Source organism: Dendrobium catenatum, unplaced genomic scaffold, assembly GCF_001605985.2.
Source record: "Dendrobium catenatum unplaced genomic scaffold, ASM160598v2 fragScaff_scaffold_878, whole genome shotgun sequence".
Taxonomy (NCBI): Eukaryota; Viridiplantae; Streptophyta; class Magnoliopsida; order Asparagales; family Orchidaceae; genus Dendrobium; species Dendrobium catenatum.
The window spans coordinates 163551-235639 of NW_021319340.1; the positions used below are offsets into that span (position 1 = coordinate 163551).

At 33.6% G+C, this 72089-nt stretch overlaps 1 protein-coding gene across 1 annotated transcript; it reads left to right on the plus strand.

Moving 5' to 3' along the window:
• Positions 1–7402: 7402 nt before the first annotated feature.
• On the plus strand, positions 7403–9210 carry LOC114580239 (receptor kinase-like protein Xa21). The gene is made up of 2 exons (XM_028697119.1): positions 7403–8381; positions 8808–9210. The coding sequence occupies exons 1-2, from the start codon at positions 7441–7443 to the stop codon at positions 9208–9210; spliced, it is 1344 nt and encodes a 447-aa protein (XP_028552952.1). The 5' UTR covers positions 7403–7440.
• Positions 9211–72089: the final 62879 nt, after the last annotated feature.

Genomic DNA, 72089 nt, shown 5'->3' on the forward strand with positions numbered 1-72089 from the left:
TCTAGGGTGACCTTTGACCAAGAGAATCATTTTAGGTAATTTATGGGCACTTTTATTATTTTTTTCCTTTGACCTTGGTCAAATGGGTTGACCATGGCTTGAGAAAGACTTTAGGGAGGTCTCTGATGGGTTTTGAAGGCTTAGGGATCAATGCTAAGGTCTATGTTAGGTAAGTTAATCAATAACTTTAAATTTAAAGTTTTGGGACATAACGGGATTTTAGTAAAAATGAGTCAACCTTGGTCAATTATGGTTGACCAAAAATCTTGGGTGTGTCAAATCACTTCCAAATTAAACTTGAACTAGTTTGACTCAAACATAGAATCTTGGGTTTAGGTTTAGCTTGGAATGAGACCTTTAATGACATTTTGGTAGCTATCAAAGGGTTCGTATTTAAGCTAAGTTTAGATTCTATGATTTGTCCCTTGTAGTGGATTTTGATGCACCTGATTCTATAATGAGGATAAGTAAGAAAGATTGGACCATCAAATGTTATCTAAGACAAAGTTTATTAGTTATCTCTTCTAGGCAAGATCTACAATAAGATAGCAACACAAAAGCACTAAGAACAACAAAGAAGAAGGATAAGACCTCTTTTAAAATTGAGGTCAATAAGGCTTAGCCAGATGGTAATCATTAGAAGACCACATTGATTGACTGGCAAAGACTAAACTTTGATGGAGAGGAGTGGCCTAATTGTGGTGATCTAAAATCCTTGTGCTTCAATGCTCTCTTTAATCTACAAAGTTTAGGCCCTCGCTCTCCGTTCAAAGCTTGTCCTACATGTAGTGAGTAGAGGGCTTATTTTAATAGTTTGATATATTTTTGTTATGGCAAGCTTCGTAAATATGGCTAAAATCTATTATGCTCCATGAGGCAACTCATATTGAATTTCTTGTTCATAAAGAGTTCATTCAACAGTTTTGTTCTTCAATGATGTTGGTATTAAGTGATTAACAAATTGAATTCAATTATTTATTCGGATTTATTTCCTATTTAGTTAATTTATGAGGATTTTTACAGCAGCAAGAGAACTTTTAGAGAGAGAAGCTCTGATTTGTTCTAGAGAGAGAAGTTGTTCTTTGTTTTGATTTCTGATTTCGCGGGCTTTTTTTGATCGGATCGCATTGGAGGATGGCGTTCCCGGACCGCCGGCAGTAATGTTCCATCTGACAATCATCATAATGTTCCTCTTAAACTAGTTGATCAGAAATCTAGCAGAAATTGCGGGGGTTCTTTGGATCAAGAAGCGCCCAGGGTTTCTTCTAACTTGGTAATAAAAAAAGGTTATAGGCATCTGGCACGATTAGAGCCGATTGTGGAAGGGAAAGGAAAAGGTATCATTGTTGATCGAATTGTGGAAGATGAAGTGATACAGGGGTTTTCTTCAAAATTGGATACAGAGGTGTTATCTTCAAACGTTGATTTGAAGGTGAAGAATCGTGCTGGGTTGATTATTTTGTAAAACTAGAAATAGATTAATATGAATCTTAGGAATGCTTTTGAGAAAGATGGAGATAAAGCGGATGAGGTTGTTAAATCAAATAGTGATACGGCTCATGTTAACAATTTTCTTCGGCCTGGAAAATGATGCAACACATCAAATTGAATTTTAATGCTAATTCTACCCAGCTGACTGAAGATGGTTTGGCGGTTAAGCTAAACAATGATAAGGAAATAAAAAATTCTCAGGCGTTAAAGAAATCGTTGGTTATCAAGGTGCTGGGACAGGACATTCCATTCTCAGTTTGTAGTCGAGAACTCAGACAACAATGGAAATTTTCATCTAATGCCATTGGGTCGTAACTGGATTATGTGTTCATTTGCCAACATGGAATCCATGGAGGAAGTTTTAAGTGGGGGTCCCTGGTATATTGGGAACCATATCATCGGTATGGATAGATGGTCATCTTCCTTCTCCACAGAGTCGCTAAAGGGTATTACTTCTCCAGTGTGGATTCGGTTTCCTGGATTTCCTTTGAGCTGCTGGGATGAGGAAAATATACCCATGATTGCTTCTATGATCGGAGTTCCCATGATGCTTGATGGGAATTCATTTAAATGGGGGAAGAGAGAATAAGCTAGATGCTGCATTCGAATTGAATTGGAGAAGAAACTCCCTAAGGGAGTGTGGATTGAAGGTCTTCATGGCAGGACATTTTAACGTATGGAATATGAAAAGCTGACATCCCTTTGTTATCAATGTGGTAAAGTTGGTCACAATAAGAATATCTATCCTGATTTTATTTCAATATTGAATATGGAGAAAAGCATTCTGGATACCAAGGAGGCTATGAAACAGGGTGATGTTGTGAAGGCTGATGGAAATAAAAACCAAGAGGAAGAATATGGCTCGTGGATCCATGTTAACTTTAAAAGTAGAAGATTCAAAAATGCTAGAAAGAATATTGTAGTTAATTCTCAAGTTAAACAGGTATTTAGACCTATTGGATCTGTTAAATAGGTGAAGGCTGCTGAACATTTGGATGGTTCACTTAATCCAGATGGGATGATGGATAAAATTCCTGAAACTGTGATAGAAACTGAAGAATTCCGGGTGCAGGAAATACCTGTTGCTTTGAATAAATTCCAAATTTTGGATTGTGATTTGGAGGGAGAATTTGTTGAGAAGACTAATGAGGAGCTGCTAAATAAATCTAATCTTTTTGATTCTGTTGATGTTGGTATTTCTCCAGAATTACAGGCTACTAATACTGTACAGATTTGTGAAGACCAGTTGGTATCAACTTCTAATTCAGGGAAAGGCAAGCTTCCAAAGAAATTGAGGTCTTTGGGCCCTATGGAAACTAAGCAAAGAAAGAGAAGAGGAGACAAGGAAAACAGCAAAATGGTAGGGGATATTTCCCCTATTATTGCTTAATGGATTCCATTATTTTTTGGAATTTTAGGGGGGCTAGAAAGAGGGAGGCCTCCCTATATTTGAGAGAAGTTGTGAAAGATCATAATGGTTTTTTTTTTGTGGAATCGATTGAAGCCAAGATTTCTTCTATTGATAGGAATGATATTAAACAAATTATTGGAAGCGAATGGGATTATTTCCATCATCCTGCGATTGGTACTTCGGGTGGCATCCTAGTCATGTGGAAAAAAGAGTTTGCTTCTTTTGAAATTGTTGATCATTCGTCTCAAGTAATAGTAGGACAGCTCAAAATCAATGCTTTGGGTAAATGGAACATTGATACTGTTTATGGAGGTAAAGATGCTCAAACCCGTAGAACTCTTTGGAACAAGCATGAAGACCGTATGTGTGGTGATGAGCCTTGTATCATAGGAGGGGATTTTTATTGTATCCTCTCTAAGGAGGACAAGAGGGGTGGAAAGAGGTTCCATCTTTCCATTGGTTCTACAGATATGAAGAAGTTTATGATTAATAATGACTTCCATGATATAGGATTTGTGGGTCCTAGTTATACATGGTGTAATAACAAGGAAGGGAATTCTAGAATCTGGGAGAGACTTGACAGATGTCTCTTAAATTCTATGGCTCTTCATAATATTCCTATGGCTAAGGTACATCACTTGCCTAGAGTTGCTTCGGATCATGCTCCTATATCTATCAATCTAGTGGATCATCAAAATCATAATTCGGGACTCTTAAGATTTGAAGACACGTGGAAGAGTTATCCAGCCACTTGGAATATTATTCTGAAAGCTTGGGCAAGAATGGATTTTGGATCTTGTGCTGAAATTCTTCAAAGGAAGTTGAGGAGATCTATTAAAACTCTTTATTACTGGAATAAAAATAAGTGCAGAGAACTGAATTCTTTAAGGGAAGAGTTGAAGAAAGACATTCTGTTATTTCAAATTGAAGAAGCTAATGAAGGAGGCTTAACAGAAGATAAAATGAATTTGTTGAGGAATAAAGTTCATATTCTCAATGTTAATTTGAGTAGGCTGTCCACTTGGTGGAACCAAAGATCCAAAATCAGATGGCAATAAGTTGGAGATTTAAATTATAATTTTTTTTGCCAGTATGCTTCAACGAAGAAGAACGGCAATATGATTTGGCAGATTAAAGATGATAATGGGACTGTGGTGGAAGATTTGGAACAAATTGAAATGGTTTTCTACAGATTTTTTCAGAAAAAATGGTCAGCCAGAACATGTATGCTTTCGGGTTGGCCTTCCTGTAAGGAAAATTTGATTATTTCCAAGGAGGATGATGATGCTCTGAACATGGATTTTACTAAAGAAGAACTGACGAAAGCTGTCTTCAAGCAAGGTAACAATAAATCCCCTAGTTTAGATGGCATTACCACTTCTTTTTTCAAGTTTTATTGGAAGATTGTGGAGGAAGACACTTGGAAGGCTATTAATGACTTCATTAAGTCTGGCATTATGTATAACGAGTGGAAGAATACACTTTTAGTTCTTATCCCAAAAATTAAGAAGCCTACTTTACCTTCCAATTATAGACCTATTAGCTTGTGTCAATCGACATATAAGTTTGTGGCTACAATGATTTTAAATAGAATGAAGAGTTACATTGCTAAAAGTATTACAGAAGAACAAGCAGCTTTTCTTAATGGTAGATCAATGTCTGATCATTGTCTACTAGCGCAAGAAGTTATCCACAAGCATAGAACTTCCAAGAGGAGAAAAGGTTTAATGGCGGTTAAGCTTGATATGTAGCAAGCTTATGATTGTATGAATTGGGAAACCTTATCTCAAGTTTTAAACATGTTTGGGTTTCCAAGGAAGATGAATTTGCTCATTATGGAATGTGTTAGGAATGCTAGATTTTCCTTTATTATTAATTGTAAAACATCTAATTGGATTAGTGCAGAGAATGGCTTTAGACAAGGATGTCCTTTATCGCCATATTTGTACATTATGTGTTCTCAGGTTTTTTCCTTAGCTATGGAGCAAAGAGGTCAAGGAATGGGAATTCAGATTTCATAAAGAGCTCATAAGGTTAGTCACTTGTTATTTACTAATGATGTTTTGCTTTTCTCTCATGCTTCCAAAAATCTTGCTGCCAAGATGAATAAAATTATTGTAGATTTCTGTTCATGGACTGGATTAAGGGTTAACAATGCAAAATCTCAAATATTGTTCAGTAAGGGGATGAATAGAATGGATATGTTACAGGTGAAGAAAATTCTGAAATTTAAAACTGTTGAAGAGTTTCAGTTTCTTGGAATCAAATTGATGTTGAGAAGACCGGTTAGAACTGATTTCAAATTTATTTTGGATTCAGTGATGCTTAAATTGAATACTTGGGGTAGTAAATGCCTTTCTTTGGCAGGGAGAATGACTCTTGCGAAGACTTTCCTCTTAAGTCTTTCTAATTTCATTTATGCCCACACTTTGGTTCCAAAAAAAATCCTCCATGAGATTGATAGGTGCTGTAGGAATTTTATTTGGCAAAAAAGGGATGGAAAAAAGGGTTTGCACTACATTGCTTGGAACAAATTGTGTAAAGCAAAAGATCAAGGAGGGTTGAATTTCCACTCGGCAGTGAGTAGAACTGGTCCTCTCAAGGCAAGGCTAACCTGGAGACTACTGAATAATCAAAACTCTTTATTATATCAAGTTATAACTGCCAAATATGGTGATAGATGGTGGCGTGGATGCAATAGTTATGGCAAATCTATTGCTTGGAAGGTCTTGAATGAAGGTGTTTTTCACTTAAAACCTCTTTTGAGGTGGAGAGTGGTTAATGGGAAGAAAATTGATGCTCTTAAGGACATTTTGCTCTTAGATAAAAGCTTAAGTGAATGGCCAATTACAGCGAATTGTGTAGATATGGATGGGTTAAAACTCAGCCATTTCATTTTAGATCATGGCTTCTGGAATCTAGAAGAATTGGAGGTTTTTTTTTACTGAAGAAATAATTACTGTGGTGATGCAGATACCTATAGACAAGGATGCCAATGAAGATTTTTTGGAGGAGATTTGTTTTCCATCTAGGAAAACTATAACAGCCCGTGCTATTGCAGCTTCCAGGAAGGAGAATAATAGTAATGAAGACTTGGGTTTTTATAATTGGTTAAGGAAATTAAAACTATATGTTCGTGTTGATCTTTTCTGGTGGAGGGTGAGTAAAGAAGCTATTCCTACCAATGAGTTTTTTAAGTATAGGAAACTTACTGAGGATGAACGTTGTGCTAGAGGTTGTTCAGAATGTGAAAAACTGGAGCATATTACTATTAGATGTAAAGAGTTGCAGAAAATCCTTAAACAAATCTAGAAATGGGGTGTCTTTGTTCCGATTTTTGAATCCATGAATAAATGTTTAGCTGAGTTGAAAATCCTCTCTACTCTTACACCAAACACAGTTAGTCTTTACTTCAATGCGGTGTACCAAAATTGGAAGAGCAGAAATGCTGTTAAGCATGGAAAAACTGCAACTTCCATTCCTATTCTAACGGCTTATGTGCTTTATTCTGCAGGTAACAATCTTAATCCTGTCATTGATAGCTGGGGTGCTAATCTCCCTTGGGAGTTTCAAACCTCTTGGCACCCTCCACCGCAAGTCTGGATTAAGATTAATGTGGATGCATCACTCATGACTTCTTATACGGCTGGAATTGGAGGCTGTTTCAGAGATTATAAAGGAAGATTGTTGACTGCTTTAGGAGAAAAGAGAACGAATTGGGATATTGCTCATCTTGAAATGGATGCTATTATGACTCTTAGAAGACTTATCCAACCTTGGATGCTTGAAAGTAAAGGGGTAATAATTGAAGGAGATAACATCAACGTTATCAAATTCATTCAAAAGTCTTTGAACAAGACCAATTGGCAAGGTTTCAATCGGAAGGAGGAAGACTTTTTTTTCTTAACCGATTTAAATAAGGTAATTCTTCATCATGTTCATAGAAATTGTAATAAGGTAGCTGATTTGTGTGCTACTTTAGCTCTTGATACAAACTTTTACTTTGATAGCTATTCCTTTGCTAACATTCCTCTTTCTCTTTGTTTTTTATTGAAGAAGGAATGTGAGCCTTTGCTTTAGTTTGTAATTAGCTTCTTTCATTAAATTGCAATTTGCATTTCTCAAAAAAAAAAAAATTTTAAAAGGGAATCTTCAGAAAATTGTCATGAATATACACACGACAGAATAAGTCTAGAATGTGAAACTACTTATTTTTTTATCTTTTTCTTTTCAAGTATTTATAAAACGGAAGCAACATAAGGAATTCAAAGTCCGAACGCTCCAACGCGCTACAAGGATATAATGATGATTGTGAAGGCTCCCAGGTCACAGGTCTTGTGAACGAAATAAACAAAATTAAAGCTCCAATCACTATTCACACACTAGAAATAGCTTCTACATTTCATCTTCATCATCATTATCAAGCCTTTTTATCCCAAGCATAAAACCAATCACCTTTAACTTTTCTCCACATTTGATCTCCACAAAGCTCGATAAAATTCCTCCCAAATCCCAAAATTACCTCTGAAGATCCCAATATGAGAAATTTACACTTGTATTTCAAGTACTCAGCTTTCGTTCTCCTCTCCTCCTCTTCTCTTTTCCCACAAAATCTTGTGGCTCAAGCACCATCTTGCTCCGAAGAAGACAGAGCAGCTCTTCTCAGTTTCAAAGCTGGAATCTTGAAGGACACGACTGGCATTCTCTTCTCATGGGTAGGCACCGACTGCTGTGGTGCATGGGAGGGCATTGAATGCCACCCCGAAACTGGAAGGGTCATCAAGTTGCAGCTTCAAAGACCGCGAGAAAGTGTGGGACAAAACCTTTACATGAAGGGCTTTCTCTCTCCTTCACTTGGTAAGCTCCAGTTTTTGCAAGTGATGGTACTTAGCGGAATGAAGCAGATCAAAGGATATATTCCAGAAAGCTTTTCAGATTTGGGTCACCTCACACAGCTTTATCTTGAAGATAGTTTGCTGGAAGGCACCATCCCTTCAAGCTTTGGCAAGCTAAGTTCACTCATTGCATTATCTCTTAGTGGCAATCATTTGCAAGGTCAAATCCCTCAAAGCCTTGGATCTCTAAAAAATTTGAGTCAGATTAATTTAGGTAGAAACTCACTTACAGGCATGGTACCATCCTCATTTAGAAACTTTCGAAGTTTGCAGTCACTTGACTTGAGCTACAATCTTTTATCTGGAGAAATTCCTAGCTATATTGGCTTCTTTAAGAATCTTACATACATTGACCTCTCCAATAATCAGTTATCAGGAGTGATGCCTATTTCGCTCTGCAATCTTACCAATGTCTTAGATATCTCCTTGAGTCATAACAAGCTGACTGGCCTGATCCCAAGCCAAATTGGCAACCTCAAGTTATTGAATTCTCTTTCACTGAGTAGTAATTCTTTCACTGGTTCAATTCCAGAATCTCTTGGTGGATTGCAGAAGCTGTGGTATCTCAATCTCTCTAAGAATGAGTTTTCGAATCCATTTCCCAATAGCTTCAGAAATGGCCTTCCATCATTAATTTCAATAGATCTTTCCTATAATTATTTGCATTTGGATGCCATCGAGGATTGGATAAACGGAAAAGAACTAAGATATATCAGCCTTGCAGGATGCAGCATTGGGGGAACACTTCCAGTTTTCACAAGAGCAGATTTATTGAGTTCAATTGACCTGTCGGACAATAAAATCACAGGAAATATAGGTGATTTTCTTTCTAACATGACTAACCTACAGGTGCTCAAACTCTCCAGTAACCAGCTAAGATCAAATATAACTGGAATTAATTTGCCTGAAAGTCTTTCCACACTTGATCTCCATTCCAACCAGCTTTATGGTTCGGTCTCAGATTTACTGCAAAAAGCAAGCAGCTTCCTAGAATCTATTGACATCTCAAGCAACAATGTTTCAGGTAGCTTGCCTCAATTCAGCGAAGGATTCAGACTTAAATGCCTTCATCTCTCCAAAAATAAAATTACAGGTCAAATTCCGAGCAGCATATCAAATCTAACCACTCTTGAGGTGCTAAATCTTTCTAGGAATCAAGTTTTTGGAGTTATACCTGCTACCATGGGTAAATTACTTAGGTTGCAGTGGCTGGATCTCTCAAACAATAATCTCACAGGAAGTATACCTGCTGTATTTTCTAGGCTCAGCAATATTAGGCATGCAAGTTTCAGAGTTAATAGCTTATGTGGACAGATTCCGCAGGGGAGGCCATTCAACATATTTCCGGTAGCTGCTTATGCTCATAACCAGTGCCTCTGTGGTCAGCCTCTGCCACCATGCAAGAAAATTTAATTTCCCGGAGAAATGGTCTTTTAAGTGCTGAGTAAACAGGAACACTTGCTTGTTTGTTCCAATATTTCTATAAATTTCGCCATTTATCTGAATGCAAATGATATTTGCCTTGTTCTCAGTCAGATTTTCTTTTACTCTGTTCATATTTGAAATTCAGAATCGTAAGACCTAGTTTAGGAATAAAATTGGTATAACTGGGCTCATAAATAAGAACGCATCCAAATACACTCATTGCAAAGAATGAAACCTGATCAGCCTTTGTATCTAACTCAGCAAGAAAGCTCTCTTTTTCCAACAATTAAAAAAATAATAATAAATTAAAAAAAAAAAAGAGCCCCCAGCTTGATTATATCGTAAGATTATATACTTGTTACTAAAAATTACTAATGCATAGTTTTTCACGTAAAATATCCATTCTCTTCACGATTAAAACTTTGTACATCGGTTTAGGCATGCCTATGTAAATACTTGCCTTAAGTGACTAAACCAGGCTCAACTAACCCAATAAAATCAATAAAGATCAATATCGTCCTTCACTCTTGAACAAGTTTCAGGTGAAACATCCCTCTGGTTATGTGAACTTCTGTTTCCTTGTTCTCATGACTTATATAATCACTTTGCTCAGTTTCCTTCTTATCCTCCTTAGCAAAATCTAGTAGAACAAATGGGGGACACTCAAAGGAAGCGATTGTATATTGTAACTGTCTTGTTAGACATAATAGGTATCTAACAGGTTACAATGGGAGAACACGAACTAGATATATCTTTGCAATGAGCACTCGCCGAAGGGGCATTGTCTTCAACATGGAAAGCAATTAGATAGGAGATTCCTCTAATGGAAATGTCAAGTGTTCATATGTGCCACTCATATTAGGATGACTCATTACTTCTATTTGAAGCACACTCCCAGAGTAACACACCATCACCTCCGGCTAGCTTCAAGGAAGTATCCTCCCATTGAGATTCAAGTTCACCACATTGTGCTTAGTCAATCATTGAGTCCATTATTCCCACGACTCAAACGAACACACCCCACACATCAATGAAACTCAAGGGCACCTTCCAATATGTCACCAATGTTGTTAATGGTGTCGACAGTAGTAGTCCTTCCTACTCGACTTGTTAGAGGATTTTCCCTCTTCCACTTGCCATAAACAATCACTAGAAGGGAACTCACCTTGAGACTAAGGTGCTAGATCAGAAAGCAGCAGCAAAAAACTCAACACCTGTTAGAGCCTGGCACGTGTCCATGAAAATGTGTATTATATTTCATTTCTTATTATATTTTTTATCTTTTTGGTGGACCCTTTCGTCAAATCATTAAAAATAAAAGGTGAATAGATAAATTTTATATATTTCTGCATGTTCAAAACACACTATTGAGCGAGTGCTATACTTTCCTCCAAGTAATCTTCTTCTCATTTCATTCTCACCATAGCCTCTTTTGTTATGTTCCATTCTATTGAGCTTGCTTGATACAAAGTTCTGGTATCACCCACGAACAAACATAGATGCAATGTCTTGAAAGTGTGAGGGAGTAAGCATTTGTGCTAATGACTAAAAGATAGGCATGGCTTGACGAACAAGATAACTCGAGTAATTAGTAAACATGGAAGCTTCAAACTACAACATTCCTCATGATCCCATTGAGATTGAAGATGTGCTGATAAAAATGATCCATGATGCCCAGGTAGAACTCCCAAGGCAAGCACCATGAGAGAGTATCCTTGAGGAATCCTCTAACATGGCAGTTTGTCATAGAAGACCACAGAGTGGAGTCCTAATCTTTATAATAGATTCAGATCCTACTCACTTTGTCATGTGTAATGAGGAGTAATATCTACCAAGGATATTATAGAAGCGAGACCGCTTCTAAATCTCAAGATGCCTCGCCTAGAGCCCTATAGTGGTAAGACTAACCAAGTGGACCATATTACTAACTTTAAGTCTACGAGATATCACTTTATGTCAATGGTGCCTTGAAATGCTAGTTATTCTTCACTAATCTGATAAAGTTGGTGCTAAAGTGGTTTACTATACCCTTTTAAGAGTAATCACCTCTGTCGCAAGTTATAACTAAATTTTCTTAACCCATTTTGCAAGCACAGTCAAGCCTTTGTAAAGCTCATAGACTCTTCTCAAGATTTGAAAGGAATCTGATGAGTCACTAAGAAGTTTTATTGTGAGGTTCTAAAGGAAAATGCTCATTGTTATAGACTTGAATCTTTTGGTTGATCAAACTTCCCTAATATAAAGGTTAAGGGAACGTACATTTTATTATACATTAATTCTATAGTAGCCAAGGATGTTGGTTGAATTACTTTAAGTCATCAAAAGCTTAATTAACGCAAAGGGTATAATCAAGTGGTTAAGACTTGTTCGTCCACTTGCTCAAAAGATTAAGTCACTATGAGGGATTGGGAACAAGGAAATAAAAGTGAAGTCACACAAGAGAATGAGCTAAAAGGAGACCAATTATGTTGCAACATCATTTTTCCTAGAGTGCAAAAAAGCCCCTCCAAAGGTGAGGCTTCTCAAAATCATTATAGAGCCCAAATGAAGGATAAAAGAGCCAATAGTTATCAATGGTATAACTTATACATGCCTACCGAAATAAATAATTGTTCAAGTGCTCAAGACCTATGATAGTGTGTGCGCTTTCAAGGGGCATGTCGTTATATTGTTCATTCCACAAAGATCACTGTCATGAAATTTTGTAAAATGGACACCACTATAAATAAGTGGAAGATCTCATCAAAGTTGGAAAGCTAAAGGAACTTATACTTTCTAATCCTTATTGTTTTTTTGGGAACGCATTTATGAAGAGTAAAATAAAATGAGCCTACATATACTAGCTCCCTTCACATTATCTTACTTGTTCCTTCCATTATGAGTTCAAGAGAAAATGTTGAGTATTTAATGCAAGTAACCCCAAAAGTCCTAGGATTTACAAATTTATCTTGGCTATTACCTCGAGGGAACCCATGATTAATGTCTCACCAATTATTTTTAGTGAAGTAGACAAGACTATGACTAGAAACACCTATACTAATGCAATGGTCATCACCTCTTTAGTTACCAATCTTAACCTAAGGTCAATACTCTTCTTTCCCTTAGTCTATTCTTAGTATTTATGGCTCCTTATACTTTGGGAATGGTATAAGCAGCTAGCTTAGACTAACCTTGAAATTGCAAAACATTAATAGATACTCTCTAGTAGACTTAAAAGGATTACGACTTGCTGAAACAAACCCAAGCATAAGGTTAGCTCCTAGGTTTCAACCAAGGAACCTTAAAAATACCAAATTTCCTCTTAGCATTCCCTAGTAACCCAAACCTAGCCTATTTGACCTTGACCTTGATTATTGTGATTCAAATTCATAATTTGGTCATATATAGTCACTTTGGTCAATTTCTTTAAAATAAATTAACCTGAATTATCCAAAATTACCAAAATGCTACCCAATACGCTAAACCCTGGGCCAAACTTAGCTAAACTTAAACCATGTCCCTATGGTTAAGCCGAACTTATCCAAGACCCTTATTTTGTTGGTTTGACTCACCATGACATTTGGCAAACTCTATTGATTTTAAGTGTAACTTTTATGTTTTTTATTTTGGTATAATATAGTGAAAAGTATTTTTTTTTTAATTTACTTTGTGCAAGAATTAGCCAAGAAAGGCTAAAATTTATAAATGTTGAATGAGTGCCATAGTGCCCACATATATAACATCATAGCATTTACATCTACAGCACTTTATTACCTAAGTCGTACATTATAGTGATGACTTGTTGTAACACGAGATCTTAAGCTTATGATTTTGATGGTAATAAATATTTTTAATTGCTACTTATTTTTCCTAGTACCTATATTACATATTTTCTTTTGTGCACACTAACATTTCAGTTACATCATACACCATGCAATGAAGATGTAAGGCTCAAGATCGGGTATAATAGGGTGATGTTTGCAAGAGTCTGTAATTTTCATTTATTTATTTTTTGTTATATATTTCTTGAGTAAATGTCATTTAAGGGTGTCTGTCAGCTTAGAAACCATGCAAATACACATGGGGTAGCGAAAATAAGAGTTTTAATTTTTTTGAGGTTTGTATTGTATGATCGGTTATTTCGAAAATTAATTAAATAGCTAATTGACTAAATAAAACTCAATGAAATAATCGTACTATACGAACCCAATAATATACAAAAAATATTATAGATATCAATCATAAATTAGGCTATATTTTAAAATTTGAAGTATAATTATTCATACTATATTATTATAATCATACTAAACGATGTAGTTTAATTTTGCCTAATTGAATTTTGTAATTAAGCAATCCCATTTAGATTAATTTATATTCTATATCATATTGTATGATATCCTAATTTGTACAGTACTACCCAATCATCTCCAAGGATGATTTTTATCTTCCAACCATCATATGGGATGAAAATCCTTTTAGATTGAACTCATTATATTATACGACCCTTGATATCGTACAGGGCGATCTGTTCAAATATTTAAACTAATTATACAAGATCTTAATATTTCTGTAGTACTAATAGGATGCATTGAACTAATCATATTGTACGATCCATAGTTGGATAACATTAATTTTAGGTTTATTTTGTGCATTTGTTTAAATATCATCCGTAAACCATCTTAGGGAATCTTTTATCACTTTTTTGAAGGTGAGATTTTATGAGAGTGGTTTAGATAGGGAGCATTTCCTTGGGAGAGAGAGGTGAGATCTAGAGGGAGAAAATTCTTTTGGAAATAAAAGAGTGTGAGAGGAATTTCTACACATGGTTGCTTGGTGATCTTGTACCTTCTTCCTCCATGGTCAGTATCATTGCTTGAGGAAAACTCAGGGAAGAGTTTCTTTATGGGAAGGATCCAGCTTTTCTGTTGCACCGAGGAGGTGAAAAGGATTCAACGACTCCACTACAATTGGGAGGAGAAAGGGATTTGGCTACACCACCGCATTGAGGAGGTGAAAGTGATTTGACTGCTCCACCACATTGAAGACGTGAATGGGGATTTGGCTACTTCATTGCATCGGGGAGGTGAAAGGGATTCAACTTCTTTGTTGTATCAAAGAGGTAGAAGTGATTTTCAAAGGCTTTTTGGCCTTCTCGTGGAGGCAAAAGGAGAGCTATTAAGTTTTTATGTAATTATCAAATCAGAGGACTTTGGGAAGTGGACGAAGATTAAGGTTTACCAAACCACTATAAGTATGTAGTGTATTTGTTCTTGGTTATTGCTTTTACTTTTCAATGCTTTATTTCTTGCATTTAATTATTGCTAAATCTATGTTTTGTGAGCTTTTCATTACATGATAAGCATATTTTGGCTTCTCTCCAAAAGAAAACATAAAAAAATCAAAAATAAAAAAAAAAATTTTTTCTTTGCATGTTTCTTTTATAAAAAAACAAAATAAAGTGTTTAGGAGATCGTTGTTGTCATATTATTTTTCCACTAAATTATAATCTTGAAAAAATAATAAATTTTTAAGAGAATTTTTTAAAACACCATTTCACCCTCCTCTTGGGCTGCATCAACCAAGCCACCCACATTTAAACTTTTAATTGGTATCAGGATGGGTCTAAAATTTGTGATTTAAAAATCCATGAAAAATTCATGTCTATATTTCTATATTCTATTGACTATTGCATGTAGCATATGATTCAAGTAAGATATTTACTCAATCTCATATTATTGATGGCATGAAGGAAGAAATTTGTTTTGATGAATTGTGTTTTGATGATATAGACTATTCACAACTTAATGCAAAATGTTTAAATTACTTTTTCTATGCACTTGAATTAGAAGATTATATGAGAGTCTTACATGTACAATAAGAAAAAATAAACTAGGAAAGACTATACAATATTTATTGAGGGTACAAATGAGGTCAAACAATCTTATTTAATTTACTATTGCATGTTTACAAATTTATTTACATGAAATCAAATGAGACTATCTCTAACATACACACAACATTTATTATGATTATGACAACCCTGCATGCTTTAGGTTGAGAACTATAAAATTCTTAAAAGATTAATATAATTTTATATTTTTTTCCTTATAATTTTGACGTGAAGGTCACTATTATACGTCAATCAAAAGACCTAATTATTTATTCAATTGATAATCTAGTTGATTCACTTATTGCCTATGAGCATAATGTAAGCCAAAGATTACAAGATGCATGAGAGAAAAGGAAGGAGAAGGCTATGACACCAAAAGTCGGTGACTCAAATTGATACAAATCAGAATAAAATGACACTAGTTATAATAACCTTCATAATGAGATAATTCAAAAGTTTCCTATAGCAAAAAAGAGGCATAATTTTAAAAAGGGAAAAGGTAAGGGAAATAATTCAATAAAAGTTTATTTGATATAACTTGCTTTGAATGAACAAAGCTAGGGCATTTAAGATCTGATTGCCTCAACTTGAAAACTCACCCCAAGATGGAGAAGGGTGAGGAAAAGACTAATTTCAAAAGAGGAAGTAAAGGATGCAAAAGGCTTTCTAGGCAGACACTACCTTGGATTCATTAAAATAAGAAACGAAGGAGATAATGAATATGTGCCTTATGGTAAATGATAATCTTGATAATTTTGATCAAGATGAGGTATGTTAATTATCCTATGATGAACTCTTCATTATTTTTGAAAAAATTCATTACTCATATAGAGAGCTTAAGAAGAAACATGCTATTTTGATAAAGGAGTTTTTTTTTTATTTAAAAGTTGAACATGACATTATGGTTTTGGGGCGTGATAGTTTAAAAGTTAAAAATTCTACTTTAGATACGTATTATGATTCTATATTAGATGAATTTAATGAATTAAATGTGAAGTATATCGATTTAACTGAATTACATACATTCTTGAAATCTGAGCATGTTGAACTAAAAGTGGCATTCAAAGAACTAGAAACACTGGCAATAGAATTAGACACTAGGTAGTATGCATTAAAGTTTGAAATTGAATGCTAAGTAAGTGCTAATAAATTTAAAAAAGAATATATTTTCAATTCTAAATATTGCACCACTGCCTATGTTAGCACAAAAGCCTCAACCTACACTAGCACCAGTGGAACCCACTAGGAAACAACATGCATCATCTCATATCCCTAGGAAGAGGTATAATACAATACATATATTAGTGAATACATTCCCTAGGGTTAAGTGTTACTCATGTGGTATGGTAGGACACAAGTTCCCACTTACACTTTACACTATAGAACATATTATGTGTGGAAGTCTAAATCACTTGCATCACAACATAACACGTATTTTAATTATTCATAAAAGTATAAGGTGGAACCCAAACTAACATATGTTTCCAAATCTAACCAATGATAAATCTTGTAGGGATGCTTTCACAAAAGATCAAATGAGAGTATGTGGTACCTGGATAATAGATTCTTAAGAGATATAATGGGAGACATGGAGTAATTCATTATGTTGGAGGCCAGGCAGGAGTTTAGATTCCACTTGGTGATAACTCCACTAGGAAAGTTATGGGTTCAGGTTCAACTGGAAATTCAAAAAGTTTTCTGTTGGAAATATTTTTTTAGTATATGTATTAAAACACATTTTTCTTAGTATTAGATAGCTTTGTGATAAGGGATTTGACATAAATTTCTATCTACTAAATGATTGATTAGTTTAATTGGAAAAATAGTTTTAGAAGGAAAAAGAGTAAAAAATATATACAAGCTTGATTTCTTGTATTAATAATTTAAATACTCTCAATTTTAAAATTATTGATGAATCATGGTTATAGTATAGGTGACTGTACCATGCAAGCATGAAAACTCTTAGAAAGATAACTCAAAATGATTTAGTTAGAGGTATACCCAAGTTAGAATTTTCTAAGAACCACCCTAGTGATCCCTGCTAATTAAGAAATTAATTTTAGTCAACTTTTAACTCCATTAGAGATACCACCATCACTATACCACTATAAATCTTATATATGGATTTATTTGGTCCAGTTAGTATAGCCAGCTTAGGTGGGAAACTTTTGGATATGATATTGTTGAATCTCGTTCAATATGAATTAGGATGTTAAGCCTAAGTAAATGTCCCACGGCTAACCAAGAGGGGGGGGGGGGGGGGGGGGGGGGGGGGGGGGGGTGAATTGGTATTTAAAAAAATTTATCCCTCTTTTTAAAGTTTAAAGGAAACGAAAATTTAATTAGTGAGTTTTTCTAGAAAATATTTTTCAACCACAATGTTTAACCACAAAAAGTAAAAATGCAGCGGAAAATAAAAGACACGAAAATTTATAGTGGTTCGGTCAAAACCAAACCTACATCCACTCCCCGGAGGCACCCTTCGAGTATTGCACTAATACCAATAGTGACTCTCCTTTTGTACCCTCAGCAAGGAGGAGAAGCCTTTACAAACTCTATTCACCACTACCCGGTGCGGTAGAGAACCGTCATCCTTTCACACTCTCCCGATGTCGGCAGAGAATCGTTCATCCTTTCATACAATCCCCAGTGTTGGAAGAGTATTGTTTGTCCTTTCACACTATCCCTAGTGTTGGAAGAGTACCATTCGTCCTTTCACACTATCCCCAGTGTTGGCAGAGTACCATCCTTCCTTTCACACTATCCCTAGTGTTGGCAGAGTACCGTTCGTCCTTTCACACAATCCCCAGTGTTGGCTGAGTACCCTCGGCTGTTCACACTTTCCAAGTGTCGACAAAGAACCAGATCTCCTTGAAGATCTTCTTCACAAGCACAATCTAAAACAAAAGAGAGAAGAGTGAAGTAATCACAAACTTAAAAGTAGAAACTCTTACCCTTGGGTACCAAGTGAAACCTTCACGCTCCAAAGGCAAGAAATCTCCTTCAAATGCTCTCTCACACTCTCTCATTGACTCTCTTCTCAATAGGCACAAAGATTAGTAAGCAAAAAGATTAAGTTTAAGTTTAGAATGACCTATATATAGAAGAGACAAGAAAAACCATCTAAAAATGGCAAATTTCAAGTTATCATGCTCAAGATCGTCCCGTATAATCGAAAATCATCCTGGAAAATTTTACTTAACAGCCTTGGAAATGATCTATATGTATATATGTTCGAAATCACTTCGTACACACTGATCATCCCGTACGAACTAAGTTCATCTAGTATGAACGATTATCACAAGGTTGGTTCCCAAAAACTGCAAAACATAATCAGAAAACTTTCAAAGTTGGTTCCATCATCCTGGAACAAAATATTTCATCTGGACAAAATTTTACAGAGCCCAGGTCGTCCTGGGATGAAAATGATTTCGCCTGGATGAAATTTTAATAGAACCCAAGTCGTCCCGGGACAAAGATATTTCGACCTGGACGATTAGGACTTAGAAAAAATTCTTTGCAGTTCCTGTTCATTTGCTCTTATAGGAGATAACTGTCTGATCGTCCCGTACGAACAAAATTCGTCCTGTACGACCAGTATAAAAAATTTAAAATCTCCTTAAGTGTGTGTGCTTTTATTCACTCAATTACAATCAGTCTTTCTCAAATCAAATAACATTTATAAGCTTCAAAATTGCAAAGAATATCATGCTGAATTTGATTTGAAGTCTTTGTGGTCGGGAGTTTGATTTACCTGAAATGTTAGTACATACAAAAGCAAAAACAAATTTTTCATAAATTGTTAGGAGATAACTACACATAAAACGACAATATTTGGAATCATCAAAACTATATATGTTGCAAGAATGTAAAACATGTAAATAGCAATTCTCTTAATAATCTCCCCCTTTTTGATGATGGGAAAACAATTATTGTTTGTAAGATTTCAAATTCTAAGAATCTCCTAAACTCCCTCTTAATTGATGCACACATGAAAATTAAGGAGGCATTTTGAAAAAAGAAAAAAAAAAATTTGTTTTTCAAAATTTTTACACACACAAAAATACAAAAAAAAGATAGAATATGGACAAAACACAAGATGGAAAACAAATAATTTCTCCCCCTTTTTGACAACAACAAAGAAGTGAAAAAGAAATAGACTAGAAATGTAAGCAGACATATGAAAATCATTTGATAATTTAACCTTGAAAGTGATTGAATATGTTATGTAAATAAAATTAAAACATTTGACAAATCATAGAAATTGATAAAATTTAAGAAGTGATATAACGTAGATAATAAAAAGAATTTATCAAAGACATGAGTCAATTTAGACATTAAGATAAAGAATTTTTTTACAATAAGGACGAATAATAAAATTGTATATTTCAAATTTCAATAAAAATATAAATGAACATAAGATCAATTTGAATTAAGAGATTAAAAGAGTCTGGAAAGAAGGAACTACCACATGTGGCGCATTGCGCATCTTTTTCAAATTTATGGCACATTTTTGTGCATCTTTTTACTTTGGGCTAATTTTGTGCCTCTTTTTCACATTGCGAACTTTTGCGCATTCCTTTTGATTTTTGTACATTTGTATAATTTTCAAGAGTAATTGAATTCTTTCCAAAATTAATAATCTAAAATTTTAAATTTTTCTAAGTGCATAAATACTATTTGAAAAGTAAAATATAAAATAAGAAAATATCTAAATTGCAATAATAATATTAAAAATAATGTAGTCTAAATGAGAGACATGAAATTGAAAATCCTAATAATATTAAGTTATAAGCATTACTTAAATTTAGAATAACTAGATTTTCTAATGAATTTAATTTTAATTTACAATTTAAATAATAGCACTAATAAGATTAAAAAATCTGAAGATTTTCATAAAGACTAACAGACATTTCTAATTTAAATAAAAAACAACATATATTGATATCAATTAAAGATTCTACAATTTGAACTAGATATCATTAAAAAACATCAAAGAGAGAAAGCTACAATCAACTTTCTAAAATACAAATAAACTACAGAAAGACACATAAAATAAAAGCACTAACAACAAAAACACATAACATCAACTACATCTATCACTGAGGACCCTGATCTGGAGGAGGAGGAGGAGGAACACCGCCAAAGAAGTTATAGTATGAACTTAATAACATCACATTAGTGCTAATTTCAATCATCTGCTCTTTCATGTAACCAATGTCACTTTGATGCTGCTGAAATTGAGCCTCAATATGATCAAAGCGTTGATCAAAATGAGTCTCTAGTTGATCAAATCTTTCAACCAAATTCTAATAATTTGATTCATTAGCAAGAGAAGGTACATCTTTAGCCTCTTCTTTTGTATCACTAGCAACATGTGATTTACCTTTTTCTTCCTTGAAGATCGCTCTAAATGATGCATCATTGTAATAGAGAGGTTATTCATACTCTTGATCAGGATGTACTAAGTTGTATTTCTTCTCCAAAATATAGGTAACTAAGTGACCTAAAGCAATGTTCCTCTTTCTTTTATGATCTACATGGCCAATTTTAGAAAGCCCATAAAGGTAGTCTAAGATAAGTTGGGATTCATTAATAGGCTTTTTGCTCATGATTAGGAAGGTCACTATGGAAAGAAGAGAGGTAGTATTGACTCTATCACCAGCTTTTGGAATAATTGAAGTTCTAAGAATATACTGGATGATACGTGTATTTTGGAGAAGACTGAAAACCCTAGCCACATGGTCAGTTAAACCATTTCCTCTAATCACCCTATTGATTTCATACCATTTATATTGATCAGAGGTGATTAAAGTATGAGCTCTTTATCCTTCAGTTCTTAAGTTTAGAAAAGCACCTAAGTCATGCTTGTTGATTTCTACATTTTTTTTGAAAATAAAAGAGCGGACAGTGGAGTGATCAGAGTAAAAAGACATGTTGGCTAAAAAGTAGTGAAAAGTTTCTTTGTTGTATAGGTGAATAAGAGTGAGAATGAAACTGAATTGAGTGAAAGAAAATAAGTGCATTACCTGAAAGGTAATTTCATCTTGAATTAAGATTTGAGGAGTGATTTTGGCAGAAGCAAACCTAGGAAAGGAATCCTCATTTGCTTTGGACAAGAAGTTCTCGGAGGTATTCCTATGTGGTTTCTTTGCTAGAATCTTTTGGCGCTTGCTTGAACTTGCCATTGAAAGGATTTGAAAGTGATGTTTAGAAGTGTAATTGTTGAGTTAGAAAGCCTTCTTATTTAAAGAAAATGATACGTTCGTACCAGAAATTTTTTTTGCCCCGGACAAAATTTTCCGTTTGTCATGTATGAAAAATTTTCGTACAGTCGATCGAATTCATCCAAAATGAAACGGCTTTTCGTAATCAACACAACTTACGATGCATCCTTTCGTACAGACTTTTGACCAAACCAATCGTACAGACAAACACACGTTCGTCTCGGACGATCATAACTTATGATAGTTTTAATGGCAGTTAGAATTGTCCCCTACATGGAACTGCCACATGTTCGTCCAGACGAAGTTCAAAAATAAAAAACACCTTATCCATTTAACTGTTTTATCCATTCAACGCGCGGTTTTAAAAAATTTTGTCCTGGACAATCATGAAGATCGTACAGACGAAGTGACATTAAAAACTGAAAAACTGCACAAATCAGTTCCAAAATCTGACAGTTTCATGCACTTACACACATCATCCCGTTCGAAGTGAGTTTATCCCGGGTGATGTACACTAAAATTTTTCAAATTTTTATATTTTTATATTTTTATCAAAACAAGTACGTAATACTTTAAAAATATAATAAATAACAAAAATGTACAGACTCTAAATAAAAATTATATAAAACAAACTCAAAAACACATAAAATCACAAAAAATATAAACTATGAAAACAAACATCAATGTTACAAAAAACATTTTTATCTAAGCATTCAAATCAATCAAACCAAGTCTTGTTCTTAATGTAGTGAAAGTATCAAAGGCTAAAGGTTTTGTAAAAATGTCTGCAAGTTGATTTTCAGTAGAAACATGTGTGAGTTCAATTTCTCCTTTGGATACATGATCCCTTAAGAAATGATGCTTTATGTCTATATGTTTGGTTCTTGAATGTTGAATAGGATTTTTGAAAATGCAAATAGCACTAGTATTACCACAATAAATTAGAATAATGCCTATAGTTAATCCTAAATCAATCAACTCTTGTTTCAACCAAAGTACTTGTGCCACACAACTTCCTAATGCAATGTATTCAGCTTCTGAAGTAGATAGGGCTACTGAATTTTGTTTTATACTGGACCAAGATACTAAAGAATTTTCAATAAATTGACATGTTCCAGAAGTGCTTTTTCTATCCACCCTATAACCTGCAAAGTCAGAATCTGAATAACCAATTATTTCATAAGAAGAGCTAAATTTAAGATACTAAATTCCTAAGTTCTAAGTTCCTAACAGACATCTTAAAATCCTTTTCACTGCTATCAAATATGATTCTTTTAGATCTGATTGAAATCTAGCACACAAGAAAACACTAAACATGATATGGTCGGCTAGCAGTCAAGTAAAGTAAAGATCTAATTATCTCTCTAAATTTTTTTTTGATCAACAGATTTTCCCTTATGGTCCTTATCCAACTGAACTGAGGAACTCATTGGTGTACTAACAGGTTTAGCATTGTCCATTTCATACTTTTTGAGGATGTTCTTAAGATATTTAGATTGACTAAGAAAAGTACCCTCCTCAATTTGCTTAATGCTAAAGCCTAGAAAGTAACTTAAATCTCCCATTAAACTCATCTCAAATTCACTACTCATTGTTTTAGAAAATTCATCACAAAGATTTTTATTTGAAGATTAAAAAATGATGTCATCCACATAAATTTGAACAATAAGTATATCATTTCCAAATTTCTTTAAAAAGAGTGTTGTATCCACACTTCCTTTTTCAAATGATCTTTCAAGTAAGAAGGTGCTCAACCTCTCATACCACACCCTAGGTTCTTGTTTCAATCCATATAATGCCTTTTTCAACTTAAAAATATGATTTGGGTATTTAGAATTTTCAAATCCAGGTGGTTGTTCTATAAAAACATATTCTTGAATTACCCTATTTAAAAAGGAACTTTTTACATCCATTTGAAATAATTTAAATCCTTTAAAATAGGAAAATGCTAAAAAAACCCTAATTGCTTCAAGTCTAGCAACAGGGGAAAAAGTCTCCTCAAAATTAGTCCCTTCAATCTGATTATACCCCTTAGCAACTAATCTAGCCTTATTCCTAATGACTACTCCTGAGACATTCATTTTATTTTTGAATACGTTCCAACTACACTTTGATCCTTTGGCCTTTAAGTTAATTCCCAAACTTTATTTCTTACAAATTGATTCAACTCTTCTTGCTTGACAAAAATAAAAAATTCATCCTAAAGTATTTGATAAATATTAGCGGGTTCAATTGTTGAAATGAAGGCTGAATGATTGACTTCTTTGTTTAATCCATGCCTAGTCCTTACACCTTCACTAGGTTCACCAATTATCAACTCCTTTGGGTGGTTTTTAGAAAGTCTCAAATTTCTAGGCAAAGGATTTTCTATGTATAAATTTTCTTACACATTTTCTTCCAATCGTTCTTCCAAATTTTCTTCCAAATTTATCTTATCAATCTTTTGGGAATTATCCTCAATCTCATCTTCTACAACTTTTGGCTCTTCCACATTTCCAAATTCATCAAAAACAACATGTGTGGTCTCCTCAATTCTCAAAGTTCTTTTATTGAGCACTCTATAAGATTTTCCAACACTTGAGTATCCAACTAAAATTCCCTCATCTGATTTTGGATCAAATTTTCCTAAGGCAGATTTTCCATTATTATGAATAAACACCTTGCAATCAAAGACATGCAAATGACACAAAATTAGGTGTTCTACCTTTTACCAATTCATAGGGTATCTTATTTAATTTAGATCTCACATTCACCCTATTCAGAACATAACATGTTGTGCTAACCGCCTCAGCCCAAAAATATTTTGAAAGTGAGTATTCTGCCAACATTGCTCAGGCGACTTCTATTAATATTCTGTTTTTCCTTTCGACTACCCCATTCTGCTGAGGGGTTCTAGGTGTAGAAAAGTTGTGATCAATTCCATTTTCCTTATAGAAATCCTCAAATCATTCATTTTCAAATTCTCCTCCATTATCAATTTGTATATTTATGATTTCACACCCAAGTTTTCTTTGAATTCAAGTTGCAAAATTTCTAAATTCCTCAAATGATTCACTCTTATGAAATAGAAATCTAACCCATTTGAATCTAGTGTAATCATCCACAATCACAAATCCGTATACCTTTCCTCCTAGACTTACAGTTCCAACAGGTCCAAAAAGATCCATATGTAACGTCTCCAATGGTTTTATAGTTCTAAGATCCTTATTGGTTTGAAAAGAGGACTTCACTTGTTTACCTAATTGACATGCATCACAAAGGTGGTCCTTAGTAAAGTCTAGTTTTGGTATACCTCTCACTAAGTCTTTTTGGGTAATTCATCTTAGATTTTTCATGCTAGAGTGATAAAGTCTCCGATGCCAAAGCCATGACTCACCAGATACAGTTTTTAAACAAAAAGTAGTAGGAGTATGAAAGCAATTCAAATCTAGCATATATACATTGTTTACCCTTTTACCATTCAAAACATATTTACTTTTAAGGCTTAATATGGAGCTAGTAAGAAAAAATTTAACACAATACCTTTTATCACATAGCTGACTTATACTTAACAAATTATGATTTAAGCCTTCTACTAATAGCATATTTTTAATGAAAAAGTTTTTAATATTTCCAATAATACATAACCCAATCACCTTCCTTATTGTGTTATCTCCAAGTGTAACCTTGCCTCCACTCCTGGCTTCTAGCGAAATGAATTATGTAGAATCTCTAGTCATATGCTTTGAACAACAGCTATCCAGGTACCATATGCTCTCACGAGACCTTGTGTGAGAGCCTCCCTGCAAAAATATCAAACGTTAGACCTGGGAACCCAAAAAAGTTTTGGTTCACCTTTTGGCATTTTATAAAAAAGATGCATGTATGATATATCTAGGGTTATGCATCTAAGGTTTCCACACCAAATAGTTTTTCATCTTCGAAGTACAGGTGTGACCTATATATCCAATCAATCCACAAATATTGCATTTAACATTAGGAAAAGGTTTCCTAAGTCTTCTACCATTCATTTGACTTTTTAGGGATTGCATAAATTTAAGATACAAAATAGGATTAGTGAAATGTTCAAGTTTTGGAGGTGTCATATTATCCTTGAGAGCTTTTATCTTCAAAATATAAAATGAATTCATATCTTTCAAAATCCGATTTGTATAATTTGATATATAAAGTTCGCTATCCGATTCATCCTTAAAAATTTTAAAATCTTTTTCAAGTTTTCCAAAGGATGATTTATTACATTCAAGGTTTTTATTCAAGTCATCAAACTCATCAAGGAATTTCATGTGGTTTCTATCAATTAAAGAATGATCATTCCTAAGGATTTCATGTTCCTTTTTAAGTTCTTCCAATTCCAAACAATGGCTAGCATGCATTTTCTTTATTTTCCTATATGCTTCATTCATGTGTTCAGAAACTTCAAAAAGTTCATCATAAGTTAAGTGACATACCTCTTCTTGATTAATAATGTCAGCCATTAAGCATAGATTAGTGACTTCCCCTTCCTTTTCTATTACTGACGAATTTGAAGCTGAGTCCGCCCAAAAAGCTCATTGGAACTTATTCTTGCCTTTCTTCATAAATGGTTTCTCCTCTACCTTCTCCTTTCTAGGATTTGCTTTGAGTAATGGGCAATCCATCTTTATGTGTCCAGGTTTCCTGCATTCATAGCAAATAACTTCATTAAAACCCCTTGTATTTCTATTAAACTTACCATTATTCCATTGCTGGCGTCTCTTCTACTTCCTCTTCAAAAAGCTTCTGAATTGTCTAGTCATCAATGCGATGTCGTCTTTATCCTCAGGTTGTGAGTGTTCACTATCATACTCTTCCACATTCAATGCTATATTCTTCTCCCTTCGTGGTTCACCTGCATCAACCATTCTTTGGCTAACTCCTTGCTCCTAAGCAATAAGCGAACCAAGAAGATTATCAATAGATTAAATGTTTAAATCCTTAGACTCTGTAATCGCAGCAATTTTAGCATCATAAGCAGTAGGCAAGCAACGTAAGATCTTATTAATCATTTAAGTATTTGTTAACTCCCTACCCAATGCATGCAAAGAGGTGACAATTTGTGTGAATCTTGTGTATATATCAGAAATGGATTCCTTTGGTTTCATGCGAAATAGTTCTTAATCTTGTAACAAGATATTAAGTCTAGATTGCTTAACCTCATTAGTCCCCTCATATGTTACACAAAGTCTATCCCATATGTCCTTTCCACTTTTGCAAGTAAAAAACCTACATGTAGTCTTCCAGTTTTAAAGAACAAAAGAAAACTATTTAAGCATTTAGCATTTAGTTGTGCTAAGTCACGTTCTTCTACTGCCTAGTCCGTAAAAGGTATTTCAACTCTAACTCCATCAACTAGTGTAGTTGGTTTTGTATACCCTTCTTGAACTAAGATCCACATACGGTAATCAAGTGATTGTAAAATATAGACATGCGTCTTTTCCAAAAATCAAAAGAAATATTATTGAACAGTGGAGGTCTAGTTATAGAGTAACCCTCAGGTGTATTTCTATTTCCAAATGTAGCCATCTATGTTAATCAAAAAGTAGTCTAAACTTATGATTTTGAAACAAAGCTCTGATACAACTTGTTGAAACTCGTTCAATATGAATTTGGATGTTAAGCCTAAGTAAATGTCCCATGGCTAACCAAGAGGGGCGGGGGGTGAATTGGTATTTAAAAAATTTTATCACTCTTTTTAAAGTTTAAAGGAAATGAAAATTTAATTATTGAGTTTTTCTAGAAAATGTTTTTTAACCATAATGTTTAAGCACAAAAAGTAAAAATGCAGCGGAAAATAAAAGACACCAAAATTTATAGTGGTTCGATCAAAACCAGACCTACATCCACTCCTCGGAGGTACCCTCCGAGTATTGCACTAATACCAGTAGTGACTCTTCTTTTGCACCCTCAGCAAGGCGGAGAAGCCTTTATAAACTATTTTCACCACTAACCAGTGCGGCAGAGAACCGTTATCCTTTCACACTCCCCCGATATCGACAAATAATCATTCGTGCTTTCACACTATTCCTAGTGTTGGCAGAGTATCGTTTGTTTTTTCACACTATCCCCAGTGTTGGCAGAGTACCATTCATCCTTTCACACTATCCCCAGTGTTGGCAGAGTACCGTCTTACCTTTCACATTATCGCAGTGTTGGCAGAGTACCGTTCGTCCTATCATACTATTCCCAGTGTTGGCAGAGTACCCTAGGATGTTCAGACTTTCCAAGTGTCGGGAGAGAACCATATCTCCTTGAAGATCTTCTTCACAAGCACAATCTAAAAGAAAAGAGAAAAGAGTGAAGTACTCACAAACTTAAAAGTAGAAACTCTTACCCTTAAGTACCAAGTGTAACCTTCACGCTCCAATAGCAAGAAATCTCCTTCAAATGTTCTCTCACACTCTATCCTTGACTCTCTTCTCAATAGGCACGAAGATCAGTAAGCAAAAAGATTAAGTTTAAGTTTAGAATGTCCTATATATAGAAGATACAAGAAAGACCATCTAAAAATGGCAAATGTCAAGTTATCATTCACAGGATCGTCTCGTACAATCAAAAATCATCCTAGATGTTTTACTTAACAGCCTTGGAAATGATCTATATGTATATGTGTATGAAATTACTTCGTACACACTGATCGTCCCGTATGAACTAAGTTTGTCCGGTATGAACGGTTATCACAAGGTTAGTTCCCAAAAACTATAGAATGTAATCAGAAAACTATTAAAGTTGGTTCCATCGTCCTGGGATGAAAATATTTCATCTGGACAAAATTTTTACAAAGCGCAAGTCGTTCTGTGATGAAAATGATTTCGTCTGGATGAAATTTTTACAGAGCCCAAGTTGTCTCGGGACGAAGATATTTCGTTCTGGATGACAAGGACTTAGAAAAATTTCTTTTTAGTTCCTGTTCGTTCCATTTGCTCTTACTAGAAGATAACTGTCTGATTGTGCCGTATGAACAAAATTCATCCCATACAATCAGTAAAAAAAATTTAAAATCTCTTTAAGTGTGTGTGTGTTTTTATTCACTCAATTACAATCACTCCCTCTCAATTCAAATAACATTTATAAGCTTCAAAATTGCAAAGAATATCATGCTGTATTTGATTGGAAGTCTTCGTGGTCGGGAGTTTGATTCACTTGAAATATTAGTACACACAAGAGCAAAAACAAATTTTCGATAAAGTGTTAGGAGATAACAACACATAAAACAATAATACTTGGAATCATCAAAATTATATAAGTTGCAAGAATGTAAAACATGCAAATAGCAACTCTCTTAACATATATTATATTCAATTACTCTAGATTCATCTGGCTTTTATTTTTAATTCATTGAAGTGAGTTATTTAAATAATTTAGAGTGTTATCCAAATGGATACAGAGGAAGTTAGGGATTATGATTTCCATAATCCATAGTAATCATGGTAGAAAATTTTAGAATGAGAAATTTGTTTTTTTATGTAATTAGTTTGGAATTGAATATAATTTATTTGTCCCTAGGATTCATTAGTATATTAGGATAGTTGAAATAAAGAATAAAATATGAATAGAAGCAACTAGGGCAATGTTAGTTAAATATTTTCTTCCTAGATATTTTTGGGCAAAAGTAATGAATACTTTTTGCTATGTTCTATGTAAGGAAAAAATTAGATCAAAATTAAAAAAGTTACCTTCATGTATTTAGGTGTTAATGCTTCATCCTTATCAATGGAAAATCCCCCTTAGGAAAATTTGATCCTTAATATGAAGGAGTTTTCTTAGGATACTCCTTTATTGGTAAAGACTATATGAACTTTATTGAGAATTTGATTTCAGGAAATATAATTTTGATGATAGCAAACATTTTTATTTTTCTACGACTATCTTGACTACTAACGTTTTAGGTCCACAAGATTAAATTGCAAATCGAGCCAGTTTAACATTGGGTAGATTAGGACTAAGTCAGCCTGTAATGTACATTTTGTGTCTTTTACCTTTTCTTGAGTCAATTGTAAACAAAGTGGTTAATGATGCTAAGTAACCATGCATACGAAAAAATTATATCTGATTGATTAGAGTTTTTTATTTTGATGACATTATCTGGGACGATCTAAAAATCATCCTAGATGATCAATTAAAAATAAAAACCCTAATTAGGGCATCCTGGTTAAGGCAACCGTAATTAGGCAAATCGTTCTGGACGATATTAGCATCGTCAGAGATGATAGGCTCAAATAAGAAAGAATCAGCCGCCATATCTTTTTAGAAATCTTTTATTTTCAGACATTGTCCAGGACATCATCCTGGACGATGCAGCACAATTTTGCTCTAATTAATCTGGTAATTAAGAAAAGCAATTAAGGTTTGATTGGTTGATTATATTATCCTGTATGAATGCACTATCATCCAGGGAAAATAAGTTAACAAACCTTAGGTCTTCCTGGATGATGTACAATCAGCATGGTTGCATTCAGGGCGATGCTCTGGATGATATGTGATGTTTTGAACTAATCATCCTAGACGATTATGAGAACGGCCTGAATGATCTAGTCAATTTTGCATCATCTGGACATCCATTCAGGGTGACGTTCTGGACCATATTTATAGTTTTGTACTAATCGTCTTAGACGATCGTAAGATCATCCTGAATAATAAAATAATTTTTTCATTATCTAGACATGCATCTAGGGAGATGTGTTGGATGATATTTGAAAAATTGAACTAATCGTATAAGATAATATACTATCGTCCTGAACGATATGAACAAATTACTCTCCGATCATCCCAAATTATACTGGTTGATAAGCTATATTTATATTGATCGTACATGATGATATTCAAATCATCTTGGATGATAATATCAGTTTGTTTCAATTAAGTTCTATTCCAAAGCTCTTCTTTATAAGACCTCTTATTTTACCCAAGAGTGAATCTTTTGCTGTTATCTTGACATGAGAGAGCCAAGAGGAGAGGGAGAGTAATGGGGAGAGAGAGGATTTTGTGAGGGGGAGTTTATGAGGGGTTTCACAAAGGTTGCTCCAAGCAAGGATCCGAGTCATCTTCTAAGGTCATCATCCCTAGTTCCTTGGGGGTTCAAGAGAGGTCTACTTTAGAAATTGATTGAGGTTCTCTTCCTGCTTCAGGAGGAAGCAAAAAGTGTTAGGTTCTCTGCCTACTTCAGGAGGAAGCAAAAGGAGTCATGTTCTTTGCCTCAAAAGTGTCAGTAGAAAGGTGTTTTGCATAAGCATCTCCTCCTTACTGTGGGGAAAAAAAAGATGCACTGAGTTTAGTGCAATACTCAGAGGACGCCTCCGAGGAGTGGACGTAGGTCAAATTGACCAAACCACTATAAATTTCTATGTTTTTTATTACTAATTTTTGCATTTAATTTTTGCACTTAAATTCACTCTGTGGTGAATTTTGTTTTGGTTTGAGTTTGTGTTGTGATTGAGAAATTTTTTAAAATACCAATTCACCCCCCCCCCCCCCCTTCAATTCTTGGTTAGCCTTGGGCTAGTTCATAAGGGATTAACAACCCTAACAATCTTTCAAATTGTATCAGAGGGGGATTCATAAAATTATGTTTTTGAAAACTTTTGAATTTTGATCCTTGGCTAACTTCAATAATCAAAGTATTGCGGAAGGGTATTTATTACTTAACCACCTTTGTTTGACAATATTCATTTTGATTTTTAGAAAACTCGCATGTCTACATTTTTATAATCAATTAACTATTATATGTGAATGCTTGTTAAAGAATCTTATTGACATCCATCATGTGAAATTAATGGCATTAAAACTGAACTTGTTTTACTGAATGGACATTTGATGAACAAGATTAAGCGTAATTGAATGCAAAATGTTTGAACTAACTTTTCTATGCTTTAAAATTGGAAGATTACATGCGTGTTTCAACTTGTGCTATCGGTAAAGAAATTTTGGATAGATTGTGTATTACTTATGAAGGAATAAATGAAGTTAAGTAATCTCGCTTTAATATTTTATTGTGTGACTACAAGCTTTTTTTGTATGAAACCTTTTGAATTGATTTCTGACATGTATACTAGATTTACGCAAATTGTCACCACATTTCATGCTTTCGGAAGAGAATTCACGAATTATAAAAAAGTTAATAAAAATTTAAGATGTTTTTCTTCTTCCTTTGATGCTAAGATTACTACAATTATTGAATCTAAATATTTGAATACTTATTCAATTGATAACTTACTTGGATCACTCTTTGCCTATGAGCAAAGGGTGAATCAAAGAAACCTTGATGCAGGTGAGAAAAAGAAGGAGAAAATTGTGGCGCTTAAGGCCAATGACACGAATATTGATTCTTCTGTATCTAAAAGAAATGATGTTTCCTTAATCATGAGGCAATTTAAAAGATTTCTAAGGATGCAGCATAAGAAACATCAGAAGTGGAATAAAGGTAAGTGTAGAAAAAATTTTAAGAGTTCTAATGATACGATCTATTTTGAATTCTGGAAGTCGGGACGAGTTAAAGTTGATTGTACTAAACTTAAGGCTCATCCTAGCAATGAGAAGGGTGAGAAGAAACCCAAGTTCATAAAGGACAAGGATAAGAAGCAGTTCCAAAAGGCGTTCTAGGTGTATTCTACATTAGACACCTCTGAGATTGAAGCTGAAGAGGAGACTGCAAACTTGTGCTTGATGGCAAGCGATCATCTTGGTCAGTCTGACCAAGAAGAGGTATGTGAACTAAACTACCAACAATTACTTGACCTTTTTGAACAAATCGCATGTTAGTTTGAAATTGGAGTTTTTAAATTTGTAAAAAGAGCATGAAAATTTACTTAAAGATCATTCTACAATTAATAGTAATCAAATGTCATTACTTGATGAGTTTGATGCATTAAACAAAAAGCATATTGAATTATCTGATGCACATGATTCCTTAAAGTCATCTCGTGATGAGTTAGAAAAAGAATTTAAGAAATTAGAAAATCTCAAAGCATTTAAAAATAACAAACCAACATTGCATGCATCACATAACTTTAAAAGGAAGCATCACCACCCGAGTAGATTAGTAAATCCTTTTACTAGGAGTAAATGTTTTTTATGTGGCATGTTAGGACATATTTCACGCACATGCATTATTCACCACAGTAAACATTGGGTGTGGAGACCCAAATTTCATGATTCACAACATTACATACATGCATTGTATTCTTCTTTTCGTAAGAAGGAACCCAAACTTGTTGGGTTCTTAAATCTGACATTTGATGATTTTGTAGGCGTGCTATAATAAAAGGCCTAATGAGAGCATGTGGTACCTAGACGCGGATGCTCATGACACATAACTGGAGATGCTAACCAATTCATTACGCTGGAGGCCAGGGCTAGAGGCAAGGTTACTCTTGGAGACAACACCACCAAAAAAGTGGTGGGCAAAGGTATAATCGAAAAGTCTAAGAACCTTTTGATTGAAAATATTTTGCCTGTAGATGGACTAAAACACAACTTGCAAAGCATCAGCCAGCTTTGTGATAAGGGCTTCATCATAAATATCTTTATAAATACTTGCATTATTAAAACATCATTTTAGAAGGAAAGCACATCAACAACATTTACATGGTTGACCTAAATAATATTGAATGTGCTGCTTCATTTTTCTTAAAAATTACTGCTAATGATTCATGGTTGTGGCATAGAAGAATATGTAATGTCAATATGAAAACTCTCAAGGGAGTGACCCAAAAGGACCTAATTAGAGGTGTCCCCAAGCTTAAGTTCACCAAAGACCACCTTTGTGATGCCTACCAACTAGGGAAGCAAGTTCAATCCTCTTTCCACTCCTTCACATGGATTTGTTTGGACCCATTAGTACTGCCAGCTTAGGGGACAAAGTCTATTATTTTGTGATTATTGATGACTACTCGAGGTTTACTTGGATTAGATTTTTGTCACATAAGAATAAGTCTTTTGATGAGTTTGGATCCTTATTCACTTGGATTCAAAAAAAGATAGGTTGTGAGATCTTGACCATTCATAGTGACCATGAGGGAGAGTTTGAAAATGAGAGATTTGGAGACTTTTGTGAGGATAAGGGGATTAATCAAAACTTCTCAGCTCCTAGGACCCCTCAGTAGAACGGGGTAGCTGAAAGGAATAACTGGACCTTAGTTCAAGCTGCTAGAGCCATGCTTGCTGAGTATTCACTTCCAAAATACTTTTGAGCTGAAGCGATAAACACAACTTATAATGTGTTGAATAGTGTGAGTGTTAGTGCCAAACGTGATAAGATATCCTATGAGATCCTTAAGGGTAGGACGCCCAACCTTTCCCACCTCCATGTATTTGGTTGTATAAATTTCATTCTTAATAATGGGAAGTCACATTTAGGAAAATTTGACCCAAAATCTGATGAAAGAGTATTCTTAGTATATTCAAGTATGGGGAAATCCTTTAAAGTGTTTAATCAGAGGACATTGGTGGTTATGGAGACTACTCATGTTGTGTTTGATGAATTTGATCCTAACAAGTCTAGAATTGAGGATGAAGATATGTTGGTGAGACTACCCAAGGAGTTGAAATTTTGAGGAGAGGGTATATCCCCAAAACACTCAAGGAGTAGGTGAGATTACCAATGAGTAGAAAATGCAAATCTGGAGGAAAGAGTTGAACCCACACACACCTTGCCTAGAGATTATAGATATTCTTCAAGTCATCCTAAAGAACTGATCATAGGAGACCCTTCTGAAGGTATTAGGAATAAGCATGGACATAGGAAGGAAGTGAACCACTCTGCCTTTATCTCAATGACTAAACCCATCAACATCAATCAAGACCTATCTAATGAGTTTTGGATCTTAGATATACAAGAGGAATCAAACCAATTTGTTAGGAATGATGTTTTGGAGCTTGTAGAAAGACCAAAGGGATAAAGTGTAGTTGGAACCAGATGGGTATTTAAGAATAAGATGAATAATTCTGATGTGGTGATTAAAAATAAGGAAAGATTGGTGGCTAAGGGGTACAACCAATTATAAGGGATTGATTTTGAGGAGATATTTTCCCTTATAATTAGATTAGAAGCCATTTGAGTGCTACTAGCCTTTTCCTGTTATAAGAGATTTAATCTTTTTCAAATGGACGTTAAGAGTACCTTTCTAAATTGAGTAATAAAAGAAGATGTGTTTTTAGAGCAACCCCCAGGTTTTGAGAGTTTCCAATTTCCAATTCATGCCTACAAATTAAAAAAAGACTTATACAAATTAAAATAGGCACCGAGAGCTTGGTATGAAAGGCTTAGCACATCCTTACTAGAGAGCTAGTTTGTTAAGGGGAGCGTAGACACCAACATATTTTTGAGGAAAATAGGTGATGAATTACTCATTATTCAGATCTATATCAATGATATACTTTTTGGATCTTTTGATAAAAGTTATGCGACGATTTTTCTAAAGTAATGAGTAAGAAATTTGAGATGGGTATGATGAGAGAGTTGTCCTACTTTTTGGGGTTTAGCATAAGACAAATGGATGATAGAACCTTTCTATATCAGTCAAAGTATATAAAGGACATCTTAAATAAATATGAAATGGATAAAGCCTGCCCAATTAATACTCCCATAACCTCAATTGTTCAGTTGGATAAGGATCCGAATGAAAATTGTGTTAATCAAAAGAAGTACAAAGGGATGATTAGATCTTTACTTTACCTGTATGCTAGCTACTCTGATATAATGTTTAGTATTTTTCCCTGTGCTAGATTTGAAGTTGATCCTAAAGAATCCCACTTGACTATAGTTAAGAGAATTCTTACATATCTCTTAGGGACCAAAAATTTAGGAATATGGTATCCTAGGCACAACACCTCTTTTAAAATTATTGGATATTCTGATTCAGATTTTACAGGACATAGGGTGGATAGAAAGAGCATTTCTGGGACTTGCCATTTCATATGATAGTTTTTAGTCTCCTTGTACAGTAGAAAGCAATACTCTATTGCACTTTCCACTATTGAAGTTGAGTACATTTCCTTAGGGAGTTGTGTGGCCCAAGTCCATTGGTTGAAGCAGTAAATTCTTGATTTAGGATTAGCTGTAGACACAATTTTGATCCTTTGTGACAATACTATTTCCATATGTATTTCTAAAAATCATATCCAATAGTTAAGGAGCAAGCACATTAATATAAGGCATCACTTTATTAGAGACCATGTGATCAAGGGAGACATTGAGTTACACCATGTGTCAACTGAGAATTAATTGGCTGACATCTTTACTAAACCACTGGCCTTCGACACATTCAACATTTTAAGGTCCAGATTGGGTGTGATTGACATAAATGTATGAACGTGATTCTTACTGATTTCTGAATTTTATATGTATTTGATATTTTTCTTAATTTATTTTATTTACTTTTATTCACTTCTATTGTTTTAATATCCTTCATATGTTTTTTTTTTAGCACTATTGAATTGATATTTTATGCCTTATTTTTATTTTTGAAAATTTGTAGTCAATGTTTGACGTCTCTAAATCGGTTAAAGGGAGAAACACCGTTGATTGTTTGCCTTATTCTAACTTTTTTTAGTGGTGTAATTTTCTTTTCTAAATAAAAGTCTATCTCAAATAAATAATTGGACTTTCCAATTGAGATCTTTTTAATCTTATTATAGTAATCTATCTTATATATATAATGTTCAAAGTCTCTATATTACCTTTAGATTTTTTGTAATCTTGTCGATGTATTTATCATATGACATAGAGTTTATTTTATGGTCTATTCTTCCTTATATTTGATAGTGTGTTTTTCTTCTATAATATCTGGAAGATATACTCACTAAGAGTATTTAAGAGTTTTGAAAAAGGAATCTAGCTTGCAAAAAAAAAAGTGGCCAATGACGTCAAATCAAAAGATGTGAATTAACACTAAATTGAGAAAGATACACAAAGTGTATAAAAAATATAAAGATACGCAAAGTGCACCAATAAATTGACAAGGGGCATAAAATGAGCCCACCAAAAGTAAGCTTTCTTATATTTCAAAATCGTAGAAGAATTCATGTGTTACTTGATACTTTTGAAAGGCTTGATTTCAGAATTCATGATTGTGATTAATTACTTTAATATATTATTTTATAAATTATTTTTCTGGAACCAAGTTTTGAATGGATCTCTTTTTCTTAGCTAATTGATTTTTTTTATTTGGATCTTTATTTTCAAAAGGCAGTTTTCCCTGGGAGAAGTTCGAGCTAGGGCTAACAGGATCGGTTGGTATACTATTTCTTAAATTTTGACAATGTTAACTCATTGATTCTTACAAATATTTTATTCAATCACATGGAGAATGTATCATATTTGGGATTTGATAAAAAAAAACCTTTGTTTTTTATTCCTTTTCAAGTTTGTGTCTTTTTCGTATTTTATTTTTATCATTTACAGTTGATTTTTTTTGTTTTTATCCCGTCTCTGATAATCTCCATCCATCTTCTATTTTTAAACTTTTTGTCACATCATCCTTGATGATATTTATATGGTCTTGGACAATTTGTTCAATCCGCTCTTGATTCTCCTTCTGACAGCTAATTTGACTAGTCTACTTTTGATCGTCCTAGATGATCCGATCGCCTTCTTCTTAAATTATTTATGATCCCCTTGGATGATCCTTATTGTCCTGGACAATCTTCTCTTTCTCTGCTCAATTATTGGTTATCATCCTGGACAATACATCTATTCGTCCTAGACGATCAACATGGCATGTTCGTTACATGACTTTAATTCGGTCGGTACAATCAATTATTGCTGATCGTCCTGGATGATCCACCTAATCGTCCCGGATGATCTGCTTTTTGAACGGGCATCCAGAATGACTCCTTGGGATGATCGTTAGTGACTTATCATCCCAGACAATATCTGATCATCCTATACAATATTACTTCCTTTTTGACCAATCGTCCTGGAAAAAATTATTTCACCCAATCATCCTGGACAATTTTGTGATCGTCCTAGATGATCGGACCGCTTCTTTAAAAGCTGAGACTCTCAAATGGTTTTTCTCACTCAAATGTTCTTCTTTCTACTCGCACTCCTTGTTTCTTTATTTTCTTGATCATGGCGGTGGAAAGCGCTCCCACATGCCTTTTGAAATCTCCTCGAGGGCCAATCTTGACCTTCATTTCATTGAGGAGGTTGATTAATCTGCCTATCAGCGATACAAGATGGTTGGGATCACTTTATCTCAAATTGTCAACCCTCACATCCTTTCCTTTCATGTTCTTGACTTATTTGCTAATACTTCTCTCATTTTTATCATTACTATTACCGTCCCATTCAATTTGGAGTTACTACTTAAATTCTTTGCTAGCCTTCTCATCAATTCCTCGTTCACTGCTCTGTAGTCTTATGTGAATAGACGTGTTGTCAAAATCACATATAAAGACTGTCAATAGCTCAAGCAGTTATCCACCAATGGAGATAAGTTTCACATCTTTTCTTAAGATCTCGATTACGACTAGGCTCCAGCCAATCACTTTCTGAGGAACACCAATGCCTCCTATCACATTGGAGAGTCTAGTAGCTTACTTAAAGAAGTTAGAAAAATCTAACATGTCCTTCGTACTTCTGTTCTTCTGAAAGCTGGTAATCGCATTCATATCACTCCACTCCTTTCTTTGAAAACTTTCGACATCATGGCTCGTTGTGAATTAAATGTATCTTATATGAATTTTTTTGATACTTTGAGCACCTTACAAGCATTATAGATCCAAGACAAAGGAGGAAGCCCAATCTTTCCTTAGAATATATCATAGCCTATGTCCTGGAATCCAAATACAACCTCCAATATCCTGCCTCCCCAAACTTTCATCCTGCCTTCTACTCAAACAATTCCTTCCATATTCTTCATAGTACTCATCTCCACCCGAGGCATGAGGAAGCTGAGGGAGCTGAGGAGGCAGCTCCCGCACCTATTCCTGCACCTTCTCTGCTTCACCAGCACTCTCAGGTGGATCAATTGGTGGAGAAATAAGACTAGTGCGAGGCACGGTTTGAGTCCTACATTTCTATAGAGGATAAGAAACATGCGGATGATATTGCTATGTTTGATTCTTATGCGGTGCACCAGCATCAGCAGCTTGACTAAGACATGGCCTGATTTGGAGAGTAGTTTGCCTTTCTAATTTCTTTCAACCGCCACCACCACCTCCTTCGGATGATCAAGGGACATCCTTATTTTAGTTTACTTTTGTGATGTTGTTTTTTCCTTATTATAATCTACTCTTATTTGGTAGTTTATTTTTTATTTCTTTTCTTTTTTCATCCTCCTTTTTGTGATGCCAAAATGGGGAGTAGTTGTACATTTCTAATTTATACTTTTTTTCTGTATGTTGGTTAGTTGTACTGTATTGTTCCTTAATAAAATTTAAATTTTTGGTTTCACACTGTTTCTATTAATTTTCTTTACTTTGAGCTTCCTTAATTTTTTTGTGTTTGCCATCATAAAAAGGACGAGATTATTGCAAATCTGATTTCAAGAAAATATGATTTTGATGATAACAAACATTTTTATTTTTCTAGGACTACCTTACTTATTAACATTTTAGGTCCACAAGATCAAATTGCAAATTGAGCCAGCTCAAGATTAGGTAGATTAGAACTGAGTCAGCGTGTAATGTAGGTTTTGTGTCTTTTATCCTTTCTTGAGTCAATTGTAAATGATGTGGTTCATGATGTTAAGTAACCTTCCACACACACACTTGAGAAAAAATTATGCCTGATTGATTAGAGTTTTTTATTTTGATCACATCGTCTGGGACATTCCAAAAATTTTCCTGGATAATTAGTTTAAAATAGAAACCCTAATTAGGGCATTTTGGTTAAGGCATCTGCAATTAAGCAAATCATCTTGGATGATATTAGTATTGTCCGGAATGATATGATCAAATAAAAAAGAATTAGTCGCCATATCTATTTAGGCATCTTTTATTTTTGAACATAGTTCACGACGATGCAACACAATTATAACTAAATTAATCTAGTAATTAAGGAAATAAATTAAGGTTTGATTGCTCGATCATATCATCCTGGATGATCACAGTATCATTCAGGATAATCAATTAACAAACCTTAGCTCTTCCTAGATGATGTACAATCGACTTGGTTCCATTCAGAGCGATGCTACGGATGATATGTGATGTTTTGAACTAATTATCCCAAACGATCGTGAGATCGGTCCAGACGATCTAGTCAATTTTGCATCGTCCAAACATCTATTCAGGGTGATGTTCTAGATAATATTTGTAGTTTTGTACTAATCTTCCTGGACAATAATGAGATTGTCCTAGATGATAAAGTAAATTTTTCATCATCTAGACATCAATCAAAGGCAATGTGTTGAACGATATTGTATGGATTGAACTAATCATGCAGGATAATATACTATTATCTAGGATTATATGAAGAAATTTCTTTCTGATCGTCCCAAATTGTCCTGGCTGATTGATATAAATTTATATTGATCGTACATGATGATATTCAAATCATCGTAGACGATAATGTCCGTTTGTTATAATTAAGAGCTATTCCAAATATCTTCTATATAATACCTCTTATTTTACTAAAGAGTGAATCTTTTGATTATGTCTTGACCTGAGAGATCCAAAAGGAGAGGGAGAGTAAGGGGAGAGAGAGGATCTTATGAGGGGGAGTTTGTGAGGGGTTTCACAAGGGTTGCTCCAAGCAAGGATCCGAGTCATCTTCTTCGATCGTCATCCCTTGTTCCTTGGGGGTTCAAGAGAGGTCTACTTTAGTGATTAATTGAGGTTCTCTGCTTGCTTCAGGAGGAAGAAAAAGGGGTCGGGTTCTCTACCTGCTTCAAGAGGAAGCAAAAGAAGTCGGGTTCTCTGCCTCACTGGTGTCGGTGGAAAGGTTATTTGTACAGTCTTCTCCGCCTTGCTGTTGGGGCAAAAGGAGAGACATTGAGTTTAATGCAAAACTCAAAAGCCACCTCAGAGGAGTGGATGTAGGTCAAGTTGACCGAACCACTATAAATTTTTATGTTCTTTATTACTTCTTTTTTGCATTTATCTTCTACACTTATATTCTTTTTGTGGTGAACTTTGGTTTGGTTTGAGTTTGTATTGTGATTGAGAATTTTTTTAAAATATCAATTCAACCCCCCCCCCCCCCCCCCCCCCCCCCCCCCCCCCCTCTTTTATAGCCTTGGGCTAGTTCACAAGGGCTTAACATCTCTAATGAACTTTCAATCTTTAATAAATGGATTTTAGCTGTAGAGGAGTCCACCCATATTTTGGTTGAAAAATCTGATAAATTTTGTGAGCTTTTGTTAGAATAATATGAAGAGGTAGAGATTATCCAAGGAGTAAAGTTTATTAACCTAAGTGATAGAAAAGAACCTCATGTGCTATTGCCTAGAAAATGCTGATACTCATCTAGTCATCCTAGCGAACTCACATTAGGAGATACTATAGTAGGAGTTAGAACTAGGCATGGATTTTGGAAGGAGGTTAGTCATTAGGCATTAATCTCTAAAGTATAAATAAAGACTTATTTGATGAATTTTGGATCTATTCAAGAAGAGTTAAACTAATTTGTTAAGAATGATATTTGGGAGTTGGATAATAGACCTATGGACTAAAGTGTAGTTGGTACCAAGTGGGTTTTCAAAAATAAGATGAATAATTCTTAAGTAGTGGTTTGGAATAAGGCTAGGTTAGGAAATATGGGGTATAATCAAAATAAATGAATTAATTTTGAGGAGACCTTTACCTCTATAGCTAGATTAGAAGCCATTATAGTACTATTAACTTTCATGTATTTTAGAGACTTCAACTTATAACGAATATACATAAAGAGTGCTTTCCTAAATAGGGTTATAAAGAAAGATTTGTATGCAGAATAATCCTCCAAATTTAAAAATTCAACCTCTTCCAAGCATGTGTACAAATTAAAATAGGTTTTATATGGGCTGAAGCAAGCATCTAAGCACGGCATGAAAGGCTTAGTACATTTCTCCTAGATAGATTATTTGTTAAGGGTAATATAAATATCACCATATTTCTTAGAAAATTAGGAGATGATCTACTCATTATTTAAATATATATGGATGATATATTATTTCGATCGATAAATGAACATTTTTGTAATGATTTTTATAAACTATAAGTAAATATTTTGAGAGGGGTTTGATGGGAGAGCTGATAATGTTTTTTCGATTTAGTGTGAATTAAACGGGTAATGGAACCTTTCTTATTTAAAGAAAATATATTAAATAAAATTTAAAGAAATATGATATGAAAGGTGCTAGAGCAATTAATACACCCATGAGCTCTGCCATTAAATTAGATAAGGATGTTAATGGAAAATTATTATATTAAAAAAAGTATAAAAGGATAATAGGACATCTTATGTACTTGATTACCAGTAGATCAAATATAATATTTAATGTTTGTCTATCTGTTAGATTCCATGCAAATCCAACATAATCCTATATGATAGTAGCTAAAATAATTTAGATAATTTATGGGAACCCAAAACTTAGGTATCTAGAATCCTAAAAATAACTTTACATTTAAATATATAAGATATTCATGCTCAAACTTTGCATGATGTAGAATAGATAGAAAATGTACTTTTAATACTTATCAATTCATAGGGTAATAATTCGTTTTGTCGTCCAATAGCAAAATTTAGTAGCCCTACTACTGACATTAAGTAGTTATCTATAGAAAGTTATGTTGCTCAAGTATTATGGCTAAAGTAATAAATTCTTGGCCTTTTCAACTCTATATGGATTATAATAATCATGTGTGATAACACTAGTATCATTTGTGTAAGTTTGAAATGTTGTTAGACCTATTAAGTTTGTCCCTGGGCTAGCCAAGAAAGGGGGTGAATTGGTAATTTAAAATTTCTTGGTAGTATAAGAAAATTGATTTTATAATTTTAATCATAATAATGAGTTTCTCCAAAATAACATTTCAAACACAAAATTTAAACTTGCAAAAGCATAAAAATATAGAAAATAAAAATAAAGATAGAAAAGTAACACATAAATTTATAGTGGTTAGGTCCGACAAGACCTATCTCCACTCCCTGAAGACTCACTCTTCAGGTAATTCATTATACCAAAGTGACTCTCATTTTGCTCCAATAAGGAAAAGAAGACCTTATACTTAACCTCTCCTCCATCAATCCCCAGTGCAGTAGAGTACTGTCATCCTTTTTCACCCTCTTGGTGATGCCAGAGAATTGACATCCTTTCACACCCTCCTGGTGTTGACAGAGAACTGTCATCCTTTCACACCCTCCTGAAGTTAGTAGAGAAGTTTTGTCCTTTCACACCCTCCTTTTGTCGGTAGAGTACCGGATCTTCTATAAAGATCTTATCTCAATCATCTTCAAAGAAGTAAGGAAAACATTTGACAAACTTATAAAGAGATCATCACCTTTGGAAAACATTGTGAAACCTTTATAATTTTCAGTTGCAAGATCTCTCTATTCACACTCTCAAACACTCTCCCAAATCACTCTCACCCTTGCTCTTAAAAGATAATATGAAAAAGGATTCATTTAAGTTAGTTTTTTAAGAACTTAAATATGAAAGACATGAAAAACTGTATAGAAAATGTAATTTTCAATTTGTTCGTCATGGATCTTATAGTACGATCGCACATCATACGTATGAATAGTTCAAAAACTACTCAGACATTCCTGTACAAAAAGATTTTGTACTCTTATTAGCGTACGTACCAATTCAGTTCATACAGTACGATCAGTTAGAAAATTGAATTTATTTGTCCGGTACAATTCTGTACGAACCAGTATCGTACTCTAGATAGCATACTCTATAAACATTATATCATATAGTATGATCTATTTTAAATAAAGCATGCTTCATTTGGTATGAAAATGGACAAGTCTATTTTGTACTCTTGAAGTCGTCTGTATGAACTTAAAATCATACAATACGAATAGTTCAAAAAATTTACATGTTCGTATGGAAGAAATGATACGCACCCATTTTATGTTCTAAACTTTGTTTATACAAACCTATGATCGTACAATACAATCCATTTAGATAAATTTTGAGTTCATTCTGGATGAACTGGTACTTAGCCATTTCATACTCTAGACCTCATTTATATTAATGTAACTTCGTACATTATGAACAAGACTTACAAAAATTTTCCTACTATAGTTTGATCAACTCCATTCTATAATTATAATATTTCATATTATCCCATACTATCTATGATTGTATAGTATAATTAGTTTAAAAAAGCAAGTTTTTAATACTTACTCAATGTGTGTGTGCATGGTTACCCAATTACAATCACATTCTTGGGCTCAAGAAAAATATAAAAATAAAGACTTCAACTATAATAAACTCTAATCTAATCTATCTTGAAGTCTTCAGTAGTTTGGAGTATGATTTTTCTGAAATGTTAGTACACACAAACAATAAAAGCAATATTTCTAATATATGTTAGGAGAAACAGTAATCAAAATAATAATATTTTGGAATCATCAAAAACACACATGATATAAAAACATAGTTATGAAAACTAAGTTACATCAATCTCCATCTTTTTATGATAACAAAACAATTATTGTTTGATTTAGCAATTAAGGAAATTTTTTACTTAGCTCTTCCTAAACGAATGGCAAATTTAAAAATAAGGGGTTCAAATGAAGATAAAAAAAACCTAATTAAAAAGAAACAAAAAATAAAAATTACTAAAATAAAAAATAACATGAACAAAACACAAACACGAACATTCAAAATATACACACATTACACACATTCATAATACACTATATACATACACATAACACACATACATCTACATATAACAATAAAAAAATCTTCATCAAACAACATTATGACTCCCCCTTTTGACAAAAATAAAAAGGGAAGTACATCTTGAAATGAAAAGTTTCAATAGATAAACCAAAAGATTTGAAGAAGAAAGGGATTTTATGCCAATTACAAATACAATATTAACTTTGTAATACTAAAAAGAAAAATTTAAAAATTTTAAATCATAGAACAACCAAGATAAGAAAAGTCGACCAGATTTATTGTTCATACTAGACAAATTAAATAAAAAAAATGATTATTGAAAAAATGATGAAACAAAGGTTAATTAACTTTAAATTCAATAGTGAATATGATTGTTAATTAGATGGATTTGGATTAGAGATGGAATGATAAAGGAAGAAAAATATAAATGATAAAGTATCTTTTAAAATATATTTTGCACTTTTTGTGCATCTTTTCTATTTTGGGTGATTTTGTGCTTCTTTTCACTTTGCGAACCATTGCGCATGTTTTCTATTTTACATTCTTTGTGCATCTCTTTTTTTGTGGTTCTTTCCAATATTAGTAATCTAAATTCAAATTTCACTAATAACAAAAATAAATATATTGAAAAAGAAATAAAAATAATATGACATCAGTCTTACAATAATTAAAGCTTAGATATGTTTGTCTATAAGAACATGAAATTAATCTCCTTATATACATCAAGTTATATTTTAAATTTAAATTTTTGAAACATTAAATTTTGTAAGGAAATTAATTTGTAGAGAAAAGTAATTGAGAATCCAATCCAATGATTAAATACAAAAGATTTTTTCATTAAAAATATAAATATTTCAAGAAATGAAAATCAGTGCAATTGAACAAAATATTTCAATATCTCATTGATTATGTAGGAGTACATGCAAACATATTTCCCATTTCACATCATTCCACATAATATCATCCAACTAGCATCATTTAGAAATCCAACACAACACATGAAATCAATAACACATAAGATCACTACAATCACAAGAATACATCTCAAGAATAAACATAAATACTTATAAGTAACAACAACATAGAAGTACATATAGTAATAAGAGGGGCCTTGATCTAAAAAATGTAGTTGGTTGAACATTGAAAAATAACTGCTGATCATAGCTACATTCAAGTTCATCGAGTCAATTTTCCCTCAGATCAAACTCATGTGTTCAATATGTCTTACTTCCTCTTGATTTAAATTATTCTCAATTTGATTAAAGTGTTGATCAAAATTTTTTTTCCATTCTGTCGAAGCACTGAACTATTCTTGATAGAAATTCTAATCAGGTCCAAGTTCAGCTGCAGGTGCTAGAGCAGAAGCTCCCTATTCTTCCTTATAAGCATCACTCTTAAAACATTGATCCATCCCAAAGTGCCTGAAAAGAGGCATCAGTAAAGTAAATAGAGAGTTCAGTGGTAGGATCTAGATGAATAAGATTATACTTCTTTTATATGATATAAGTAACTAGATGTTTTAAAGCCACATTTTTATTTCTCTTATGATGAGGAAGTCAAATCTTAGAAAGATTATAAATATAATCCATGATAAGTTAGGCTTCATCAATAGGTTTTTCAGTCATTATCAAATAAGTGACTGAAAAAAAGAGGAGTCATAATTATGCAATCACCAACTTTTGAAATAATTAAAGTTATCAAAACATGCTAGATAATTCGGGCATTTTAATTGAGGATGTAAACACAAGATAAAATACACACTTGGGTAACACCTTTAACAGTTTGATTTATTTAGAACCAATCAAAGTTAGCTCTAGAGGTTAACCTGTACGCTCTAATCCCTTGACTTCATAGATGGTAAAAGCTGTCGAGTTCTTTATTTGTAATTTATACTCGTTACTTGAGAATATAGAAAATAATCCTAGTGTGGTCCTTATTTACTTCCATATTGGCCAGAAAGATTTGGAATGTTGATTTATGGTAGGCATAGATGAGAGTCAGAATAAATGAAAGTTGGGTTGAAGCAAATAAGAGAATGACAGAGAAATGAAAATCATTTTGAATGAGGAGACGGAAAGGACTAATTTTTGTAGAAAAATACCTATTCAAAGCATCCTCATTCTCTTTGGATAAAAAGTTGCCTTCCCTACCAATTCTAGAGGATGATCACTTAGAGAGGACGGGCTGTTTACTACTGCTTCCCATTTCTTAGATAAGGACTCGAGAAGGTTTGGAATAAAATAAAAAAGTGATGAAAAACTTATCCAAAGACCCTTCAATTTAAAAAAAAATATTACCTATCCTGCATTAAAAAAATTATATTGTACGTACAATTTTAAAATCATATGAGATGAATTTCATACATACGAATGAATACAACTAGAAATAAAACGAATTCTCATAAAATGATATTTTTTGAGGCATCCTTAGGTATAGACTTTTTGACCATATGATCATACAGACGAACATGCGTTTATCTAGGATGATCAGAATATTAAAGATCATTTAATGACAGTTAGGTTCGTCCCCTACAGAAACTCATAATAGGTTCGTATAGATGAAATACAATTTCGTACATATGATCTGTAATCAATAACGGAATCTAACTAGAAAACCATCCCCACTCGTACAGACGAAACAACCTATGTAGAACAATATGATGAAATCATCATATAGTATGAAATTCTATAAAAAAATATTTTTTGTGCCCTTAACTAAAAAAACCTATCATGTCCATGTTACATAATTTGTACATGACAAAAACATTTTGTATAGTACAAAAAGAATACTTAAAAAATAAGACATGATAAATAGAAAAACTCATCAAACATAGTGACATGCTTCCAGTAAAATCAAAAATAAAACAAGCACAAAACTAATAAAAGAGAACAAACAAGAAATAAACAAACCATCAAAAATAAAATATGAACAACAAACTCTTACAAAAAACCTGAGAAAATAAGTAAACATACAATTACACAGCAAATAAAGTTAGTAGAATTTTCAATTTAAGCATTAAGATCAATTACACCTAATCCAGTCCTTAAAGTGATTAAAGTGAAAGAAGCTAATGGTTTTATGAAAATGCCTTCAAGTTGATTTTCCATAGCAATGTGATGCAATTCAATTTCTCCCTTAGCTACATGATCTCTAATGAAGTGATGCCTAATATCTATCTGGTTGGTTCTAGAATGCTGAATAGGATTCTTTGAAATGCAAATGACATTAACATTATCATAGGATATGGGAATTATGCCAATAGAAAATCCTAAATCAATCAATTATTATTTTAACTAAAGAACTTTTGCCACATAACTACCTAAGACAATATATTCTTCTTCAGAAGTGGATAGGGCTATCGAATTTTGTTTTCTACTAGACTAAGAAACTAAAGAGTATCTTATGAATTAATAAGTTTTAGATGTACTTTTCTGATAAACCCTATATCTTGCAAAATTTGAATTAAAGTATCCAACTATTTGAAAAAAAGAGCTATGCTTAGGATACCAAATGCAGAAGTTTTAAGTTCCTAAAAGATATCTCAAAATTCTTTAGGCAACTATCAAATGTGATTCCTTTGGATCAGATTGAAATCTATCATACAAAAAAATACTGAACATGATATCTGGTATGCTAGTAGTCAAGTAAAGCAATGTTCCAATTATTCCTCTAAATTTCTTTTGATCAACAGATTTTCCTTTATGGTCCTTATCTAACTACACTGAGAAACTCATTGGTGTAGTCACTAGTTAGCATTATCTCTTTCATATTTCTTGAGGATGTCCTCAATATACTTTGACTGACTAAGAAAAGTTCCTTCATCATTTTTCTTTAAGTTAAAACTAAGAAAATAACTCTAATCTTTCATCAAACTCATCTCAATATCAATACTCATTATTTTTAAAAAATCATCCCAAAGATGTTTATTTGTAGATCCAAATAAGGTGTCATCAATATATATTTGAATAATGAGTATATCTTCTCCCATCCTGGTAAAAAAGTGAGTGGTGTCCACACTTCCTTTCACAAATGATCTCTCTAATAGGAAAGTGCTTAACTTCTCACACCAAGTCTTAGGTGTCATTTTTAGTCCATATAATGCCTTTTAAATTTAAACTCATGGTTAAGAAATTTAGAGTTTTCAAAACATGGAGGTTGCTCAATATAAATATCCTCTTGTATCACTCTATTCAAAAAAGCACTCTTAACATCCATTTGATATAATTTAAGACCTTTAAAATACACAAAGGTTAACAAAATCCTAATTTCTTCAAGTCTGGCTACAGGAGAAAATGTTTCTTCAAAATCAATCCCTTCTATTTGATTATACCCCTTGGCCACCAATCTTACTTTATTTCTAGTCACAACTCCTGAATCATTTATTTATTTTTAATACTCACTTAGTTTTAACAACACTTTGATCCTTAGGCCTTTCAATTTATTTCTAAACCCCATTTCTTACAAATTGATTCAATTCTTCTTGCATGACCAAAATCCAAAATTCATCCAAAAATACATGATTTATATTAGTGGGTTTAATCATCGATATAAATATAGAATGGTTCACTTCTTTACTATGTCCATGTCAAGTCCTAACGCCCTCACAAGGTTCATCTAAATATATTTCTTAGGGTGATTCTTAACAAATTTTTATTCTCTAGGAAAAGGGCCTTTTTTTGACATCTACTTCCAAATTTGTCTTTCCAATTGATTGGAAGATATTTTCATTATGATCATCTTCCAACTTTGGCTCTTCCAAAATACCAGATTCATCAAAAATAAAATATGTAGTCTCTTTGACTTCCAAACATCACTTGTTAAAAACTCTATAAGATTTTCCAACACTAGAATATCCAAGAAAAATTCCTTCATAATATTTTAGATAAAATTTTCATAAAGGAGTTTTTTCATTATTATGAATGAACACCTTACATCAAAAAATGAAAATGTGACAAATTTTGTGTTCTCCCCTTAAGAAGTTTATACTATGTTTTATTCAATTTGGATATAATGTTTACCCTATCAAAACATAACAAGCTATACTAATTATTTCATCCCAAAAATATTTTGTAAGTGAATATTCTTCCAACTGGGCTCTAGCGACATCAATTAATATTTTGTTCTTGTTTTCTACAACCTTATTCTATTGAGGGGTCCTAAGTGCTGAAAAATTATGATCAATTCCTTTCTCTTTATAAAAATCTTAAAAGTTTTTATTTTTAAATTAACCTCCATGATAACTTTCAATTGATAAAATCTTGCACTCTAATTTTCTTTGAATCTAAGTGCAAAAATTTCTAAATTCCTTAAATGATTCACTCATATACAATAAAAATTTATCCCAAGTGAATCTTAAAAAATTATCAACTAATCCAAACACTTTACCTCCTAGACTTATAGTGTTAATCAACCCAAAAATATCCATATGAATGATTTCCAATAGTTTTCTTGTTCTAAAATCCTTAATGGAACGAAAGGAGGACTTTACCTATTTTTTTAATTGACATGCATCACACAGGTGATCCTTATTAAAGTCTAATTTGGGCATTCCTCTAACTAGTTCTTTTTGGGTAAGTTTTCTAAGATTTTTCATGCTAACATGACAAAATCTTCTATGACATAACCATGATTCATTAGAATTTTCTTTGAGACAAAAAGCATTACAAGGTTTAATAAAATTCAAATCAATCATGTACATATTATTTACCCTAATTCCATGCAAAACATCAATTCTATTTTAACTTATTATGCAGCTAGTGCAAAAAAATTTTATACTATAATCCTTATCACATAGCTGACTAATACTCAACAAGTTATGCTTAAAGCCTTCTACCAATAAAATATTCTCAATGAAAAAAATGTTCAAATTTCCATTCATACTTGTGCCTACCATGTTTTTAGTGGTATTATCTCACAGAGTAACCTTACCTCTATTCCTGGCTTCCAGTGATATAATTTTGTTGTATCTCCAATCATGTGCTTTGAACTTTTGTTATGTAGTATCAAATGCTCTTACGTGGTTGGTATGCGAGTATTTCTATAATATAATCTAACATTAGTCTTGGAAACCCAAATAAGTTTGGGTTCTTCACTTGGCAAAAATAATCTAGATGCATATTTGATATGAATTATTTTATGCATCTTGGGTCTCTATGCCAAATGAGTTTTAGTATGAATAGTACAAGTGTGTGAGATATGCTAAATTAATCCACAAGAAAAAAATTTCAGTTCAGGAAAGGATTTATCAATCACCAAAAATGCTCTATGCAATCTCTTCTTACCCTACTTTACATTGTTTTCTCCTCAACATTCTCCTTGCTAGGATTGGATTTAAGTTTTGGACATTCAGAATTGATGTCTCCAAGATTTTAGCATTCATAGCAAATTGCATCATTAGAAGTCCTAGCTTTTTTGTAGAACTTACCCTTATTCCACTACTGGAGTCTCCTTCGCTTCCTCTTAAGAAAACATCTGAATTGCCTTATCATCAAGGCAATATAAACTTCATCCTATGGCTGATATTGATCACTCTATGAGACATCCACTTTTAATGCTATGTTTTTCTCGATCCACTTCTCACCTATATCAATCTATCTTTGAGTCACTCCTTGCTCGTAAGAAATTAGTGATCTAAGATCAATGTTAATAGAATAAGCATTTAGGTCTTTTGATTATGTTGTAAAAGTTATCTTTGCATCACAAGTAGTGAACAAATAATGAAGAATTATATTTATTTTTTCAACATTCATTAATTTCGTACATAAAGCATGCAATGAGATGACAATTTGTGTGAAATGGGTGTACATCTCTGTGATTAATTCATTCAATTTCAAGAAAAATAATTCATAATAGTGTAGCAAAATATTCAATCTAGATTGCTTTACCTCATTAGTTCTTTCATATATGATACAAATTTTATCCCAAATTTCTTTTCCAGTTCTATAGGTAGAGAGACACACATATAGTCTTCAGATTTAAGTACACAAAAAACTGTTTAAATATTTAGCAATTAATTAAGTTTTGTTATTTACATTCATTAGTCCAAAAAATTTATAAAAATTGGTATCTCTATATCTATTAGCTCTTTCACCACAAGTTGAAAAAATTTAACCCTTTAATTTTCATTTAGTGCAATAAAATTTTCATCTATAATAATAGAACTAGTTTGATTACAATTAAGCATAACACTTTCATATGGGATGAATACTCTCTCAATCACTTTATTATTTGGTTGGAAAATGTACTTGTCTTTGTTGGAAAATTTATATCCAAGAAAATCTAAGCATCATTTGACCCAAAGCATAATATATTTCATACATGCATTTATTTTTTGCAACATTTTACAATATCACATAAAGTTTTTTGCATCATTGACTGGGAATTAATGTTAGTATTATAATTATAGACTATATTATTAAAATAAGTACATATTCATACCTACTAATATCTTGAATCTTTATTTTTGTTATCTTTGTTAAAAAAATTTTAAAAGCAAAAAAATATTTTATTGATTATTTAATTTGTGACTTTTTTTTATTATTTTATCATTATTGCATGCTTAGTAGATCTTGTAAGTAGCCCTTGTTGTTAGAATTTTAAGATAAAAAGGGCCCTTACTAAAATTTGAAAATAAAATGATTTTAGAGATGTCTGAACTAGTTTAAGATCATGACTATTCTAGACATCTTAGAGAGTATACTAACTCTTTAGTGGAAGGAATCCATTCCAATAACTTTGAAATGAAAATTTCCATAAAGTAAATGGTTCAAAATTCTTTGTTTGGGGGAACTCTTATTAAGGATCCCAACTTACACTTAGCTAGTTTCTTGAAAATATGAGCAATATTTAAGTATAATGGTATCAGTGATGATATTAATAGAAGTACATTAATCCCATTTTATGGTTGAATTAATTATCGTGAGGCTTTTGATGTGGTGGGGCTTGTGTAGATTATAAAGATCGATTCTATATAAGTTTTGCTAGATGTGATGTACAAGATTTATATATGATTATGTTTTCATTGATATGTTAATAATTAAAGCCCACTTAATTATACATAAGTATACGTGTCAAATAAAGTGATAAAGTAGAGTGTAAAACCTACAAAAAAAGTTATGCTTACTTGTAATAAAATTATTATTATTTTCTCAAATTGTATAAGTTATCTTACTTAATCAAAAATAATATTTTTAACTTCCTTCCATTCAAAAAAATAAAGTAAAATAGTTGATATAATCTTAATAAAATATTTTGGTTTGATGTATATAAATATCGTATTTTTTTATAATGAATCTCTTAATTTTAGATTTGGATCAGAGCATATTCATCCCTTGATCTATGTCAATCTTGTAGGGGTGAAAAAGATATATGCTGGCCTCCTTTAATTTTAATATTTCTATAGAACCTAAAATATTTAAACATTCTTTGTCTGGGCATGCCAAAATTTTATCTCAATAGTTATAATTGTTCTTGCATTCCTCAATTGATGATATACATGATACATGGTTACTGTATGCATTAAATGAAGAACAAGATATATTTAAAACATCCATTATTATTTAAAGTATAAGAGTATATATTAGTACTAGATATGCTCTTTACATCATCAGTCTAAAATAAAATATATGGCTAGATATAGAATAAATAACAAATAAACTAATTTTCATTATGTTCATAGAAGAATAAAAAAAAAAATGGAATTTTTCAAAAGCGATGATCAAACTATCTTCTCTATACTCCTTATTCATCTACTTATAAAGTTTCATAACTCTCCTAGAGATTGTATCTTTCTCTTCCCTAGCCTCTCTTAGATTTCTCTCTAAGTGTGAACAAGAAAAGTACACAAAAGATGTACTAAATTTTACTCTAGTAACTAAACTCCTTTAGAAAAGGAATTAAGATTCTATTTATAAAAAACATAAAAATTACGTCAAGTGTCGCGACACTTGAAAAGGTGGCATCATAACACTTAATTCTGAACTAGTACCTTAGTGTTAATGGTTTATATTACAATCCATGACCCTTGTCTGAGATTTTGATGATGACAAATATTGTCCATTGACTCATTATTCATTGAGTATTTTTATTTCTACTCTTGTCTGTGAGTACTAACATTTTAAGGAGATCACAATTTATTCAGGAAAATGAGAAGACTCAAGATTAGATAGAGTAGGAGTTAGATTTATAATATTATAATTTTTCATTTATTTTTATTTTTGTTTTCTTGAGTCTGGTTACAAATTGTATGCAAAATTAAGAAAACCATGCTCATACACATGGGGAGAGGGTTTTGTTGCGGATCTATGGTTTATGATTTTGATGATAGCCAACATTCTTATTTCTCTACGACTGCCTTATGTACTGACATTTCAGGTCGACATGATCAAACTGTAATTTGGAACCAGCTCAAGATTGGGTAGACTAGGTCTCTGTCAGTTTGTAAGCTTTTTTTGTTCTTGAGTCTGTTGTATTTAGTGTGGGACCTGTTGATTTATAACTTGGAAGATTTTTTTCTATTTCCTATAAGATTTCTATTTTTTGGTAAAATTAATCGGGATGATATTTATATTGTCCTGGACGATCTGTCCAAAAATAGAAACCCTAATTAGGGCATCCTCATTAAGACAACCGTCATAAATTGATCGGCCTGGACGATATCTGTATCGGCCGGGATAATAATCTCAATTCAGAAAGAATCAGCCTCCGTAATCAATTTAGGTATTCTTTATTTTAGGAAATCGGCCAGGACGATATTCCTATTGTCCAGGATGATCTAACTCAATTATGCCTAAATTGATCTATTATCTTTGGAAAGCATTAATGGCTGATTAATATGATCACATCATCCGGGAAGATCGTAGGATCGGCCGGGATGATGTCTTGGATGATTTACATCGGCTAGCATCAATTCAGGGTGATGATCAGGACGATGGAAATCGATTTTAAACTAATCGGCTGGGACGATCGTGAGATCGGTCAGGACGATGTAACCAATTTTCTTCTGATCGTCCCAAATCGTCCCAGGTCGTTGAGCTCAATTTATACTGATCGTATAGGATGATATTTATATCATCCTGTATGATAATGTCAGCAACTTGTATTAATGAGCTCATTTTGAGCTTTTCTATTTAAGCTTGACATGACACTTTATAAAGTGTCTTTGACAGCCATTATAGTTTCGTTCTTTTGGGGGAGACTTGAAGAGAGAGCTTGAAAAGGAGTGAGGAACGGGTGAAGTTTGAGAGGGAGAAGATCCTGTGAGGGGGGACTCAAGGGAGTGTGGAGGGGATTCCACATGGTTTCTCCGGCAGGCTTGCATGTTAATACCGTCAGATTCAAGGCTTGTCTCGAGGGAAGTTCACCAAAGAAGAAGTTCACTTTGGTGTCAAAGTACCCGGCGACTCCGCCACACCGGGGAAGGTTGAAGTGATTTTATAAGGGCTTCTCCGCCTAGCTGTGGGTACTAAAGGAGAGACACTTTTGTAGTGAAATACTTGGTGGGTGCCTCCAAGGAGTGGATGTAGGTCAAGGTTTGACCGAACCACTATAAATCTATTGTGTTCTTTCTTATTATTACTTATACATTTAATTTCCGCATTTGTTTTTTTTTTGTAGTGATTTTGGTTTGAGTTTTGTTTTAAAGGTATACCAATTCACCACTCTCTGTATTTATCCTTGGGCCTGTTCTATAGGGCCTAACATCCCTAACAAACTTTCAATTGGTATAAGAGCAGGATTCATAAAATAATTTTTTAAAAGCTTTTGAATTTTTGATCCATGGCTAATCGTAATGTTGTGGAAGGTTATTCAATCACCAGACCTCCTTTATTTGAAAATATGTCATTTGATTTTTGGAAAACTCGCATGTCTATTTTCTTGCAATCGATTGATTTTCGCATGTGGCATATGATTTTAACTGGTTATTCATCACCGTCAGGTATTGTTAATGGAATGAAAACTGATATTCCTTTTAATCAATGAAATAGGGAAGAACAAATCAATGCTCAATTAAATGCAAAATCTTTAAATTGTTTTTTCTGTGCTTTAAATTTTGAGGATTTTATGTTAATATCAACTTGCACTACTGGTAAGGAAGTTTGGGAAAAATTACACACCATATACGAAGGCACTAATGAAATCAAGCAATCCAAGTTGAATATGTTAATGCATGATTTTGAACTATTTTCCATGAAACCTTTTGAAACAATTTTAGACATGTATACCAGGTTCATTCAAATAATAACATCAATGCATGCCTTAGGAAAAGAATTTTCAACTTTTAAAAAAGTTAACAAAATTCTTTATTGTCTACTGGATAAATTTAATGCTAAAGTTGTTGCTATTTGTGAATCAAAAGAATTGAATGAATATTCTATTGATAATTTGATTGGCTCACTCATTGCTTACGAGCAAGATTTGAGTCAAAGACTTTTGGATGCAGGTGAAATGATTGTTCTAAAAGATGAAGATACAGAAAGAGATAGCTTAGTTGGTGATGAATGCAATGACTTATTAAGCAATTCACAAAGCTCATCAAATCATAAGCAAAAGTAAATAAAAGTAAAAGTGGTAATGATGTTCATATTTCTTTTGACGTTTTTTTCTTTCGATGCTGGAAGCCAAGACATATGAAAAATTAGTGCCCTAATTTAAAATTTCTTCCTACGAAAAGGGCAAGGCGAAGCAAAATTTAAACTGGGGAAATAATGAAAGGCAAAAAATCTCATGGGCAGATCTGGTTTCTGAAGCATCAGACCAAGAGAGAGATAATGGTTAAAAGCATTTTGTGTTTTTGTTTTTGTTTATTCTTTGATTTTTTTTGTTTTGTTTTCATGAAATGTTTTTTTTTCTGATCAACACACACATTCACTTTTCTAAAAATGAAAAATCTACTTCCTAGTTTTTCTTGAAATCTTTTGTAAGTTGTGTTTGACGTCTCTAAAACAGTCAAAAGTAGGAAACTCATGTCTTTGACTCTCAAACTCTGTTTCCTAAAAGAGATTATTCTACTTTTGATTTAAAACCTTTTCATCTTTTAAATTGGTTTTTGAAATAATTTTTTTATCTCCCTACGTTTTATTTATCGCATAGTAATTTTTTGCAAGTTGTTGAATCTAACTCATAATTTTCTTAATCAAGAAATTTGCTTTGTCACTAGGATGGGTTTACTTTTGTTTTTAAAGATTTAAGAAAGGAAGCATAATAAAAAATTGGCCAATGGTGCTAAAAATAAAAGATGTGCAAAGACGCCAAATTGAAAAAAAATAGAATACACAAAGTGTCTCAAAAGATGTGCAGTGCGCCAACCAATTGTCAAGAGGCATAAATTGAGCCCACAAATTTAATGCTTACCATTCTTGTATTTCTTAAAAGCTTAAGAAAATCCTTGATACTTTCAATACTTGAGTTTGAAAATCTTGAATCTTGATTCAAGAATTCGTGCATTGATCTTCTATTAGATATATTTTATGGAAGGAGTTTTTGAAAAATGATTGTTTCTTTCTCTAATTTATTCCTTGATTTTGATATTAAATTAAAAAGTTTTTTAGCCTTTTTAAAAGAACTTGATTTTGCATTATCAAATTCTGAATTTCTAATCTTTTCTGGGCTATGCGTTGTCAATCCAATTCTACTAAGTTTTTTTTTTTTTTTTATTAAAACTAAGAGGTAACTTTCTCATTTTAAGAATATTTGCTTTTTCACTAGATCAGGGAACATTTTTTTTCTTTAGTTCATTTTATTTTTTGTGCCTCCTCTCTTTTTAATAATGTCAAAGGGGGAGAACTTATTATTGAATTTTTGTATTGTTATCGAGTTTTGTTTTCAAAAAATTAAAAATAACAAAAATATTTTCATCTCCCCTATTTTTAAAGTGTTATTCTAGTGAGGGGGAGATTTGGATGAGTATTCTTTTTTTTTTTGGAAATTCAAATTGAAATGTTTTGCCATCATCAAAAAGGGGGAGATTGTTGTGGATCTATGGTTTATGATTTTGATGTTAGCAAACATTCTTATTTCTCAACGACTGTCTTATATACTGACATTTCAGGTCGACACGATCAAACTGCAGTTTGGAACCAGCTCAAGATTGGGTAGACTAGGTCTGTATCAGTTTGTAAGCTTTTTCCTTTCTTGAGTCTGTTGTATTTTGTGTGGGACCTGTTGATTTGTAGCTTGAAAGATTTTTTGTTATTTCCTATAAGATTTTTATTTTTGGTAAAATCGGCCGGGATGATATTTATGTCGTCCTGGATGATCTGTCCAAAAACACAAACCTTAATTAGGGCATCCTCATTAAGGAAACCGTCATAAAATTATTAGCCTAGACGATACCTGTATCGGCCAGGATGATAATCTCAATGCAGAAAGAATCAGTCACCATAATCAGTTTAGGTATTCTTTATTTTAGGAAATCGACCAGGACGATATTTCCATCGTCCAAGATGATCTAAATCAATTATGCCTAAATTTATCTAGTATCTTTGGAAAGCACTAATGGCTAATTGATACGATCACATTGTCCAGGATGATCATAGGATCGGCCGGAATAATGGCCTGGACGATTTATATCGGCTAGCATCAATTCAGGGTGATGATCAGGATGATTGAAATCGGTTTAAACTAATCGGCCGGGATGATGTAACCAATTTTCTTCTGAATCATCCTAGGACGTTGAGCTGAATTTGTACTGATTGTAAAGGATGATATTTATATCATTCTAGACGATAATGTTGGCAATTTGCATTAATGAGCTCGTTCTGAGCTTTTCTATTTAAGCTTGACATCACACTTTGTAAAGTGTCTTTTGCAGCCATTATAGCTTCGTTCTTTTGGGGGAGACTTGAAGAGAGAGCTTGAAAGTGAGAGAGGAATGGGTGAAGTCTGAGAGGGAGAAGATCCTGTGAAGGGGGACTCAAGGGAGTGTGGAGGGGATTCCACACGGATGCTCCGACAGGCTTTTATCATAATACTGTCGGATTCAAGGCTTGTCTCGAGGGAAGTTCACCAAAGAAGAAGTTCACTTTGGTTTCAAAGGACCCGGCGACTCCGCCGCACCGGGGAAGGTGGAAGTGATTTTGTAAGTGCTTCTCCGCCTAACTATGGGTGGTGCTAAAGGAGATGTACTTAGTTTAGTGCAATACTTGTAGGGTGCCTCTAAGGAGTGGACGTAGGTCAAGATTTGACCGAACCAGTATAAATCTGGTGTGTTTTTTTCTTATTAATACTTCCTCACTTTAATTTCTGCATCGTTGATTTCTATGTAGTGATATTGGATTTGGTTTGTACTTTGCTTAAAGTTTCTTCTTTACCAATTCACCACTCTCTTTATTAAGCCTTGGGCCAATTCATAAAGGGCCTTACATCCCTAACGAACTTTTAGGTTTTAAAAATTAAAAAAAATTTCCTATGCTGATCGTAATGTACGAGTTTCAATCATATTGTACGATCGAATCTGGCTCAAATGGCTGTTTATAAATAAGTCGTACTGTACGATGTTAATCGTAAGGTACAATGTGTTTCTAATTGAAAAACCCTACCCACCAACTTAATTTAAGTAAGTTCTTAATACAAAAATTTAAACTAATCATACTGTATGATTTGATCGTATTGTACAATATTTTAAATTAACCCAAAGATTAGTGCGTAAATCAAGGATTAATTTCTATTTGGTTATCACACTATACGACACATTTCATACATTACAATAAACCGAGGCTATTTTCAGTTATCCCGGATGTCATATCGGATAATCCCTTAATTTTGAACTAATCATTCTGTACAAAGTGGCTCATACCATACGACACACAGAGACGAGTTTCATCATCCCAGTAATTGTCTTGTACAAATAGAAAGATTTTATATATCATACTATACGTGTTTATATCATATTGTACGATCATATTCATAATTTTTTCCTGTTCATAAACCTTTGTACCAGGATGAAGGCTATTTTATACTGATCGTATTATACGATATTAGGTCGTACTGTACGATCATAATGACTAAATTGAAAATTTTAGGGTTTCTTTGATCCTATTTTAAGTATCAAATACTTCTATTTTTTGGAGAGTGACTGTGAGAGAGGAACGTGATTAGAGAGGGATTCCTTGGAAAAGAGCTCTTGAGAAGATTTTATGGTTTGTGAGAGGAAGGAGAAGTTGGGCTTCGTAAGGGAGGAGTGTGAGGGAGATCACATGGTTGCTCCATGGTTGCTACACTTTGCTCCTCCTATGGCCCAAGAAGATCTTATGGGAGGCTCTCAAGGGGGAGATTCTTCTACATCCGTGTCCTCTAAGGTACTCTCCCTTCTCCAAGAGGCAAAAAATGAGAAGTTACACTATCATTACCTGGAGGGTGATAAGGTGCTTGGCTCTCCGCCATGCCGGGATGGTGAAAGTGAGGTTTGTTTGGGCTTCTCCACCTTATTGTGGGGGAAAAGGACAATTACAATTTAGTAGTGAAATTTCTATATTGGAGGACTCCGGGGAGTGGACGTAGGTCAAGTGACCGAACCACTATAAAATCTCTAGAGTGATTTTTCCCTTACTTCATTTTATTTATGTTCTGCATTTTATTTTTGTTAAATTTGCTTGGTGAAAATCGTTGTGAAATTCTTTGTTGCAAATTATGTTTTAAGCTTTTGCTTCCATATTAATTAATTTTATTGTTTAAATTAAAAAAAATGCAAAAAAATTAGAACTCCTGTTAAGGATTGTCTTTTTATTGCAACAAATTTCCAATTCACCCCCCTCTTAACGCATCTCATAATTTCAATTGCTATCAGAGCGGCGTTTCAAAAATAGTATTTTAAAAAACCTTAAAAAATTGATCATGTCTCATTTTGGTAATCATAATACTACATAGGGTTATTCAATAACCCATCCACCTCTATTTTATAATATCCCATTTGATTTCTAGAAAATTAGAATGTCTACTTTTTTACAGTCCATAGATTATCATATGTGGATGTTAGTTAAAGAAGGATACATTGCACCGTTTAAACTTACGAATGGAGTGGCAACTCAAGTACCTTTTAATGAATGGAGCAATGAGGATAGGGATTTGGCTCAATTAAATGCAAAGTTCTTAAACTGTTTCTTATTGCATTGAAATCTAAGGACTACATGAGAGTATCTACCTGTGTTTTTGGTAAGGAGACTTGGGATAGAATACGCATCAAGTATAAAGGAACTAGTGAGGTTAAATAGTCTAGACTTAACATTCTATTGCATGATTACAAACATTTTCATATGAAACCTAACAAAATAATATCTAACATGTACACTAGGTTCACCAAAATAGTGACATCCTTGTATGTTGTAGGTAGAGAAATTTTTAATTTCAGAAAAGTTATTAAGATTTTTAAATGTTTACCGAGTTCCTATGATGATAAAATTACTGCAATCACTGAATCAAAAAACTTAAATATTTATTCTATTGACAATTTACTTGGATCACTTATTACGTACATGCAAGGAGTGAGTCAAAGGCAAAATGATGGAAAATAAAAGAAAAAGTAGTGAATGGTGGAATTTAAAGCAAACAACTAATAAAGTAAAACTTCTACAGTGGAGGAAGAAGATGACATAGCCTTGATGACCCGACATTTCAAGAACTTTCTAAAGAAAAAGTAAAGGCGTCATCGGAATAACTGGAACAAAGGTAAAAGCTCAAGAAACCTGATCACCTCCAAACTGATTACCACAACTTAAAAAGTCAACCAACTAAGGTAAAAGGCAAAGAAAAAACAAAGTTTAAGAAAGGGAAGATGAAGACACAAAAGGCATTTTGGACCGACTCTACCTCAGAATTATTAGAAGAAGAAGCACATGATGATGTAATGAATTTATGTCTAATGGCTAACGATAATCTTGATAAATCGGATCAAGATGAGAGGTGCTCTCACAAAAGACTTGATGAGAACATGTGGAACCTGGACTGTGGCTGCTCACGACATATGACTAGTGACATGAAGAAGTTCATCATACTGAAGACCAGGACTAGAGGAAAAGTAACATTAGGAGACAATACCACAAGGAAAGTGGTGGGTCCAGGTATTATTGGATGGAAATGCTAAATTTTTTTTAATTGAAAATGTTTTGGTAGTTTTTTTTTTTTTGAAAGAAATGAAATAATGAATTAATAACTAAAAAAAGAAGTTATTACAACTAACAATCTAACAAATTAAATTCATCCTTCAATATGTGAATGAATGAAGGAGGAATTTCTTTGTTAGTTAGATCATTCCAAAAAAAAACTTTTTCTTAATGCTAAATTAGCGCAACAATCCACTAATTTATTATAATTTCTAGTAGTACAACTAAAAAAAACTTGTATAAAATCTAAAATGAAGGATAACTTATCTTCAATTATTCCATTTGATTTGAAGTTCCTCAAAGTTTGTTGAAGAACCTTGATGATGTTGAAGTTACCTCCCTCAATAATCACTCCTTGAGCTTCCTTCATCCAATCTTGTATTACATCTTTAATCATGAGTACCGCTTGTAGTTCCAATTCTCCAATGTCCCAATGCATTAATTGATTCCCAAAAGCAAGTAATAATCTTCCTTTTTCATCTCTACAAACTCCAGCAATTCCAGCTGAATAATTGCTGTTTAATGATGCATCCACATTAATTTTTATCTAACCGGGAGAGGGAGGACGCCAAGAAGAAAACAGCATATCCTAATTGACATCCCGGTTTTCCATTTGGACATTAAACATTGGTGTTACAGCAGCCATGGATATAGCATTGACTGAAATATAACGATCATTTTCTTCCCTTCCTTCATGAATTAGAAGATTTCTGCTTTTCCAAACAAGAAAGACCGCATTACAATAGATGTTAACCACCATTAGATTTTTATATGACATTCTCTCCAATTATTTTAAACAATCATTAAAGCAAACAAATTGTGGAACTTGAAATCCCCATTTGTTGAGCCAAAAGATAACTTTTTTCAGTTTATCACATTCTCTAGCAATGTGATTATTATCTTCATCTTTTTCACATCCTCTTGGACAACCTGTGAAAGAAGTAAGCTTTCAGTTAAATAAAAATGTGAAGCTTGGGATGGCTTTCTTGTACATTCTCCACCAAAACAACTCAACCTTTGGTCTAAGCCTAACTTTCTTTAACAACTTCCACAAATCACAGTTTTCATCCTCTTTATAGAAATAATCCTGAGAGATAGCTGTTATAGAACAACCTGAGGCTTTCTTCTTCAATTCAATTTTATATGCTCCTTGATTTATAAAGATTGGAATTTTTACTCTGAGATCAATTATATCCTTTCCAAAGAACATTTGAAGTTTTTCCAGATTCCATTCCCCATCTTTCAAAAAGAATTCCAGTTTGTAGTCTTTAATTTCCATGTTACTAACAAAAGTTGGCCATTTGGATAATTTCCTATTCAAAATCCAAGCATCCATCATCCTGTTAATTGAAATCCCATTGCAGATATTCCATCTTACAATGCTAGTAAGAAATTTAGCTCCATTACAAATTATTCTCCAAGTAGAAGAACTATCTTTAGAATCCAAATTTTTCCATAAATCATCTCCATATTTTGCTTTAAGGATGCAATTGAGTAAAGAAGCCAGCTTCATATAGAATTCCCAAGCAAACTTGGCTCTAAGATGACCCACTTTCTCAACCGCTGAAAAGAGACCTCTTCCTCCTTTTTGTTTTGGTTTACAAAGCTCCTTCCAAGAAACATAATGCAAACCTAAATTTCCATTCTTTTTATTCAACAAGAAAGCTCTACACATCTTGTCAAACTCCTTTAAGATCCCCAAAGGCACCAAGGTAAGAGTTGATAGAAAAATTAGAAGAGATAAGAAAGCTGATTTCAATAATACCATTTTACCTTCCAATGAGATAAAATTCTTTCCCTATATATTCAACTTATTTAAAGCGACATCCATAAGATTATTATAATCAGAGCTTACCATCCTCCTTAGTGTAAGCTTAATACCAAGATAATTCATTTCTATAGCAGAACTGAATTTTAATGAATTTTTAATTTCTTTCTTTCTCCTTTGATTTACTGTTTTGCCAAAAACCATCATAGATTTCTTGAAATTAACCCTTTTACCGGTCCATTTGCAATAGTTGTTCAAAGTCTTTTTGATTTTCTTGATCTTCTTTAAGTTGGCTTCAGAAAAAATTAGTATATCATCCGCATAGAGCAAATGAGATACTCTTGGTGCTTTAGAAGTAATTTGAATACCCATCTTCTTTCCACTTTGATAGATAGCATCTGATAGCACTTGTGAACATAAAATAAAAAGAAATGGGATAGAGGACATCCTTGTCTAAACCCACTTTTAGCTTCAATCCAATTTGATTTATTCCCATTATTCAATAAACAAAATTTTGGATCTAAAATACAATTCATAATTACATCCGAAAATTTGCTAGGGAATTTAAAATGAAGAAGAACTTGCCTCAAAGCTTGCCATCCCATGCAATCGCAAGCTTGTTCCATATCAACTTTGATTGCCAAAAATCCTTTCTTATCTTTTGAATGTCAAATTTTGTTGAATACCTCTTGAGCCAAAAGAACATGCTCATTCAATGATCTCCCTTTTAAGAAAGCTGCTTGGTCATTTGAAATAACCTTGTGTATAACCATTTCCATCCTATTCAACAACATTCTTGCTACTAATTTATATGTATTCATGCAAAGACTAATTTGATGAAAATTTTCTGGGCTAACTGGATTTTGAACTTTAGGAATTAACACTATCAATGTCTCCTTCCAGTTTTTATTCATAATTCTTGTTTTTAAAAACATGCTAATAGCATTCCAAACATCAAATTGAATTACCTTCTAATAGCATTTGATAAAAGAGAATGTAATTCCATCAATTCCTGGTGAAATGTTCTTTCACAATTTGTTCACCACTTCTTGAAGTTCCTCCTTTGAAAAATCTGCATCTAATTTGAGTTGTTCTTCTTTATCCAACACAACAACAGGTTTCGGCCAACCTTCAAGATTACAGATTCTATGTCTCCATTTTGATTTAAGGAAATTTGTAAAAATTGTATCAATTTTTGAGATTTGATCCGTGAAAGTACCATCTTCATTTTTGATTTGATTTATCCAGTTAGTTCTCCTTCTTGCATTTGCAAAAGAATGGAAAAAAGCTGAATTTGAATCACCTTCTTCTAACCATCTAGCCTTGGCTATTTGCCTCCACCATATATTTAATCTAGCCAAAGTACTGTTTAATTCATTTACCTTTGATCTGAGAATTTGCAGCTTAGGCTCGGTGAGCATCCCATCAGCTTCTTTAAGTTGTAAATCATAAATCTTTTTCTTCAGTGAATCTCTCAAAACATTTAAACTCTTAAATTTAGCCTTACTCTAATAGAATAAGGCTTTAAGAGTCCTTTTAAAGTTCAGGTTTAAAGAGCTAGCTGGATCACTTCCTCCACCCTTCTTCCATGTATTTTCTACAATGGCAAAAGCCCCATGATAAGTACTCCATACATCTTCAAAACGTATACATTTATAGTTAGAAGCCACCAGTTTGAACATCTCCAAAACAAAAGGGCAGTGGTCTGTAGCTATGCGTGACAAATGTTTAACCAAGGCTAGATTGATTGAGTTCATAGCAAAAGACTTAATAAGGCATCTATCTAGTCTTTCTAAGATGCGTTTTTCCCCAGTTTTATTGTTACATCAAGTAAATTTGGGTCCAATAGACCCAACTTCATGAAAGTCATTGTTGTTCATAAATATCTTCATATCTTTTGCTCCTTAAGAGAAAATAATTTTTTTGCCTCCTCTTTTTTCCTTTTTGATAAGATACAGTTAAAGACTCTTCCAATTACAGCTAGTTTATTACTATCAAACCTCTTTTCTAAGATTTCACATAGAGATTTTCTTTCCACCATACTTCTGCTACCCTAAACCGTGGTGACTTGCCAACATCCTCTATTTACAACTTCAAGATCACCAATGATAACTTGTGAAGAAACTTCCAATACTGAAAAAGCTGCAATATCTTTCCTCCAATGTACCAAAATACCTCTAGAAAGCCCAACAGAAGGAACCATAAATGATTCACATTTATCACCCAAAAATTTTAAAATCTGTAAATTTTCCAAATTGCTAACTTTAGTTTCTACTATTCCCACAAAAAAAAAAACATCATTTTCTCTAACAACCTCCTTGAGATATAGAGTGGCCTCTCTCTTTTTGGCCCCTCTACAGTTCCAAAACACTAGGGAAGTCATTGATTAGAAAGAGGGGAAGGCCCCCCACCCTTTTTATTTCTTCCACTCTTCAACTTTCTCTTGTGCTTGACTATATTTCCATTTCCCAGAGATTTTAGTTCTTAGAGCAACTTGACTTTCTTGCCTGAAGAAGAATTTTCAACAGTCTTGATCTGTTTGTTAAGTCCTTCAGCTCCTACCATTTTTTCTTGAATCTTTACAATAGCAATTTCATTAGCATCAGTAAACAGATCATGTGTTTTCTCCCCTCCTTCAACTTCTTTATCAGCTTTCTCCTTCCCAAGCACATTTATCAAATTATCTTTCATATTAGAAGGAATATCAAATTTGTTAAGAATTGGAAACTGGGCTATTTTAGGAAGATCTTCCATACTATTTGCATTAACAAAAGCTTCAACATGGTGAACACAAACTTCTTCTTCCGATTGACCAATATTCTGATCATTCTTCAAAACTTCATTTTGTGAATGTATAGTTTGCTCATTTGAAGAAATCTATTTCTTTGGAACAAACACTTTTTTTGAAGGAACATTTTGTTTAAAAGGAGTACCAGTCATTCTTCTAGTGTTTCCAGAAACCTTCTTCTTACCATAATTTGCTTGTATCCACGGACCATACTTATTTACATCTTCTTGCTTCTTTGAGCTTTCTTCAATTCTGGAGTAGTGTTGATCTAGATTATTTTTATCCAAAACAGGAACATCAATAGAAGAAACTTTCTTTTCTTTCAATTTCATACATTCTATTATGTTATGACCAATGAAGCCACATTCATAACATAGCTTTGAAATGCCTTCATAAATGATTTTCTGGAAAAATTTTCCATATAAGCCTTCCACCCAAACTCCAAGTGAGAATTTCTCATACAAGGGCACACGAACGCATACTCTAGCATATTCTCTTCTACCCCATTGACATGAGTTTTCATCAAGCAAGTATGGCTTCCCCACCTTTGATGCAATTCTACAAATGTTGATATCATCCCAACATTGCAAAGGAAGATTAGGTAATCTTATCCACAAGGGAGATGAAATCCCTTTCAAAGAATTTGTAGAGAACAAGGGAGACCATTTGTCTAACCCCACCACATGTCCTTTAACATACCAAGGAACTCCTGTCATAACTTCTTCCATTGTTTCTTGATTTTTGAATGAGCAAAGTACCCATCCAGTGCCTAACCCCATATATGAAACTTTCTAAATCTACTCCATTGCTTTTTTAGTTCAATACAAACTGAAGAAAACAGTAAGTTGTCACCAAAATAATTTCACCACCAAAGCACAATCCAGTTTTTTAGCATTGATACTTTCATTTTCTTCGTAGAGCCGGACTGTATTTCCATCTTCAGATAGGAATGATCCCAGATCTAATTTATCAACCCTTATGTTTTCTCTCTTCATCCAAGCAGAATTAACAGCCTTCATGTTATTATATTCTTTAGAATTGATAACAACTTCATCACCATTTCCCTAATTATCAGCCAAAAGAGGAAATTTTTCAATCACCTTATTCACATTTGCTTTAATGAAATTATCAGAGGAAGACTCCACAATTTTGTAGGAAATTGGAGTGGTAGGGAGAGATGTAGTTTTGAATTTAATCTTTCAAGCAGAATTGGAAGAATCTCCTTTGAAATTCTCCATCATTTCCTTGAATCCAGTTGCTGTTTTAAAATTCTTCAAGCTGAGAAAATCATCATCCTTGAAAATCTCTTTACATTTACCAGTCACCATTGAAATTGGTTTGTTTTTCAATAATCCACCTTCATTGATCGTCAAAGGCTTTTCCTTGAAATGGCTATTGAACATAGAAGCTGTCTTCTAACCCACATTGAACACATCTAAAGATGCATGCACTAGTGCATTGAGACTTCTACGGATATTCGCCCAAGCATCAGATGATGACAGAGAAAGGACCACCAACTAAGCCTCGAAAACCATGGGAGAAGATGAATTAAAAATTAACAGAAAAGTTTTTTTGAATTCCTAGAGTTTCTCTCATTAACAGTTTCTCTCACTAACAGAACAAGAAAAGTTTTGTTAGTTAATGGTTTAAAATATAATTTATTAAGAATTAGTCAATTGTGTGATAAAGGTTTTGACATAATTTTTTTTCTAACAATTGGCTGATCAGTTTAAATGATAAACTTGTTTTAGAAGGAAAATGTAAGAACAATGTTTATATGATAGATCTTAATTGCCTTAAAAATTCAAATTCACTTTGTTTAAAAATAATTATAGATGGCTCGTGGCTATGGCATAGGAGACTATGCCATGCTAGTATGAAAACACTTAGAAATATCACTCAGAAAAACCTAGTTAGAGGCGTACCTAAGTTAGATTTAATTAAAGACCATCTATGTGATGCCTCCCAACTAGGAAAAAAGGTAAAATCATCTTTTCATTCAATCAAAGATGTGAACACTTCTATGCCACTAGAAATACTTCACATGGACTTATTTGGACCCGTTAACATAGCTAGCCTAGGTGGGAAGAATTATGGTTTTGTAATTATAGACGACTTCACTAGATTCACTTGGGTAAGATTCTTAGCACATATGAATGAGTCTTTTGAGGAATTTAAGAAATTCTCCACTTGGATTCAATAAAAATTAGGATGTGAAATCTCAACAATCCATAGTGTGAAAGTTCGTTAGGGATGTTAAGCCCTATAAAACTGGCCCAAGCTAACCAAGAGGGGGGGGGGGGGGATGGGTCAGGGGGGGGGGGGGGTGAATTGGTATTTTAAAAACTTTTCAACAAAAGCACAATCTCATAAACCAAATCACACCACAAAGAAAAATAAGTGCGGAAATTAAAGTGCGGAAGCAAAAACAAGAACATAGAAATTTATAGTGGTTCAGTCAACTCGACCTACGTCCACTCCTTTGAGGTACCCTCAAAGTATTGCACTACAAAACGTATCTCTCCTTTAGCTCCCATAGCTAGGCGGAGAAGCCCTCACAAAGAACTCCTTTTTTCCACCCCGGCAAGGCAGAGAACCTATCTCCTTTTTCTTCCTCCTAAAGCTGGCAAAGAATCATGATCAAATGCTGAAAACCTTACCTCTACCGACCCTTCGATGGATGAGAAACTCTAGATAAAGTAGAAGCAGAGCAATCCTTGAAGCACCCTTGTGAATCCCCTCACAAGCTCCCCCTCACAAGATCCTCTCTCTCTCTCTCTCTCTCTTCCCTCCCCTAAGGTCTTCTCAGGTCAAGGCAGTAGCAAAAGATTGTTTAAAATGAAATCCAATAGCCCTTATAAATAAGAGCTAAAAAAAGCTCATTAATTGCAATTTGTCGACTTTATCGTCCAGGACGATCTGGACATCGTCCTGGCTGATTAGTACAAATTCCTGAAGATCGGCCAGTACAGCGCTCTAAATTCGAGTGAGACGATGGTAAAATTGGTCTGATTGTCTAGGCCGATCTCACGATCCTCTTGGCCAATCAGTTCAAATCAGCAAAATATCATCCAGTGCATCGCCCTGAATTGGTGCTGTCTGATCCATATCGACCCGTGCATCGCCCTTAATTGGCTATGGCCGATCCATATCGTCCAGGTACAACTAAGGATTTTGAATAGATCATCCTGGCCAATGTGTATATCATCCAGGATGATATGATCGTATCAATTCTGTCCTTAATTATTCCCTTGATTATAGACTTATTTTAGGCATAATTGTGTAATATCGTCCAGGATGATCCTAAGATCGTCCTCACCGATTTAAAAAAAAAAAACTAGTTTTCCTAAAATAAATAAGACGGCAAGTTCTTTCTATTTTGAGCTTATCGTCCTGGCTTATAAAAGTATCATCCAGGCCGATCTATTAATGACGACTGCCTTAATATGGAATCCTGATTAGAATCTCTATTTTGAACTAGATCGTCCAGGCCGATCCAAACGATCGTCCTAACCGATATGAGCAAAAACAAAAATTCTAAGTTTCTCAAGTGTGTGTGTGTAGGGTTACTTAGTATCAATCTCTTTGACATTATAAACTGACTCAAGAAGAGAAAATAGAAAAATATAGACTGACTCAACCCTAGCTAGCCACCCAATCTTGAACATGCGTCGTTTGTTCATCCGATCTTCGATTCCTGAAAAGTTAGAAGAAACATGCAGTTCAAGAGACTCAATAGTGTTTTTAAATCATCGAAACATAATCCGTGAAATAAGATTTGCAACAATCTCCCCCTTTTTTATGATGGCAAACACAAGTAGGAAAAACATAGTGAAAGTAATCAATACATTAAGATTTCAAAATTACAATCATAACATCAACACTTCCTACTCCTATGATACCATCAACACTTCCTACTCCTACTCCCCCTTTTGTCATCACAAAAAGAGGGTCCTAAGCACACAGAAGTACATAACAGAAACTAAAGCAGTAGAAAGATAAAAAACTATAGAAAAATAGAAAACAGAAAAACTAGAAAATAGAAAACAAAAAGCTAGTAAAATGAGGGATCCTGATCATTAGATGGAGGTGGTGGAGGTGGAGCCTGTTGAAAGTAGCTGGAAAGAAAGGCAAACTGTGAGCCAAACAAGGCCATGTCCTTGTCGTACTGCTGCTGCTGCTGCGCGACAAAAGAATCAAATCGAGCTACATCCTCATCGTGCTGCTGTTGCTGGTGCGTAACGAAGGTATCAAAATGAGTCTCCAAGCGATCAAACCTCTCCACTAAATGATCAAAAGGTGAGTGCAGGTAAAGAGGAACAGGATCAGGAACATCAGCTGGAGTGGGAGCGGGAGCCTCCTCCTCCTCTGCATCCCGACCTTCCCCATCTCCAGGGTGGAGACGAATACTATGAAGAATTTGGAAAGAGCTGTTTGAGTAATGAGTGCAGGAAGGTCTATTTGGTCAGGATATTGAAGATTGTATTTAGTTTCTAGGACATAGGTTATGATGTGTCCTAAGACAAGATTGGGTTTCCTCCTATATCCTGGGTCACGAATAGTTATAAGATGGTCGATGTAACGAAAAATCAAATCGGTGGCATTGAAGACCCTATGGCCCATTATGTAAAAGGTGGTCAGACTAAGCAAAGGTGTGATGTGGATACAGTCCCCGGCTTTTGGAATTATGGAGGTGCGAAGGACATGTTGGATTGTCCTAGCATCATTAACTAAAGAGCTAGTCTCTCCAACATGAAAGGGTGAGTTGGTTTGACGGAGGAACTTATTTTCCGCGGACCAATTGAAATCAGGATCAGTAATAATTATATGTAATGTATTCCCGGTGGTGGATAGCTGCAAAAGTTCAGCACAATCCTGATAAGTGATTTCGACAGGGCATCGCTTCACATAGGAGGTCAGGGCTATGTATGCGGAGTTTATCCGAAGATTTGCAAAAAATTCTAGAAGGAGTTCAGAAGAAAAAGGAACAGTAAGGGAAAGAAGGAAACAAAGAGAGGTGTGTGCGAAGAGGTCCATAACCGGGTAAGAGAGATATGCGGGATTGATTGTTCTTGAGACAGTGATGCCACATTCCTTGTATCTACTGTAAGCCACCTGATCTTCTGCCTCCCTGAAATGAGGGTCCAGAGTCACCCTCGAGGAACTGCTGGAAGCCTGTCGAATGCGCTTTCCACTAGCCATTGAAGAATTTAAGCAACTGAAACAAGAGAAGAAGGTTTGGTTTGAAGAAAAACTTGCTGGATCGGTCTGAATTTAAAGGATCGTCCAGATCATCCAGGACGATTGTAAAATCGTCCAGGCTGATCGGGTACAATAATTGCGTACATGCCGATTGGTTAAAAAGGCGGTCCGATCATCCAGGCCAATAAGAGAGAGACGATCGTCCTGAGGAGTCAAGCAGGACGACCATTAAAAAAGCAGATCGTCCAGGCCGATTAGGTGTATCGTCCAGGACGATGCATAATAATTAATTGTACCGGCCTAATTTAAGACGTTTTAAATCGTTGCCACATATATCGTCCAGGACGAACAGTGGATCAGCCAGCACGATTGTCTAATAACGGATCATCTGGGGTAGAATTTAATGATTTTAAACAAATGACACGTAGATCCTCCAGGACGATCAAGTGTATCGGCCTGGATGATGTTCATAAAGTGCATCGACCAGGACGAAAAAGTTATCATCCAAGATTATCAACATGATTGCAACAAGAGTACGATCAGATCGTCTAGGATGATATTGGATAGTCCAGGACGAAGGGTTACAGCAAGCACAGAAAAAGTTCATCAGATGGAAATTTGAAGAGAATTTGTCCTATCGTCCAGGATGATAGACGTATTGGCCAGGACGATGTGACAAGAAATTAAAAATTAATGAAGGATGGTGATGATCAAAGCGCTAAAAAAAACAAAAGAAAAGAAAAAAAGAGTGAAAAAGAACAGCAAATAAAAAGCTAAAAACAAACAATTATAAGAAAAAACCAAATATTTTTGTTTTTAATTTTTCTATTTTTTTGTTTTTAACAAAGCATTTCATATGAGAAATTCTCAAATAATTTAAACTTTAGAGTTCCAAGAGATCAAGAAGTTTAACAAATTTCAATCAGAAGAAGGTAAAATTTCCGATTCTATTAACCCTAGATCGGACCCCCTTTAGGGTATAAATTGACTTTTGAAAAACAAGAAGGTCTAACTCAGAATAAACCTAACAGGGTAAAAAGAAGATCCAAACAAAACTTGTTTACAAAAAAATATCTCATAAATAATAAACCAAGGTAATTTGTCTCAACCATGGACTTTAA

Excerpts from the sequence above, each read along its gene's own strand:
- LOC114580239 (XM_028697119.1), top strand. The coding sequence starts at position 7,441 with ATGAGAAATTTACACTTGTATTTCAAGTACTCAGCTTTCGTTCTCCTC. Across the intron at positions 8,382-8,807 it reads CTCAATCTCTCTAAGAATGA|CAACAATGTTTCAGGTAGCT; the intron begins GTTTTCGAATCC and ends TGACATCTCAAG.